The sequence below is a fragment of the Drosophila grimshawi genome, unplaced genomic scaffold (genome assembly GCF_018153295.1).
Source record: "Drosophila grimshawi isolate 15287-2541.00 unplaced genomic scaffold, ASM1815329v1 contig_848, whole genome shotgun sequence".
Lineage (NCBI taxonomy): Eukaryota > Metazoa > Arthropoda > Insecta > Diptera > Drosophilidae > Drosophila > Drosophila grimshawi.
The window spans coordinates 14,598,099-14,668,645 of record NW_025063692.1 but is presented as its reverse complement, the minus strand read 5'-3'; the positions used below and the strand labels follow the sequence as shown (position 1 = coordinate 14,668,645).

The window sequence follows — 70,547 nt, the reverse complement described above, 5'->3', positions numbered from 1 at the left end:
CTGCCCATCAGTTAGTTACTTAATTTTGCCTTAAGCTCATGTACGGTCAATGTTTGGACAACACCTTGTAATATCCGTTTAAGCTATGCGCGTTGACTGACAACTGGACAGCTGGGGGGAGGTGACTCTGGGACTGAAGGACTGAAGGACTGGGGATGCCACTGGCTGAGGCAGCCAATTTAGCTACAGTTCATTTGAGTTCGGAACGCTTAGGGAGGCAAAGCGAGGATGCGAGGACACTGACTGCGAGGGGAGGCTCGGACTCCGTAGCAGACACAGACAGCAATAGCAATACTACCAGCAGCAGCACCACCAGCACCACCAGCATCACCAGCAGCACCAGCAGCAGTTGTAGCAAGTGGAAGCGCCAGCAGCAGCAGCAGCACCAGTAGCAGCAACAGCAGCAGTCAGTGCTCTAAACATGACTTATGACCGATACGTGATGCAACATAAAAATGCCATTACATTGTGAGTGTTGCCGACTGAGGAAGGACCTCTCTCCCCCCCCCGGCACCGCACCAGCGTATATAACATGACGTATGAGTGTTGCACGTTTCGCTTGCCTCGAACGTCGCGTTGGATGTTTGTTCGTCACAGCGTTTGCCACTGTCAGAACAGCAGTCAGTTCCCCGCACCACCTGCAGCCCGCCCCCAGCTACCCACCCTCCCGCCCGTCTTAGCACACCCCTCTTTTAAATGCTGTACACAATTTCTCATTTGTCTGTCTGTGCGCTGGTTGTTTACCTTGATGTTTCCCCCCTCCCCCACCATTACAGCATTATTGCCATGCCCCCCCCGGTCCCCCCGGCAGTCTCTGCCACACACCGTCCGTTGTCTTTTGTCCCTCGGGCGTGGATGGCACGCATTGTTTGCTTTATTAGTGAAATTTAATGTGCTGTCTATTGAAAGATTCTATCCGTATCATTACAATCAGCTGCGAGCAACGCTTCTGCTTCTGTTTCTGCTTCTGTTTGTGTTTGCATGTATGTGTGTGTGTGTGTGTGTGTTGCTGCTTTTTTTTCATTAAAAAACTTTTATGGCACTATTTTTGTTTTGTACTCGAAGTTGTTAAGTTGCCCGAACACCAAGAGCCATAGACCTGAGGAAATTGCGCAAAAAAGTTTAACATCGATAGGTGCAAATTACAAAACAGAGCCAGTCATTGTGAGAGACTAGGGTCAGCCTTTGTTGTTGCTGTTGTTGTTCTTGTTGTTGTTGCTGTTGTTGTTGCTGTTGTTGTAAGTGTGTTTATCATTGTTGCTATTGTCGGTGAAAAGTTAGCTTAGTTCTCGTTCTGCCTAGTTGCCTAGATGTCTGATGAAGAAGCGGCAACAAAAACAGCAAAAACCCGGAAACGGCAAAAACAACTCGAACTTTTTGGTTGATTTTGCAGCAATCGTTTATTTCGTTGTTACCATGCCACCACAACCTCTCCCACCATTAGTACAGCAGCCCCTAAAAAATAATGTTGCTGTTTTTGTTGTAAATGGGTTGTAATTAAAGTTGCATATTCCGTTATTCAGTGCATATTAAATAAGTGAAAACGGAAACAACAAAAAAAAAAAAGAAAATTAATAAATAAATCAATGAACACAATGAAGTAAAGCCAAACAACAAGACACACTCAGATTTTTTTCCTTAAATGAAACCGTTTAGTATTTGAATTGCTATTTGTTATTGATAGATATTAGTTAATTGTTAGTCGTAACGTGATAGATCGCACAAGGGCAGGCATACATGGTGGATATATATATATATTTAAGAATCAGATCTGAGTTTCGGCTTGGCTCACAAATGTGTAGTTGCCCTCGCAGTTTGTTTCGTGCTGGAACTGTGTCGTTGTTGCACAGTCCATGCTTAAGGAGTTACAATTGATTTTTGGGGTCTGCTTCATCATCAGCCCACTATGAAAACTTTACCTATGGTAAAAGTTGTTAAGTGCTTAAAGACACACACAAACGCACTTACACACACATCAATGCACACACACACACACACACACAAACACACACACACACACGCACACGCATGTGGTTGGGGGGGGGGGGGGGCATCAGCTATACAAAACAGTATTTTGACTTGGTTTATGCAGCTAATTTACGGCTTGCAAACTAAATAGCCAATAAATCATGTAGTCAATCAATCAATCAATCACAGTGACAACAAATGCCAAACTGCCAAATTCAAAATTGTCCCATTTAAAATGCCAGTCAGTGGCAAACGTCAACAGGCAGCCAATTGGGACAACACAAAGGCGCTTGCTGCTATCCTTGTTATCCTTGCCATCCGTACCTCCATTGCCCCGCCATCCCCCTCCCCACAGCGGCCGATTGTATCGCATGGCAAAATCTGAGCGCTAAATGGCAGTTAATTGTTGGCTTGCAGGCAAACAAAAGGGTAAATACACACACGCATGCAGACACACACACACACACACACACACACACACACATACACACACATACACAGAAACACACACACTGACTTGTATTTACACGCAATCTTCTCTTTCAGCGGAACAAGAGAAGAATAGACAGCAAATCATTTGAAACAAACAATTTATTAAGGAGGCTGACTGACAAATATCAAGCTATCTTGATTAAACTTGGACTATTTCCGTATATCACAACATATTTAGCTGGTATAAGCCTGTCAAACGGGAACAACATCCTTCTATTTTCGGGAAATATATTTCTTAATAATATTAAATATTTCTAAGAAGCAGAGTTGGTATCCCTTATTCATTCTGATGATGTTTTGCTCTCTCGTCTGCTGATCAGGAAATTCGTAAGTTTTTTCAATCTATACTATATGAATTTATAAGATATCTACTATGATCGTAAGTGTGAACTCTTAAAATACCAATATTAAATTATAATATAATTAACAAATGGATAATGTGTAAGTGAATTTTGAGTACAATTTCCTAACTTTACAATGTAATTTGAGACAGCATTCGCTGGGCTTTTGTCTCATTCATTTTCAGTATTCATTGCATTAATTAATTCTGTTAATTATGATGCTGCCTGTTGAATGTAATCCCTTAGCAAGTCAACGAACATATGAAAATGATACAATTGCTTTATTTGGTATATTTATTGTGGTATCTTTAATCATTTATCAAAGCCTATCTATGATACAATTATTATTATTAATTAAATGCATTTTCACACATATCAATATATAAATGAATATCTTTTGGCATATCGAACACAATCGAAAGACAGGCTAAAAGTATGCAATACAATTGTAAATTTGAACATGTATTTGGGAATAATCACACATTTATCGCAAACTTGGAAAGAAGGAAACATATTAAGAGATAAAGGTACCAGACACAAGTCGTTAAATATTCAATTGTTTAAAATTGGACTTGAAATTCATTTCATCACACTGACCTATAATAACACTTCTACCCGTGTCTATTTTATTTATATTTATTGGAGTTTAGTAAATGGTAAATCCAATAAATTGACTTGCCTAATGCAACAATTATCCAATCCGACAAGGAAATACTCTGTCTATCAGAGATACTCAACAACATATATCCTATATTCCGTCAAATATTGTTTATATTAAACAGTCCATCAATCATTTGAGCAATAAAAAACAAATAAATGTATGTATCGTTAAGAGAAGCTGACAAAAAAAAATATGATATCAATTGCTGTATGCATAAAAGTTGTTAAATTCAAGAATAATTTACTACGAATATTTTGTGCATGGCCCAACTCAAAATTTGATTTTAAAAACATTCTTTTCTATTGTCTTGTAGAGGGTATTTTATTTTGTGCTTAAACTAGCAACGCATTCAAAATGTTATCGACCCCATGAAGTATATATATTTTTGATCAACATCGCTTATCGAATTGTTATATTCTTGTTCGATTGTTTATCAGAATTGTTTTGATTTTTATATTATTGTTTGTATCTATATCTTAAAGCCATCTTCTTATGAAGATATATAATCCTATAATCCTTCCTTTTCTCAAGGGCAACCAGATCGGTGCCTTAGTTACAATCGGCCGAAAGATGTTTTCTCAATGTTCTTTTTACCATATTTTTGGAGTAAGTTTTCAAAAAATGAATCATTCACCGGTCCATTAAATCCTCTATTTGCCATGGGAAAATTCGCTTGAAAGACGAGTTTTAAGTTGTGAAATACAAACAAATCAATTGAGTTAACTTCTCAATATTGTTAACAATCGAATTTTAAACAAATTAGATTTTGACATTAAGCCATTTGCTATGGTAACTATATTTATATGTTCACTTTTATTTGAAATTTATTTCACTTTGAGTCTTTTGTGAGTAGTGCAATAATTTACAAGTTTCAAGCTTGTATAGGATAAATCACTAGGATAAATAAATTATAATAATTATGATAATCGAGATAGGCGAGGACCTGAAGCAGGTGCCATAAGAATAATATTGCTTCAGGGCGGGATGTGTGTCTGCGTTTTTTTTTGTTATATATATGTTTGCTTAAAACTGAAATTAAAAAAAAGATGCAAATTTGAGCTCACTCGACTACAATATTCTTACTTGTTTTTGGTTGTTTGTCTTTATGCTGCTTGTGTTTATTTAGTGCTGGTGACTTTGACCCGAACACAGGGTGATCCCAAGTCGTGTACGCTCGGAACTTGCCATTATGGCTCTAGACACCTTGCTGCTGCTGTTGTTGTTGTTGTTGCTGCTGCTGTTGTTGTTGTTGTTGCTGTTGTTGTTGTTGGTGTTGTCCTTTGTCCGTATTCCGTTGTCCGTTGTGCCCGGCAATAAAATGTACACACTTGCTAAATATTTTGTTAAGCGGCAAATGTCCACGTGTGTGTATGCACACACACACACACACACACACACACACACACAGATGCATATGTGGTGTGTGTGTTTGGATCGCAAACAGTAACAAAACTAACAAATGAGATCCCGTTGTAAATCCTGGTGTCGCCTTTCTCCGTGCGGCACGGCGCGGCACGGCGCGTCGCTTGCTGTTGCTGTTGCTGTTGCTGTTGCGTTACTCGCCAAAAACCTGTGTGGCAAAATCCTTGCGTTTGCAGTAATCAGCACGTAGCGTTTAGTTCATTTGTGTGTGCGTGCCCAGGCGTGTGCGAGTGTGTGTGTGTGTGTAAGTGCGAAGTTTGCTTAAACACTAGCGAGACGGGGTTAGAGTGACAGAGAGAGGGAGAGGGAGAGAGATAGAGAGAGGGAGGGAGAGAGCGGATTAAATTTTTGTGCCCGGCAGCTACTTTTACATAAACACCAACTAACGTTGAAATAACTTTTAAATGACGTTTGTTTTTGGGGCGTGGCACGAACGCCTTTGCGTGTGAACTTTGTGGCATGGTCTGTTGCTGTTGTTGTTGTTGTTGCTGTTGCTGCTGCTGCTGCTGCTGCTACTGCTGCTTCTCCTACAACTTCTTGCTCACTTTATTTTAAACTTTATTTATGCGATAGAAAGCAGCAAATTTTTGTTTGCGTTTTAGCGACTTGCAGCACCCGTGAATTTATACCACAGCTTAAGTAAGGGTGTTTAGCAAATGTATTGTGTGTGTGTGTGTGTGCGTGTGTGTGTTTTTTTCTTACTAGTTGTACTAGGTATGTATGTAGAAGGGCGTGGCAGGGGTCTGGCATTGTTAACTTTATGCCATTGTAATATATTTTAAAGCATATTATGAGTGTATGTCTCATCTGTATCTGTGTGTGGACACGTGTGTATGTGTGTGTGTGTGTGCGTGTGTGCGTGTGTTGCGTGTTTCGCTTTTGTTTGCTGGATTTTGTATTTATTTTTTATTTTGTTGCACACAATTTGCAAGCTTAGCGCGTGAGATACTTAAGCTCTGATCGCTTTTGTTGTTAATTTTTATTTGTATACATATATGTAAAAGTATCTGTATCTGTATCTGTATCTGTATCTGTATCTGTATCTGTATCTGTATCTGTATCTGTATCTGTATCTGTATCTGTATCTGTATCTGTATCTGTATCTGTATCTGTATCTGTATCTGTATCTGTATCTGTATCTGTATCTGTATCTGTATCTGTATCTGTATCTGTATCTGTATCTGTATCTGTATCTGTATCTGTATCTGTATCTGTATCTGTATCTGTATCTGTATCTATATCTGTATCTGTACCTTTATCTGTATCTGCATCTGCATCTGTACCTTTATCTGTATCTGTATTTGTATCTGTATTTGTGTTTGTACTTGTATTTTGACCATGACAAGCGGATTTGTCGCTAAGCGTGCTTAGCCCGAAATGTATTTTATGATGTAAGCGTTGACAATTTTTGCCAATTTTCCTCAATTTCTGCACAGTTTCATGTGTAAGTACTTCTCCCCGCCCCTTTTAAAGTGCCGAGATGTGTGCCAGAGTAGCAACTTCAATTCACTGGTGTCTTCGTATAGCGGAAAGGGGGGGGGGGGGGTTTGGGTACCGGGTTGGGGTATAAATGTAAACGGGCACATAAAAACAAATGACAGCAAAAAATATGCAACACTTTCTTGCGTCAGCGCAAAACAACGAAACGACGCAATGTGGAAACACGTAAGGGTGTTCTTTTTTACTAAGCATGACTACGAGTTACCCTGTACAAGCAGATCTATACAAATTTAAGAGTTACTCCTTGAAAAATAATAGTTAATCGGTGTGTCTTCCTTAACAGATCTTGATAAAAATTCCTTTGTGGATTTGTGTAGGATAAAGTATTTCTGTAATATAACAGTGCAGTTGGTTATATCGATATATATTGGCTTTTGGTAATAAAGAAAAAGTTACCGAAACATTAGATAAACTCATATGCTGATCCGGAAAGGAGTTTAATTGGGTACAGGGTGTATAAAGAGACAACGCAGAAAAAAGAACAAATTTGATTTAGCGTAATTTGTTGTTTTAGTTTTTTGTTGTTGTGTCTGCGTAGTGAAGGGTGAGCAATGTAGTATATTCAGGGCAATAGGATACTCTGGATCAGAGTCAAGCATCAAGCGGAGCAAATCGCGAGGCGCACGACCCACAAAAGTGAACGGCACGCGAATGTTTCGCACAGGCGACAAATAATATTCCATTCACTTTCGCCAGCGGCCAAACCGACAAAATCAGCTTGCTGGCGAACAAAGAATTTGAAAATCTATTTGAAAATGCTTAAGTTAAGCTTAATTAAGTAAGTTAGCTTTGCAAGTAAAATAGAATGCTGCAATACAAAAATATAGTAAATAAATGGATTGATTTTGATAGTTTCTTAAAAGTACAAAAATACACTGAACAGCTCCTCAAAAGGCGAAAAAAATCTGTATGATGCCCAATGCTTTTTGCAAGTTTTAGTCTTTAAATTCGTTGTATTTGATTTATGTTGTTAAAGCTGTGTGTGAGAAAAGATTTTAATAATGGTAGTCAACATAGTCGCATGTTAAAATCATTCGAAAATTATTATTGAGTGCACACCTGATCTATATGGGGAATCAAGTTTGACACATTGATCGCCTGTTCAGATGGCATTGATTCGGTGTTATTTTTTGGTTGTTGGAAAGTAATAGTAAATGGTGATGGTGATGGTGACGGTGACCCCGTCGCTGCTAGTTCCCCGCAAGCTCTTGGCAAATCCTGCAACATGGCAACACGGTCGACGTGTGGAAGAGTAGTAAGTAGAAAGGGCAAGGACGAGGATGACAGCAACAACAACTACAATATGCGCACGTCGCTGACGACGTGTCTCAAGTGTGTCCCTTTGTCTGCACGAGTATCTCTGTATCTCTGTATCTGTATCTCTGTATCTGTATCTGTATCTGTATCTGTATCTGTATCTGTATCTGTATCTGTCGGTCTGTCCCTCTATTTGTGTGTGTGTTTGTGTGTCTGACTGTTGTAATTCACGAAATTGCCAGCAATCGATATAAACATCAACTCTCTATGCGTTGCCGCCGCCTCTCCAGCTCCTTTTCATATGTGTTTCTCGTTTCTAGTGTGTCTGAGCAACTGTGACAACAACAAAAAAACTCACAGAAGTGTGTTTGGGTATGATTGTGTTTGTGTTTGTGTGTGTGCTTGTGTGTGTGTGTGTTTGTTTGTTTGTTGCTGTGGTTGTTGTTGTTCTAGTTGCTGTTGTTGCTGTCAATACCGCCAATGATCCTGTTGACGTTGTTACTTTTGTGATGTGCCCAAAGTTTTTGTTGTGTGGCTGTTTGTTGCTCTTGTTGTTGTTGTTGTTGTTATTGTTGTTGCTGTTGTTGTTGTTGTTGCTGCTGCTTCCATTGCTGCTGGTGCTGTTGTTATTTTATTTTAGTGCAAGCGCAGCTGACATTGATGATGATTATAGGGAGTAAATAGAATTGAAAATGCGCCAGCCACCGGTAAATGTTTCGCTTTCGGCTCAGGACACGTGTGCTTCTCCTATATATCTATTGCTTGTCTCACATACATCCCACACTGTGTGTGTGTGTGTGTGTCAGTGTGATTGTTCGCATAATACGCGCAAATAAATTGCAAAATCAATTGAGCGGTAAAATAGTTTCCCTAACAACTCACTGCTGCGAGTGTATTGAGCAAAAGTCAGGCCGTCACTTTCACACAACAACTGCCGCAGCATCAACATCAGCATCAGCAACAGCAACAGCAATAGCAACAGCAACAGCAGCCACTACCACCCACTGCAGCACTGTGGCACGCCTATTTGCCACGCCTCCAACTTTAAATTGAAGTCTGACGGCAAGGCAAACGACAAGGCACCCTCAGCACCCATTGCTACACACAACGTATACGTAACTCCATCTCGATGGCAAGTCGAGCGCGTAGCCATCAAATGCTCCTTATTTGCAGCAGCAAGAACAAAAAAAAAAGGAAAGGAAAGGAAAAAAAGGACAAAATTGACACAAAAATAAAGTACAACAAATGCCACAGCGTCAATCGCTCTGCAAAACTGACACAGCATCAATGGTTCCAAGTGCCTGAAGTCAATTCGGATACAATAAAGTAGCTATTCAATTGAATCAGTATGTATTGTAGTTAATTACTTGTTAGGTTAGTGAGTTGGAACGACTAAACCATACCCTATGTTAAATAAACTAAAGTGTGAAATATAGTTTCATATGCTTTGCTCGCATAGCCTTTAAAAATGTATAAAAAGAGAAATTAGCTTCATGACAAATAACATTTCAATTTGGATATGGATACGAAAATACGGAAATACTTTAATATGTTTCTAGCTGGCTCCTGGTCAATAGAAAGGACAAATACTTGTTTAGCTGGCAGGAGAAAGTTATATCGATTTGCGTTTAAGGAGTTTCAGACTTTCGCAAAACTGATCGATTGTTCCCATGGGAGCTGTATGATAACTTCATAAGCATATAGATAGGCATGTATATAAAACAAGTTTTGGGGCTAATTAAAATTCCACAGTCGAGCCTTGAATTTATGTTCTTGTATTTTTGAAAGCATGCCAAACCGGTTCGATACTACAAACGGGTTCCAACCAATATACAATTCGGTGTCTTTGTTGCTGATGACAAATGGTGTTCTTCGTCTAAAAGTCACTCGGCTGCTAAATCCACGTCTCAGACATTGGCATTGTTAAAGTTCGAATTTGAGTTGGAATTGGAGTTGGCCAAGTGTCGCTGTTGTCGCTGAATGTTGGCTGAGTGTTTTGTTTGCTGATTAAAACTTGTTGCATAGTTAGGAGCGCCCATTTTTAAAGCACTTTTATTGCGCATTCGCCGCATTGTGCGGCGGTATTCATTAAATGTTATAAACTCATTACGCGACTTGATCTATGTAAGCAGGGAATGGGACATGAGCAACATACTCTGTGTATGGGTAATCTGTGAGGGGGTGTCTATTTGTGTGTGTGTGTGTGTGTGGCTTGCTGTAATAACCACAAAACAGATGCGTGTGCCGCAACAACCCTCACGCACACTTATAAGGGCAATCACATATACACACACACACACACATGTAAGTGTGTGTGTGTGTGTGTGTGTGTGTGAGTATACAAATGTGTGCGTGCTGCACAACACTCCGCACTGATTTATGGCTGGCAGAATTAATTAAATAAACAATACACACACACAGAAACACACACTCACAGCGTCCCCAAACACACCGACAGTGTGTGACCACACACACGCCCACTTATAGAGAAGCATTCACACACACACACACACACAGTTCTCGCCACACATGTAAAGTTATTGCGCACAGCTGTTGTTGTTCTTGTTGCTGTTGTTGCCATCACTCATTATTATTATCATTCTGCTTAATAGGCAATAGCGCTGGGGGTGCGTGGTGCGTTGGGGGTGTAGGGAAGGGGAAGGGGAAGGGGAAGGGCTACAGCTAAAGCGGGTGGCACCAAACTGGCTAAAAAGGGAGCACAATAGAGAGACGAGCAGAGCAGCCAGCACTTATTGTGCATCAGCAATTACAGCGTACTTTACATTAATGGTAAGAAACAGTAAACGGCGACGGCGACGGCTTGGAAATATGCTCCTTAGAAGGACTCGGAAGAACGAACGAGTTGGCAGAGTACCATTGAGGTTTTGGCATTGATAATACCAATGATCAAACAACTGCTCAATTGGCTTACTGCTATCAGATGGAACAACAACAATTGGACTCCGTTCTGTTAATTCTTCAACGTTTTCAGTTATCTGCGCTGATTGCTGTAGTCGAGAGTGCTCGAGTCGAGCTTGCTGCTATTGTTTGTTCAATATGAAAACATGTTTTGGTCAACAATATCTGCACAATTATATATACATATGATATATAATACATTAGGATAGATAATACTATCGAAATTCGCTTATTGACTCTGAGATCCGTTTGTACATGCAGAGGGGCATGTCTAAGTCGGCAAATCATGAATATATATATACTCTTTGGGATCGAAGATGCCTCTGCCTATTACACACTTTAGCACAACACCAACTTGTTTTCAGAGCGGACTTCTTCGAATATTTAGTCTAATATTTTGCCAAGTTGTTATTAGCATAAAAGAAAATATATGCCTAATGAGATAAGCATATTATTGAGTTGATAAGTTAAATTTACATTGGTGGCATCAGTTTCTAATGGAGTAAAATCAATTATAGATCATCAGAAGATCGCCACACCTAATCCTAAGTCTACTCTATTTAAATCAGTCTATTTTAAGCTGGAAGTCATAGATTTTCCTTTATTGTGTGGAATGCTTTTTGTCTTCTTTGGTTATTCATGAAATCATTTTTCAGAATAACTAAATCAAATTTATTCGCCCAAACTAAAGCTCCAATTTTGTTCTTCTGTCTTGACTCAAATTAACTGTGATCCACTGTATATCGGAGAACTATAATTTAATATGTACAAAGGGAAGAAATACAATAAAAAATTGTTTTTTTGGCGTGAATTTATTATAGATTTGCTGGCTTGTCATCATTAGCATTAGTTGCGCTTTGCCTTCGCTTTCTTGGCCCATGTTAACAAGTTATTTTTGGCTGAAAAACTTAACAATCACAGAGAGAGAGCTACACAGAGAGAGAGAGAGGGGGAAAGGGAGAGGGAGAAAGGAAGGGAGAAAAGCGAGAAATTTGAAGTTTAAAAAATGTTCATGACGAACACATTAAATAGGCATTGTGTTAATTGCGATTTGAATATAAAACCTGTAATCAGCATTAAAACCAACAAAAAAATAAGTGAAAATTATAATAAAACAATTTACGTAGGCACGCGAAATTAACATTTTTATGCCTATTTATTTCTAGCTCTATCACAATTTTGGTAAGCCTGGATGCTCTTCATTTTTTTTATGTACAACTTCAAATGAGAAAAAATGTGCTTAGAAAGTAAATAAATAAATTAACAAATAATAATTGTGGTTTTAAAAATAATAAAAGTTAAGTTGTGCCCAGCGAAATACATATTCAATTAGATAGTTTAATTAATTATGATGTAAACCAGTCAAACATTTATAATCAGATACAATTTTTAAAAAATATATAAACAATAAATTGTTGTTCTTTACGACTAACTTTAAATGATGATTATCATTACTTTAGTTCTTTTTTAGCATCTTATACTTTTGAAAATATTGTGTGTTTTCAATACAAATTTTTCGCTGTGTAGTTGAGCAACGAGAAAACGTTATTTGGCCCAAGTTAGGTTCACTGTAAACTTTTGCTCTTACATATTAGAAGCCACTTTATAATCTATGTGGAGTACCAAGAATTCAGCTCTATTGTCTTTCAACGATGCTGTTTTCGGTAGATGTTTGCTCAGCTGACTGTGAGTCGACTACTGAGTGTCGTGTAAAATCCAAACAGGTCTCAAGTCGTCTATCGTTCCCAGCATGCAGAACGCCGCTCTGCTGCTAGTATGTCAAGATCAGTCAAGTGGCGCAAGTCAAAGACACTGCCACAGATACAGATACAGATACAGTTACAGTTACAGATAGAGAAACACAGACACAGATACAAAGGCATAGACAAAGAAATAAAAGACGCCGCTGTTACAAACTTTACTTTCACTTGTGCAAACAATGAGCTGGCCATGCCAGCTCCAAGAACACGCCATCTACGAAAGTTATAAAGCGACATTTGGCGGCAACCTCCGCTGCGGCGATGGTCATCAGCGGGGGCCCCAAAAACGTGGAGCCGGAGCTGGATGGATGCTAGAAGCGAAGCGACGCAATGCTTGGACGTCAGTAGCATGTCAGGGGGCAAGCCAAGCGGACCAGATCCAATCCGACGAATCCAGCTCTCGCTGTGCGATCTTTACACAAAACTTGCTCTCTCTCTCTCTCTACCTCTCTCTACCTCTCTCTCCCTCTGTCTTTCTATCGGCCCGCCTTCCTCGTTCTCGTGCGGTCTCTCGTTGGCGAGCTTTGCAGCTTTCGCGCTTCGATACAAGCGAAATTCTTTGGCAAAGCGTTTATGCATAAATTTGCCAAACCATCGCTAACAAATTATTACGCAGCTTGATTTTATTTAGTGGATTCCTTCTTTTTTTTTTATTTATATTAATTTTTTTGTATTTTTTTTCTGTGTTTGTGTATTGTGGTAAAAAGTGTTTGCATGCCAAGGCACGTGAACTGGCGGCAGCGTGGCCAAAAACAGAAACAGAAACAACAAAGCTGCCATGACTTTGCCTGGCTGTGGACCAGTCTGCTGTTGCTGGGCAGCATCTGGAGCACCGGAGCGCATTTTCACAAATGGAAAATCCTGCAGAGAAGCTTTCGCTACATGCAGGAGACGATGCTGAGAAACAGCTTGGAACGCGCGCATCTCAACTATGGAATTGTGTTTGAGTGCCGCACCATGTAAGTGGTCAGTTTGAGATGCAACATCCGAATCGAGACTCTACTCTAGCCTCCCATTTCCAACGCAGCTCCGACATTGATGTGGGCGATGATTCACACTTCGATTTGCAGCTGGGCGACTTGAGCGGATTCCGTCGCTTGGATGACAAAAAGAAGTTGGCCTTGTTTTTGCATGGCTGGAACGATCAAGGCAGCAAGGAATGGGTCCAGGAGTTATTGTTCAGTAAGTCGAGACCGAAGCAAAAGAGAGAAGTTTCTCAAAATATATTTAGCTGGATTTAACAATCTTAACTGACACTGACTGACATTTGAGTTGCATTTGTGAAACTATTAATTTACTTTATTTGTTCAACGTTTCCGCTCTGGATTTGATTAGATAGCCAATTGAAATGTATTTTTAATTCAAAAAGACAACATATGATATATATATATATATATATGCGTCAAGTCTAACCAGATTTAAAGCAGGCTGCTAAGCCTATTACATCATACCGTTTGTGAAAGCTAACTGAGTTCCCATTGCACTCAATTCATCTGCCTTTGAACAGCCTGGACGCTCTTCGACGAGCGCTACAATGTGTGCGTTGTGGATTGGGGCCATTTGTCGCAGAATGACTACAAAAGCGCCTCGATGTCCATATTCGATGTTGGCCTGACAGTGGCGGGCATAATCATTGCCCTGGAGGAGATGCGTCCGCGTCAGTTCAATCGTCAGAATGTGACCCTTGCGGGCTATAGTCTGGGTGCTCATGCAGCTGGATATGCGGGCGCTGTGCTCGATGGCAGGGTTGAGCAAATTATTGGACTGGATCCGGCTGGACCGCTGTTTACATTGCCAGCGGCTGTTTCGCCCAAATATCGTCTGGATCAAACGGATGCACAATACGTTCAGGTCATGCACACCTCGAGCGGCACATTGGGCACCAGTTTGAAATGTGGCCACGCCGATTTCTATCCGAACGGTGGCCGAGCACCCCAACGAAATTGTCAGATGTTTATGAGCATGAGCGACATGCAGAACACGAGTAAGTGGTGCAACCAAAGCGAGTGCTTGAAGCTTCATTTGGATGTGATTGCTCTTTACAGATCCCATTGCGTGCAGCCACTCGACGGCTGCCATATTCTTCAGACAGTCCCTGGATCCGCAATACCCCTTCATGGGCTATCAGTGTGATAGCTATCGCAGCTATGCCGCTGGCCGTTGCGCCAATAATCTGCGTGCCCGCTTTGGGATTCACTCGCATCGTCGGCCGGAGGGCAGCTTCTACTTCGACACCATTTCGAGCCATCCGTATGTGAAGCGACAGCGTTCGGTTCGCCTGCGCAATTGGGATTGGGAATGGGAACTGGAACGGGAACGGGAACGGAATCAGAATCCTGGTGGCCGTCAAATGAGTGAAGCTCGTTCCGGAGATCTTCTGCTTGGACGTCTGTGGCGACGCACCTGGCAAAGGCGGAGTCGGGAACGCAATCGCTGCCCTTCGAGTACTGGCAAGGATAGATTAGAGTAGAGCGCAGCTAGTTCCTAGTGTTGTTGCTGCTATATACATATAAAGTATATATTTATGTACTATTTATATTTATTTGTATAAGAACTTGCATAGAAAATAGGCAATCCACGACAAATGCTTACTTGATCATGTCAGAAATAATAGTTAGCAATATGATAACCCTTACAAATATATGCATATATACATATCGTGATTCCACTGAAACATCAATATAGGTCAAAGTGCGCTTTAACATCCGACAACTACCAAGGAAAGCAGTGAAATATTTAAAAATTGCCAAGTCTAGTGGAATCAGTGGAATCTTTGAATACTTTGCATAACTGAATGACTCACAACAGAAATTCGGAAAATTGCGCAAGTTGTGTTATTTGGGTTTGAATGAATAAAATACATAAAAAATCATGCACATTTAGCAGATTGGTATCATTGTTGAAACGCAGACCGTTATAGAATGCTTCTAAAGTGCTTGTAAAAATCAGCGTTCATAATTAAAGGGCAGCGCTCTTGTCAAGTGGCGAAAGGGGTGTGTTTTTTGCCAGCAACATACTGATACACATACATACATATATACATATATATATATATATATATATATATATAGTTACACATGTACATGCTAAAATAATTTAACACTTAACGTGGGCCTGGCCCTGGACCCCGGACAGGACCCTCAGACCGGGTGTCAGGAGCAGTAGAAATGAAACGCGCATAACTCATGCGAAGTCGACGCCGGCGCTGGCGACGACGGCGCCATAAATTTCAAAACAGGAAGCAGCCAGCAAAAAACAACTCGCAACTCGAGTGGAATGTTGCAGAGCAACAACAGCAGCAACAGCAACAACAGCAACAGCAACAGCCACAACTGCAACTGCAACACGAGCAAGAACAAGCTGAGCAGAGGCAGTGCGGAACTGGTCTCATGTAGACGGAAAATATTAACTACCTTTTGGCAGAGGCGGTGCCCCAATGCGATGGGGCCAAAAGCTGACGTAAGTTGTACAAAATTATGTTTTACAATGCGAAAATTGAATTTCAGTTTATTGTTTTCGCTTTTCATTTTGTTTTACGATTAACTGTAAACTGCAGCCGGCCAACCATTTTCGAGCCCACTGGCAAAGAATGGGGCCAAGCCTGTCCCGAACATTGTTGCACGTCAATGGCTTTCAGGAACTCTCCAGCTCTCCATGTCTCTCTCCCTAACTCTCCCTCTCTCTCTCTCTCTCTCTCTCTCTCTCTCTCTCTCTCCATCTCTCTCTTTCGGGTGCGTGGGTGCGCTGTGTGCGTCCTGGTTTCATTTGGATAACCTTTCGTAGCTGCCATGTATGTTGGTACAACCAGATTCGATGCCTGCCAAATTGAACGGAAATATTTACAAGTTGCAAGCATATAAGCAGAAAAACGAGAAAAACTGAATTTTAGAAATTCTGAGTGAGCAGCCAATTCAAGCGATTCGTAAATCGCAGCTCTGGCAGATAAATCGCAGCTGGCAAGATTGTCAAAATCAGCAAAGATCAATTTTGAAATTGGCTGTAATGTTGCCGTGAGAGAGGTTAACAATTTGGTCATGTTCCCATTTATCCATTATGTCTGGCAATAAATTCCTTTTCAATATTGACTGGCATATATATCTGACTGCTTTTCAACTATGAAATATATATATATATGTTTATAATAATAGTTAAAAATTACAGAACAAATATGTAGTTGAATTCAGCAACAATATTTTGTTATATTCCATTAGTATGTGAATTTGCTCATATTACTAAAATATTGATGAGTTCAAGTTTTGAGAAACTATTCAACTCGATTACAATTAATATTATTGTTGATTGTGAAACGAAAACAATAATGTGCATTGATCCGCAAGGCATACGGTATTCATGGCAAAACTAGCGGAAAAACCAAATGCAAAATTAATGGAAAAAATCGCATTTTCATCACACAACCACACTGGGAAAAAAACGGCTTAATTTTTAGAAAATCTTTCTAAAATGATAATCGCTCTGAAAGCTAGAAAGATTTTTTTGTTTACAGAAATATATATATATACCAAAAGTATAAATGCAAATCTTTATTTGCAGAAGAAATCGCATAATTTGAAATCTTAAAACCCTAATGTATCATTAACAAACAGTTCTTTGAACACATCTCAAGAGCAAACAGTCTATAAATTAGATATATTATTTCTAAATTTAAGAAAGAAAAGAAAAACCCTGGCTTCCCAAAAGACATCGTTTTTAAAGTATACGCTCTGAATAATAAAGTGAGTTATCCTTTACTCTCAACATCAGACAAAAAGTACAAATGATTCTAACAGTCAGACAGCATAAGTACATACATATATATGTGTATGTATGTGTGCATAAATATATTATACATTTAGATGCATATTGGTTAAGAAATGTCGAAACAAATTTGAATGTCCTTAGTCACATACTAAAATAAACAGAATTGAAGGAGATGCTCCATAGATGTCGATGTGGATTACGTTGTCTTCCTGCCCCGCCTCTGACGATATCTGGGTGTCCTGCGGCAGAAGTGCAGCATAACCTTGTGTGTGCACTCAAAAATGCTTTTGGTGTTCTGCTTGTATTCGTTGTGGTTGTTGTTGTTGTTGCTGTTGTGGTTGTTGTTGTTCTTATTGATGCTGCTAATGGGCAGCAATGGGAGAAGGCAGAGCCAGCGGCTTAGTTTTTTTTGTGTTTTTGTGCACTTTTACTTAATGTTTTCATGTGTTTCTATTTGTAGTGGTTTTTTATTATACATTTTCTTCTTTTTTTTTTGTTTTTTTTTGAGCTGGAGGACTGGCTTGCTGACTTGGTCAGTTGGTTGCTGGGCTGGTCGCTCGATTGGCGGATGTACGCTCTTAGCGAAAATTGCATTTAGAAAATAAGTGCAGGACGCAGGACGCAGGATTCAGAGTGCAGAACGCAAAATGCTGTCCAGGGAACGTGGAAGGCGACGCGTTAATATTTCATCTTTCATGCTCATTTGCACTTACAACCGCACTCGGCGCCTCGGAGAGTGTTTGAGACGAGGGCGTGCCTGTGTACTAGTTGTGAGCGGGCTCCGGGTTAGTTGGTGTGCTGTGGGTGGTGGAGAGTTAGGCTAGGAGAACAATGGGCAGACCGCACGGTGTGTAATCAAAAGAAAACGTTGCCTCAAACTGCACCACGTCCTGCAACTTTGCCGTCCTTTCGCAGAACGGGAATGGAAATGGGAATGGAAATGGGAACGGGAACGGGAACAAGGACGCCGGCACCTGCTGCGAGTTATTTACAGCCACTGGAGGGCTTTTTTGCGCACAAACTGATGGCAGGCAGCCGCAAGCCAGCAGCTAGCAGCTAGCAGCTAGGAGCTAGGAGTTGGGAGTTGGGGAGCCGGGAGTCCGTCCTTGTACAGCTATTACACATCGCCGGAAGCGTTTGAATGTGTTTATGTGTAAGCGTCTCTAGGCCAGCCAAAAGCCAACAGCCAACAGCCAACAGCTAACTGCTAACAGGCAGCAACCAACAACTAAAATATTTCCGTTATTAAGCTAAAGAAACACTTAACTTTGCCAGGATCACGCCAGCAAGACAAAGGCTGCACAGCGCCAGGTGCACTGAATATGCTCTGCCCAAGACTCGTCAGCTCAACAATATGTTTTTTTTGGCTGTACTCGCAGCTGCTTGTGGAAAACGTTAATTTTCTATAGATGTGATGTGTTGAAATGTCGTCGATCTGAATATAAAGAAGAAACTACAAACAAATCTTAAGGCATGTAAAATCTGCATGATTTTCGAATGAATGCTTGCCACTTTAGCGGCATACCACAAAAAATAAGTGGCAACTTTTCATTTATGCTACTGCAACTATGAAAATGTCACTTTATTTTTACTATACTTTTGGCTAACTCAACTGATTATTCAGAATGTGTATTTCTAAGACGGCAAGTTGAGCTTTTCTCAAAGCAAGGATTTTTCTTTCTTTCATTTTTATTCCAAATTGTTTTTGTATATGCTCAAAGTTCTTACATCTTCTTTTTTTACATGTATTAAAATAAGTATTTCAGAAAAGAATGTTATGCATTTTTTCCTAATATTTTGAAATTATTTCTAAAAATCAGTACAATTTCTAGTGTTCGGCGCAATTTTTATTTGAGAATGACTTTCTATAATTGAGGTCGATTTGGAGTATGAGGCTATCATTCAACATTCTGTTACATTAAGTTTTGTTCAGTTCTCAATAACTCAGAGGACTTTTCAAAATAATTTTCAAAGTGCAAGAAACAGGTTGTCCGATGAATAAATAATGGTTGCCATCCACAGTAACTTTACCATATCGGCAAGTAACGCTTCATATATTTTACTGAAACTGATTCTTCCATTTTGCCAGTACTATAACATATCGGGCCCAGAGGAACAATCGATTGAGTTTCTCAAATACTAGTTCAGTTTGGGATGTAATAAGTTGGACCTGGTTGGAAGTCTGCAGGGCAATGTAATACTCTTCATTCTTTTTCATCTCTTTTTGCATTTCTCTCATTTGGGTTGGTATCTTCGAATGAGTCTTTTGCTAAAGTTGCCGGTGAGTTTTGCGCTCTTCCCTGTCAATTTCTTGCTGCTGTCGCTGCACACAATTTATATGCATGGGGCTAGTTTGGTGGCACGTTGGCGCCACGCCCATACGCCCCAGTGTCCTCTGGCTTTTTAATGACACTGAAATATTGTGTTGCAACTTTTGCTTTATTATCGTGCCCATAGCCAGCCCTCCTTTGCCTGAACACCCAGACACCTAGCCAACTGGACAACTGGACAACTGGCCATGCGGACACCTGGCCCGGGGCTTGGCGACTTATCCTCGCTGCATTCCGCCACCGTTTTGTCTGGATTCCCACTTGGGGCCCGATTGCAGTGTTGTATTCTCTATTGCTGTGCCCCTTTGTCCACTCGAAGCGATTAAGTAACCGCCTAAATATAGAGCTGAGAGAAGCATTAAATTTCGAGAGTATACAATTTAGTTAATAACTTTTAAGCAAAGCTCATCACAAACATTTCTCTCTCTCTCTCTCTCTCTCTCTCTCTCTGTGTGTTTCTTTCTCTCTCTGGCAGCGCTTTTGTTTTAACAAATGGCCAGTAATAAACAAAACGCAGCAGATTACGACTTGGGCGTTGGTGGAGGTGGGCGGGCGGAGTAGCAGAGCTAAGAGATCTAGTGCTGTGCCAAACGTTGGCTATAACCAAGGAACAGTTTAATAGTGGAGGAGTGGAGGCAGGAGACTGTTACACAAGGCTCAAACGCGAGGCGACGCGGCGCTTTGTGTGCCATGTGTGTATTTGTGTGTCCTGTGTGTCCAGGCTGGTATCCTGCATATGCATGTGCCTTTCTGTGTGTGTGCGTGTGTGTATGTTTTGGCAGTTGATATGCTTTTTGCTAGTGCTAAGATGCTTTTAACCAGGCAACAAACAGCAGCAGCAGCAGCAGCAGCAGCAGCAGCGGCAAGGACAACAAAATGCTGCAACAACTTAAGCTTAGCTATGACACAGGCATAAGAGTGGCCAGGAATGGACAGGGACAGTGGCAGGGATAAAAGGGAGAGGGGAAAGTGGAAAAGGGAAAAGGGGGACAGAGACTAGGACAGTCTACGGAAACGGATAAGCACGAAAAACGGAGACAATGCGGAAAGTTGTAAGACACTAAAATTGGCCGAAAGGACTCAGTGGCAAGCGAGTGTGTTGATGTTCATGCTGCTTGTTGATGCCATTGATGCTGCTGTTGCTGTTAGTGTTGGTGTTGAAGGACGGAACCCATAAAAGTGAGCAACAAATTTCATTGCTTATAGCCATCATAGATGTGTTCAAGTCTGCGTGTGTGTGTGCCTTATTATTCCCTTTTTATACATGTATATTTATATATATATATATATATATATAGGCAAGCATATCATTGAAACTTAAGACACAAACCCTACGCGAATTATTATTTCAAGACAACAAATGAAAGTCCCAGCACAAGATCCAAGCATAGATTCCAAGTATTTCAGGCGAACCCAATGATTCTCTATTCTATCAGCTAAAAATAGGATATTTAAATAGGCAGTTGACTGGTAATTGGCAATGACCCACCAATGGAATAACCAGATCTAGCTCACAAGCAAAATGGCATTCCCATTCACACAGTTTTCATCAGCTCCCGAAAGTAGACAAGCCCTTCTAGATGCATCTAAAAGTAGGCATTCGGAAGTACTGCATACAGCATGAGCTACTTTTGGCTCAGTGTTCCACATATTATTCAGAGGCAGAGAACGAGTTTTGCTCCCCCATTGTGAAATGTGCCAGCTTTTCTTCTTTCTATGCAAAAGTCGCAGTCAGTTAATTTGTATTTTGTACTTATTCTTTTGTCACCCAACGGGAACCAGAGATGCAATGACCCTTCACCCGAGAATTGACAGGCAAGTGCTGAGGACTAAAATAAGTTCGGATGGACTCCAGTCGGAGAGATTTGGAAATCAAGCAATATCGACATTAGGTCACCAATGTCCAATGCACTGCAAATAACGACTTCGTTTCGTAAAGGTTGTCACACATATGTTTATATGTTTATATATTTTATAGCTTTCAATCAGGAGCATTAGCTAAAATATTTGTTCGAGTATCAAGGTTTTCGAATAAATTCGAAAGGAGTGTGTGCTTTTGTTATGGCCAGTTAAATCGGCCGACTATGATACGTTCTTTGTTATAAATTCATTTTATTATTTTTTACGAGGTCCTGTGGAGAAAAAACTGCCTAAGCGTGAAATTAAATTTGACTCGCGCTAGCGTCGATATTATTTCATAGTTTTCGTTTTTTTTTTTTTATAAAAGAGAAAGGCTAACCCCACAGTGAAGCGAATGTCCTAGCTTCCCATCTATTTATTATTATTTCGGGTTGTTCGTTTTTTTTTTTTGTATTTTTTTTGTTTTTGTTTTTTTGTTCTTTGGCAATTCTTTTATGTTCCCTTTGGCTGCACGCAAAGCAAAGCGAAGCGTAACAAAAGTGATGTCCACCACCACCACGGATTTTTACTAGGCACTAAAATTATATTTTCATTGTTATCTCTATGCACGATGCGATGAGTGTGTGATGCGTATGTGTGCCTCTTCCTGTGCCTGTGCCTGTGTCTGTGTCTGTGCCTGTGCGTGAGGGGAGTGTAGTGTGTGTGAGTGGAGGTCCTTGTCGCCATGTAAATTAAGCCGGCTCAAAGGGAACACATACAGATACTGAGACAGAGACTCGGGAAAGAGAAGAGCATAAAGCACACAGCACATTTGATAGCAAGCCAACGCGCTCAATGATGCATGCCACACGAAAGGCGAGCGAACACTGAAGTGCTCGGCAATCGCACGAGTCCTGCGAGCTGTGTTGAACTTGCTGGCTGTGTTGAGTTTCCCCCAGCAAGCACAGGAAAGCGAGCAAGCAACAGTTGGTCGCTGGAAGTATTGGAAAGTACACAGAGATGGTTTGATGGGCTAACAATTATTCTCGAGTCGAGCATTGTCTGGCATTTATCTGACAGTTACATTAGTAACACATACAACAAAAAGAACGGCAATTTAATGCACACAACTAGTCGCCAGATGGACAGACAGGTGGACAAATGTCAAATGAATTTACAATTGAATCGAGCTTCGCACCCAAGCCTTATCTGATAATATGTAAGTGAATGTGTTATTTCACTTGACACTAGCATTCTGATGATTGGTATTAGGAAAGATATAAATGAAATTATAGCTGTCATAGCACCACTCCCACTGAAGTAATAACTGAGAGGGACCGACTGGGACCGGGGGCTTATAAAGTTTCCATCCTTAAATGTAATGGGAAAAACTGTTCGTCTTTTTATAAATAAATTTGTTTGTATGGAATAAAAAAATGTACTTTGGCATACACACATACACATACACATACACAGATGCATGTCGATTTTTTGGAAATCTAAAAACAATGTGCTCATAGTATAGTCAAACATTTTTTAAACTGCAACTAATATTTTTGCGATATACAAATGGATATGCATGCATTTTTAATGCGCGAAAACATTGAAAAACTCGCGGGCGATAAAATACTTTTACAAATAGCCATAGCCGACATTTTGCCAGCTGTATATTACGTTATGCATATTTCATTTCCATTTATGCCAAAAAAAAATAATAATAATAAATGCACTGTGCCAAACGCAAGCGGTTTACAATGTCGAACCACAATAGGATGCGCGGCTTTGCGCGGGTCACGTTTTCATCACAAAAACTTTACAAAAATACACTAAATACACAAAAATAAATAAAAATAACAAAGAACAAGAAACCCATTATATTTAATTCATGACTAATCAGCGACTAATGACATTAAATTGAGAGGTGATACTATGTCAAATAGTTTGTAGTTTGTTTTAAACACTCAAAAGTACTCCGATTTTGCGCTAGACGTTCTTGAAATTACATACAATTACAGTGCATAATGAAGAATAGTTCATTAAGCATTTCATTGTTCATTTTCGTATTATTGTTTACTGTGTATTCAAATGTGATTGTGACTTTTGCTTTAAATGAAGGCAGTAATGTTAGTAATTAGTTGGCGCAGAATAACTACAAAGCAGTTAAGTACTAGTATATCACACACATTGGATTAGCTAATTAGCGTTGCAACTTTAGCTCGAATGCCCTTTGCGACCCTCGCTTGACAATAAACATAAAATGTTTCAGTTGCCATATTTTAGCTAACCAGACGTCTTCTTCTTCTTCTTCTTCTGTTACATTATATGTACACAGTTAATTCATACTTCACATGCATAAATGCATAAGCATTCATACACACACACACACAGACACACATGTCTCTATGTATGCAAGTATGTCTGCATATGAGTATGTACTTTCATTATTACTCGCCGGCCAGTCTTATGCAATGGCGTCAAACAACTAACAGTGCTGTAGTCCACAAAAAGAGAGTGTCCAACTAGGGAATACCCTATAGCCAAGTCTTAAGTTGTACAAGTCTTACATATGCAAGCATATGTGTCACAAATGCTTACTTGCTTCATATAAAATACGAATTTTGGAACAACTTATAAGCATATATATATATTTAATTCATACATACATCAGCGACTGGGCCTTAAGCTACATAAGACATAAGCCAACTTAGTTGTAAAGCTACACCTTAAGAACCGTGTCCTTGACTGATATCGGTAAGTGATTCTTATCGATAAACAGATATAAAATTGATCGACTCGGTTGTATATATATATGAAGACGCTTCCCTCTGCCTTCTGTTACATACATTGGCGACAATTTCATACAACCCTTCTTATCCTATTTAGATGGGTACAATAACAGCATAAAAGTAAAGCGAAAACCAGCTCTCGCCGTAGCGAAGTCATCGTCGTCGTCGTCGCCGTCGCCGTCACAGTCACAGTCGCAGTATTTGCGGCTGGTGCCGTTTACAGCGTTTACTTTACAGCAATCCAATCAGATTGGAGTGAGGAGGCGCGCTGCGGCTGCGGCTGCGCAGTCGCCGATGGTCAGCTGCTACTGCTGCTGCCGCAGCTGTTGCTACCGCTGCTGTTGCTGCTGCTGCTGCAGTTTGAATAGCCCGATGCGACGACGATCGTCTTCGTAGCCGTTGTGCTCGCTGTTAACTGCGCACACTGGTTATGGTGGAATGGAATTGATCAAGGCAAACTTACGGCATGCTGCAAGTCAATAAAATACATCAATTAATTAACATCTGTTAAATGACATTCGTAAAGTGTAACATATTTATGGCTATTTTGGTTAAACCAAATGCCAATAGTTAGTTAACTATGCACCAGGCGTGCATTCGTAGGTCTGGTTCCACTGTGCTCTTTCCGGTTCGTGCGATGTTGTGTGTTTGGTTTATTTATTTGTATTTGTATATTTTTCGTTTTTGTATTTTTTCGTTGTTATTTTTTTGTATTTTATTTTTTTGAATGCATAGAGCTTGAACAATTTGGCTGTCGTTGCCATTTAGTTCTCTTGCGCGTGCGCTAAAATCAAGTAACCAAAAATATTTGTAGGCTCTCGCCGTTGTTATTGGCGCAATTTTGAATTCGTTTTCGGTTACTTTTGAATCTCGTTTTTCCCATTGTTACAATTTGTGAACATTGTATTGATTAGTGCGCCAAGTGAAAGCGAGTGAGTGTTTTTGTCTATGTTTTTTTTTCTTTATTTTTTCTGTTAGTTGAAATATGTTTATTTTTTGTTGTTGTTGTCGATATTGTTAATGTTGTGGTGCAAAGTGAATCAACTTTGTTTTCTTATCGAATTCCACACCAATTTTAAGCGAAGTGCTCAGCAATTGAAGCATAACCAGCAGCCTTAATAAGGTACTCAAATACTGAAGAATTGTGTAATCATTTCTTGGGTTAGCCCCTCCAAAGAAAGGTCAAGGAAATGAATAGTGTTGTGGCTGTGTCAAAAACTGAGCTTGTGTCAAATACGTTTGTCATACCTTATTCATGTTTGTATTTAATATCAATTTTATCAGACCATTTGCATATTCAAATTACAGAGATGAATAACGAAACCGAATTGCATAACGGAGCGGCCTTCAACCCGTTACAGATATTTAACCAAAAGTGCCGCACTATGGGAATAACGTCAGCATTTCCTCTTAAAAATAATATATCAATAAACAATTTGGCTTATGCCTGCATTACGGGTCGCCGATCCATCCGGCTCCAACACCTGGACAGTCTGCAGCAATATGGCGACCAAGGCTATATCGACTCGGCTCGGTGAATTGACTTGAGTGCCATAAACTGATCTTCTTGCCCATCGTGTGCCCTCCAGGTTCTCTGCTTCGGCCGGCAGAGTGGAGTGAATAAATGAATATATGCACATTGTGGGTCACAAGCCGGTTGCGCAGCTCTTTTGGTTTTGACATGAACGCTGGCTTTAATATTGCCGTAAATGTCGACGTCGACGTCGACGCAGCTGCGTGTAAACAACGTTGACCCAGTTGAGTTCAATTGACGTGTTTGCCTTCGCAATTGTGGCACTGCAGCACAGAAGCTGCAGTCTCTTGTTAAGAAAAAAAAAAAACAAAAAAAAAAAACAAAAAGAAAACAAACTGAAAAGCTGCAGAAACAAACAGCAATAATTAATAGCTCAGCGAGCTCCAACTAGTTGTCTAAAATGGAACTTACAAATGAATTGTCAAAGATATTGTTAAGAAAACCACAACAAATTCATAATTATTTCTATAATGCATGCTAAAAGTTCACTCATCTGGATGGTATTTTGTATTTGTATATCGGCAGCAGGCCAACTGTCTGGCATATGGGCCAATTTCGAAAGAGCTCTTGTTGAATGGCGGCCCAATCACAATCGATGGCGCCTGAAATGGTCGCAAGCAATGAAATATGAGACGAGCGTCGAATAGCAAATTTGCACCTGACACAGTCTATTTAGACTTTCCGATTTCAGTTAATCCATTCGTTTATTGTTGATTTTGCCAGCCATGTCACAAACAAACAAACAATTGCAATTGAAACAGCAAATCAAATACAGACGCAAATTGTCGAAAAAGTTTTGGCAAGTTCAATTTGGTAATAGCTTTTCGCTTCGCTTTGCTTCTGTGTTGTTGTTGTCGTTGCGGAGAAAAAAACACACACTAAATAATTATATAAATAAATAATAATAATAACAAAAAATAAAGCCAACAACTCATTGACCTCGGCATAGTTAACGCTGCTCAAGTTGTTCATTGTCTATCGAGTCACAAAGTCGAGTTGAATTCTCCTCAAGTGTGATTTTGATTTTGTTTTTATTGTTGTTGTGGCTTTTAGCTTTTGGCGCTATAAAAGTCAAGGGCAAGTATCTGGTTTTGGCTTTTATGAATTCATTATGTTTTGTTTAGGCTTTGGTGTTTGCTTTATTTATGTTTGCAGTGTTGCAGACATGTGCTTATCGGTATATTCCATTCCATTCCATTTTTTTTTTAAGTTTTTACATATTTATGTCTATTTATATACTTACTGACAAATGGATACGTGGATGTGCACTTAACAAAATTGTTTCTTAAACTATTTGCTGAGTTTCTTGTAATTTGCTTATTGCAAAAGATATCTTTTTATCTCTTTTGAGTCCAACTAAATACCGGATCGTCTTTTATGGCTATGTTCACTAGCGAATGACTAGTGAATTTGCTGAGTATCCCCTACTTAACATCGGCACTATCAGCCTCTAACTTTGCTACTTACACTTTCAGAGTCTTTAACTAGATAAGGGCATGGATCAGTTAGATATGCCTATAAAGCCAAGTGTTAGCCAAGTATTGATCAGTGTGTTGAATTAAGAATGTTAATGGCAACTTGCTTGCCTCTCACAATACGCACACGTATTTATATAAGTGTGCATTACATTAAGGGCATTACTTCACGAACTTATGCGAAAATCAACAAGAAAATAGAAGTATGAAACTTCGATTAGAATATAAGAAATGAATACAAGTAGTTCATAGCGTGCTGAGTGTGTGTATAACTTAAAGTTCAAGTGTATGTGCATAACCACACATCTCTTTAGAGGGGGAAGGAGAGGGAGCCTCTCTCCACTGCATATCAATATATACACACACATACAGACATAAGCAGACCCGACCCGTGTATATGCATATATTTTATTTATTGAGTTGCTTTTGCTCTTGGCTGGCCCTCATGATTTCGCCTTGGCTGCTTGACTCCTCAGACGCTTTTGACAGTTGGCACGTAGCCGGTTAGGACGACGTGCCGGACACGGCTACACAAAGCGCTCACTCTCTCACTCTCTCACTCGCGATACGGCAACGGCGACGTATACGCAATATGAGTTATAAGCGAGCCACGCTGATCACGTAACCGACCCGGTTGCCATTTCCATTCCATCGTTTGGCTGCCTGACTGACTGCTTGGCAACATGCCCACATGAAATAATGTTTATATTAACAATTAAGTTTGCAATTGCATTGCGAGTGCAAATTTAATTACAACTCCAATCAATTTGCAAGCTGCACTTGACCAAAAAAAAAAAAAAAAAACAAACAAACAACAATAACAACAACAAGTGAATGTAAACACAACAATCCATAGCTGGGACACTAGTCCTCTACCCTGTGGCCACACACAAGCACCCCTACAGTGGACAGTGTTTTGATAGCTCTCTGGCATATATGGATGTAGCATAGATAAAAATCGATCTTTAATCGATTCTACTTAATTGTACATAATTAATTTAACAATTTAAGTAACAGAAGCAACTGCAAAATGCGTATACTCAACTGATTGCTGGCTATTGGGAAAAGGTATCCGTTTGGCGAGCATTCGCAATCAGTCGATCAGTCTAGTTGTTGTTTACCATATTCGCTGAATGTTTGCTTGCATCACTGTTTACTGTTGACTGTTGGCTGTTTACTATTTACTGTTTGATGTGGCTGTCTGCCGGTCATTAGAGCCATAAACATAAGTCAAAAACAAAAGCAAGGCAAGGGTAGCGCTGTTAACGTCGACGCGACTCATCGAGAAAACCAATTTTCCGGTTGAGCTTACAAATGGTGAACGCGCCCAGAACCCTGTCCTCAAAATAAATGTCATATCACGGAAACTGGTCACCTTTATGCGTTACACAAACACACACACACACACACACACACACACACACAATTTTATGTGTATGCTTTTGGGTTGTAATCGCTGATGAAACTGCTGAAAACTAAATAGGTGTGGTTTCTTGTTGTGGTGGCCTGCTTAATGGTTTTGAAGTCACCAGACTTCGATTACTTATCATTTTCATATGCTTTGCATCTCACTTATATATTGAAAATATATATTCAAAATTATATATCCTTAATGCTACGAACACATTCTTTTAAAGTCCCAATAGGCAAAGCATCTCAAAGATACTTAAATCACGTTCCTAATCTTCAAAAATCCTGGAAACTAATATATTCAATTTAAAGATGTGAATGTGCTCGACGGGATCCGAAATATATTAGTTAAGTTACATATATAATTGTAGTATTTTAGTAGACTCACTGCAGGACTGACTCACTGTCATATTCATTGTATTTATCAAATTGTCTCATTGTCCTTTAGAGAAATGCCCCAAATATGCATAAGCAAAAAAAAAAAGAAACAATCAATTAAAATTGCATTTTTTTTTCTAATGTTGGTTTCTCAAATATTGTTTAGTAATCCTTCGAACTACTCTTTCCCATCTTTTCTCACAGTCATCCACTGCTGAAAATGTACACATGTGAAAACATTTGTTGTGAGAATGTTGCTATTATTTTTTTTCGCAGCTGTATATGGCTTACTTGGACACTGATTTTGTTCTGGAAATATTTTGCAGCCCTGATGTCGTTAGTTGTTGTCTCCATACGCAGAGTGGCGCACAATTACCAACCAACAACATGGCCAAAAGTTATGAATGGCAATCCATTCGCTTAATGGAATTTCGTGTTTGTTTTATTTTTTTACTTTTTCGTGCCAGCGAGCCGAAGTCCAAAGTCAGGAAACTCTTCCACACACACACACACATATACACACACACACATACATACATGTGAAGGGTTGGGGGGTGGCTGGGCTTTCACTGGCTTCCTGCCACCTTTCGGTCATCATCGTAAAGCATTATTTGCATTTATTATGCAACCGCTCTATATGGCCAGAAGTAGTTTTGTTTTATGATCGTTGCCGCCCTCGACCTTAATGCTCTTGCGGCCATCTTTTAATTTAAATAAAAATACAGTTTATTGCCTTAAAGTTGGAGGGAGTGCCAATATGGCCGTCTTTACTCCGTTTCGCCTTTTGCCTCTCGTTTATCGACTAGTACCTTTGAATTCGTATATTTTAAATTTAATTATGACAAGTATTCTGGCAGAGTGTTTCGCATTATATCTAAAAGCCCAACTGAACTCAGTGACACACCACAAAAATAAAACTTGGGTGTGCCATTTGTGAGTCAATAAAATCACATTTGCCAGCTACGACAACTAACTTAAATGGTTTGGGTTTAACATTTTGTTGAATTCATTCATTCGCAATTTAATTGTTTTTCACACGAAACTTAAATGACAAATCAAGTAGAAGTGCTCAACTCGCGTATGCACGACTGCCACATACCCTGTGTATATTCATATTCAGTCCTGCTCAGGTGACAACATTCAACATTCCAAATAAAGTCGCTGAGTTTAATACAACTCGTTCTACGGAGTAAGAATATTGTTTGAATACATATGCACTCAAGTAGTCGAACTGACTCTCTGAATTGCAATATTTCTAATGGGTATAGATAAGAAAATCCTTTTAAAAATATAAATCCATGGGTATTATTTATATTGTAGTTGGCATATGTCACGTGCCCATTAAGCAAATTGCATGCTTCGAAATAAACTTCTTTAAATAGAGAGAGAATTAATGGTAAATACATAGATACATACAAACATATATATTCCATTAGTGAAATTTTTCTGTGAATGCATTTAATAATAAAGCATGCATTTTTCTGTCTATTTGCTATCAAGTAATCAAAATGTGCTTTGCTATTCAACAAGTTCGATCAATGAAAACACCCAAAAGAATTTCATTGGATTATCAACGCTGTTGCTTGGCTTAAGCCCAATAAAAACCATTCCAAATACTTGCATTGAGCAGCTTTTTATCTATTTATTTATTTAATTAATGTCAAATAAATTTAGTCGATACAAAAAATACAAAAATTAACAAATTGAACTAAATTAGGATAAAAATAAAATTTAAAAATTTATTTAAATTAAAAAAGGGGAAAATATTTATATGATTTCAACAATTGTTACATGAATTGGCGACATCCCTGGAAAAATCCCTATCAGATCAATATAATAATAATAAGTATAAAATAGTTAAGCCCCACCACAAATGGTGGTGCGAAAAAGTCGCGAGACAGGATATCTAAAATTGAGTTCTTAATTATAGAATTGGACTATTGAAATAATTAGCGAGTACTCCAAACGGTTAGTTGTACAACGATTATGAGATTCAAATAAAACGAATCCACCTACGACTCACTTGAAATCTGATTTGAGCAAAATCCTTTGTTCAAGCTTCCTTCGAGTAGAATAACCACAATTGTTCAGTTGAATCACTAAGCATGTATTGTAATGATACATGTATTGTCTGCTTAGTGGTTGAATCTAGCAATACGATTGTACATACATACATATATAAATATATATGGGTGTGTACATACACTGTGAAAAAATCGCTCTGAATTGTAGAGAATCGCAATTCTTTTGTCGCCAATCGTAGTAACTGAACTTATTATGCAGAAGCTATATTTTCAAAATGGAAGTTTGTGTCTTTCCTAGAACCAGTGTTTTCATTTTCTTAATTTATTTATATTTTTCTTAAATTTAGAAAAATTATGTTTGATTTCCAGGGTGTTTTTTTTTATATGTATTTTTACACAGTTCTCTTACCTTAGATATTTTTTTCTGTACATTATTATTAAACATTAGTATTTAAAGATGTCACATAGGCAAACATTTAAGATACTTTATAGATTCAAATATTTTTAAATTGAAAAACTTAAGATTTCATAGCAGTTTTAACATAGCATACAGAAGAGCGAATTTTATTACAATGTCTTAGTTGATGAATTTTAACATTTTAAAAATAGTTATCCAGGCAATTTTGTTTTTCTGAGTGTATGTATGTGTCAAACAGCAGTATAATCGCTGCTGGCGTCGCAACATATCATCAACGTTTAAAGCAGTCTTAAGTCGCAGTTAATAGGTACTTAACATGCAAATGCAAAATCGACCGACAAACCATCGAAATCGACGCGCACGTTCGCTATCTTGCTCTTACAAAGCTCGCCTCTCTCTCTATATATATATATATATATATATCTGTCTGAATTGCATACAGAGAGAGAGAGAGGGGGGGAAGCTATTGAAGGAAGGGAATGTTTATTTGGACATTTATATGCAGTAGGAAGACAAACACATTCATAGATCTCTAGGCTCGCTTGAGGCTTGAGAGGATGCTCGTTGATTTGGCCACAATCGAATTAAATCAAATTTAATTGAAATGCCATGCACAAATTTTTGCCCAGCGTACGAGAATTGATTGATTTTTGACTATTGCCACGATAGATATTGCCGGAAGATATCAATGGAAGGGGTTGTACAATGACACCGCCACAGACGCCCCCTTCTTTATTTAAGGGGGTAAATTCCGTTGACGTCGGTCATCGGGCATCGGGCGTCGGGCGTCGGGCGTCGGTTGTCTGGCCAGCAGCAGCCACTCATTGATATAATTACAAAGTTTTGTTGGCCAGTTGATGAGCCAGTTGGAAAACAAAATCAAGAATGCGATTGCCTTGCTCGCTGTTCCGTTTGCCGTTTGCCCAAAAAGTTTTAATTTCAAAATGAAGTTTGTTTCACTGCTCGGTGGCCAGGCTGGGCGGCGGTAGTTCTGTGGAGTGGGTGGTGTATGGTGGGCGGTGTAGTAAATGTAGTGTAGGTGTAGGAGCTGCGGCAGGTGGATGGATGGCAATAAAATAATCAAAGCGTGCACAAAAGTGCAACGAGAATTGCCGAAAAACTGGTAGCAAAAGTAAGCGAACGGCAAAAGGCGGCAACAGCGACATAAAATAAGTCGCATCTGGGATACCCTTACCCAATAAGCTTTCAAAAACTAAAATCTAACTATAGACTAAGATAGACTAGTTTTAAAAAATGAGCACAGATGATTTGGAATTTGACAAGCATAAAAATGGTAACATATTATATTATAATGCATCAATGTTTTTAGTTAGCGAAGTTTTCCGTTTAATATACCCTTCTGCTGGGCAGGCAGTTTGCCTGAAAAGGGTTTGCCTAGCTGTGGGCTAGTGCAAATTTACCTGGAGACATTGAGAAGGACAGATGGACAAGCAGATAGCTATTCGAAAAATTGCTAAAAGTTGTTGATAGAGAATGAGACAGAGCACGAAAGAGAAATAGAGAGAGAACGAGAGAGAATGGCTTAGGGGAATACCAATGCCAATGAAGTTCTTTTGGAGCGTAATGAGAATCACGTCGCTGATGCCAGCCTGCACACACACACACCCATAGAGAGAAAGAGTGAGAGAGAGAGAGAGAAAGTGGAATGGAGGCAGTTGCAGAGGTGACTATTATGCGCCATTAGGGCATAATTAAAATACTCGAGTTGCAACCATCCAGCTAAGGAAGACCCTGATAATGACAACAGACGACGCTAGCGACAAAGTTTCCAATGCAAACTTGAACTAGTCCACAATAAAGAGACAGCGAGAGAATGAAAGAAAGGGAACCGGAGAGAGATGGAGGCAGGCAGAGCGAGTTGGCTGCTTTGCCTTAGTTTTGTGGTTGACAATAGTCAAGACATTGCCTTGAGAGCGACAACACCTGCATATTGTCCTGCTGCCAACAAAGCGGCCTCTGCAAATGCCTAATCTAAATAGAAAATTCCACTCCACTTCCAACCTGGCTCATTATATAAAAAGCCTCGCTTAAAAGTATGCAACGCACTTTTGTCAATCATCCGATCGCCCGTCGATTCGAGCAGACAGCAGAGAGCAGAGTAAAATGTTAGTTTTTCTTACCGATTACCTTTCAGTTGTGTTTTTCTGTATTCACATCGTAGATATGCTATATGCATTGCACACACACACACACTCCCTCTCCCGCCCTCACTCTCTCTGTCTCTTTTTGTCTCTGTCTTCATTCCATTTCGTATTGCTCAGCCAAAAAAAAAAAAAAGGAAAAACTTATCACTTGAGTAGTGTTTTTGTTTGCTTGGTGTGCTTTCGGTTTGCCTTTGGTTTTGGTGTATTAGTTGTGATGCTGCCGCATCATTGTTGTTGTTGTTGTTGTTGTTGCTGGTGCAACGCTCGTCTGGCAAACGGTTGAGCACTTGAGTAGCATTAAAGCATCGACGATTGTCTAAGGAGGAATGCCAGCAAACGGCAACTGAAACAGAAACAGAAACGGTAACGGTAACGGGAACGGTAACGGGAACGGGGAATGGTACGGATACGGTATTAGCTACCCGGTCGCTTCTATCGTGTGATGGGATATCGTGCCTTGGGCTTGCATATCTCTATATATCCATATATACATATATATATATATATATATATACAGTTTTATATTTGTCTGTGTGTGTGCTTATGTTTGGGGAAACTTAAGTGGATTGTATGCATATTTTTCGCTGCACGTTGCTAGGTAGCCCCAGATCCCTGGACGTAAACTAACCATCCATCCTGGCCAGCCTTCGACTTTTGCATATGCGCATTAAAAAGTTCTGATTTGAAGCTGTGCATTGTGCATGCAACACATAGCTGAATAAACACACTATCACACACACATACACACACACTTGAGCTATTTTGGAAACATTTGATAAATATTGATTGGGAACGAAATTTTGTTGCGAATCAAGAAGTCAGCATACAAAAATCTCTTTCTCTCCGATAACTGGCAGCCTATGCGGGCAACTGCAAATCTGTTTCAATAAATTCCAATGCCTTGCCAATATACAATATACACATATGTGTGCTATGTGTGTGGATATGTCTATGTATGTATGTATGTATGTATGTATGTATTTAGCCAATTAATTTGCTTTCAACATTTATAATCTCATTGAGAGCCATGCGGCGTATACGCAATTTGTCTATTTGGCAACTATCTGTCCGTCGGTCAGTGGGTCGGTCAGTTAGTTGTAAAGAGCGTGCTACTCGGCATCTGTTGGCTTTCGTTCGGCCCAATTACCCATAATTTTAGGCAACTTTGTTATTGTCGGCCTCTTTATCGAGATTGATTGATAGCAGAGCTTTAGTTATTAATAGCGCAGATTAGGAATAATATAACAGCTACACAAGTATAAAACAAGTAACAATGCTGTAGTCGAGTGAGTTTGACTGCAAGAGACCCTGAGGCCAGCTTATAAATATATATTAATTAATTCCATCCGTTGTTGACCTATCAATAAGAAATATGTTTCTATTCACAGGCCCGAACTGAAATCACCGACTTGCGGACTTACTATATATTTGTGTGTTATTCACACACTCAATCAAAATGTATCGATCCGCGATGATAATATGACCTAAACTTGATCTGCGCGAGGTATACGAGAACTTATATTCAAAATTGTACTTCTTTAGTTCTTATAGTCTCTGAGATCCGTGTGTTCTTACAGCAGGACAGACGAACTGAAAGGTTAGATCGACTTCGATATAGATCCTGATCGCGAATATATAGACCTTATGAGGCCTGCAGATGTTACCTTCTACCTGTTACATACTTTTGAATAAAATCATTATGCGTATTTTACGCATTGCACAATGTTCTCAGTTACAAATTGCCATAGCACATACATACCTCATTATATGGTATGCTATGTCAATTTAGTCCTTCAGTAATTGCAGCTTTTTCGATTTATTTTGTTTGCTTACATTTCAATTACTATATACGTTGAATGGCAAATACAGATTTAAACCCGCGACTTAAATGCCTAATTGTGGTATGTGTAAAATGCAAACGTGGCAAATGATTCTCTCAGGCTCTGAAATGGGATTGCATATGAATATAAACATTTGGTCATGCGAAATACTTGCATTCTAATTATGAGAAGCGTAACACACGATTGGCTAACTGGCTAACTGGCTGACTGTCCAAGTTAAGACAGGTATTAGGATTACAATTTTCGAGTCGTTCCTGTTCTCTTTGCATTTGATCTGTATTAAATAAGGCTTGTATACGCTTTTGTTTTAATTTTTTTTTTTTTTTTTGTAGACAGTCAAATAGAAAAAACAAGCAGCAACAAATGTTGAATTAAATTTTATCGCTAACTGCAGCAAATTACAATGACAATCAGAGAGGAAAAACATTTCGGAAAGCCAAGCTTTGAATACCCTAGCAGGCATATTATTAGCTCATTATTTTCATCATATTTTGCACCAGAAGAGACATTTTTTAATGCGAATAATTTTGGCCACACTCGCATAGTATTCAGAGTAAAACAGGCTTAAAATTGTGTAAGTGGATTATGTTAAAATGTCAATTCTAACCACGGTAAGGGCAGTCAAATGAGCTCGTTGTGTAATATGTGTGTGCATATTGTCATGGGAGCCGAGTTTTGCATTCAATTATTATTTAATGTGTTTCGTGATTACCAATGAAAAGTCCATTACTTTTAATTCTCCAACACACGAGTCGAACTTTCTGTATTGTCATCTGATTGTTGTCCGTCATATTGTCCGTCTATATGAACAAAAAGACAAGTCAAATTTGAAACTTACGTCCGCGTATACTGTTCAGATCAAGTGTTTCATTTTATCGATAACTCCTCCCGTTTCTTGAATAGCGATACTTTTCGATAAAAATCGCAACGTGACGATTTCAATTTTGGGCTTCTAAATAAATGTATGCGCTATTATTTTTATTCTTATTTATTTTATACACTTCAGTCAGATGTTTGCAAAACTTATTAAAGTGGAGTTGAATTTATTTAACAGTCGGGCTTAGGGCATATCGTAGTCGAGCTCACTTGACTACGGCATTCTTACTTGATTTATTTACATGTGCAAATGTATATTTAAACGCCTATATCTATGAATGAAATTAAGCATGTTTATTTTAGTTGTACAACAAAGCGATACGATTTCATTTTTGGGATTGGTTAAACTCCCAATTAATAGACCAAATGAAATAAATATTCTAGTATTTGAGCAAAGTGGGCAAGCGATTAAATTGGGCAGCTCCACAATATCGAACAAGCAACAGCAACTTCCATTCGTGAAACTGACCAAAACCCTTAAAGAATCACTCGTGCTGAACTTAATTAGCCACACACTTACACACACGTACAACCATACACACTCTGGCACACTCACGAAGTCTCCACATAGACAGTAAACTGTTTGTAATTATTTTTATATTCAAACGAAATCCAAATTAGTATCCTAGAGTAATACACATTGCACAAAGTTTTTACAATTGTATTTATTCGTCTTTTTGAATTGATAATGGGTAAGTAAACTAAGGCCGCGAATAATCTTTTGGTCTACCTTATATTTCTTACATAAGAACTTACAATTTTACAGCGACTCCAAACTCTAACAGGTAGCAAATTTCAGTACAATTTCGTGAATTTCAGAAAGGATATATACTTATTTACATTTAAATATACATTTATACATCTTTTTTTGTATATTTAGGAAATATTAGAAAACAAAATCTTTATAGTTTTCAGGCGATTCCAATTTAGAGCGAAGTTTTTCCGAGTGTTTCATATCTATTTTCAAAGGACAGTCTCGACTAAAAAGTAGGACATATTTGATTTATCAGAATTTGTCGCACTTCTGACTCTGTTCTTGATTATGATTTATGTGCGCATAGATATCTATATATGTATGTATTTTTTTTGCTTTGTTTTAGTGGCAATTTTAATTAGGATAGTTTGTGTCTGCTTTTGATTGATGCACTTGCCCACTGCGAATAACATAAAACTGACCAAACTTTCACATATACGCGTGCATGCGTATGTAAATGACCTCATAATAACATATGTACATATGTGGGTATGGTGTGTGTGTATGTTGTTGTTGTCTGGAAAATTGTTTGCAGCTTGCTTAAGTGCATTACCTGAATGTGGCGTTAATCCTTTTGCTGCCCCTTTTAGGTAATTAGTGTTGTTACGTGAGTGGGTTTATTCATATCTGGTCTGGACACATAATCGAAAATTTGTTTGCTATTTATATTTATAGTAATGCCGAATACGAAATCTGAACAATTGCTAAAGCTGCTGCTGCTGCTGGCCAGTTGTCTGTTTATGCTGCAACTTGCCACGGCTAATGATCAGCCGGATCGGGTGGAGGATGCTGCCAGTGTGGCACATGTGCGCAGCAAGCGTGGCATAATTTGGGACTTCTTTCAGAAAATTGTCATAACCAAAAATCTAATTGTGGACGTAAGTAGATATTAGTGACATTTGCCAAAGATACTTCTACACTGACACGCTTTCCATCCCCGCCTGCAGCAATACACAGACACTCGCAACACTTTGAGCGACATTTACAACACGGTCAATGAGCAATTCAGCGATCCGGCGCCAGCGAAGCCAACGAGTCAACCCAGGTCGACAACCGAAAGAGTGGTAAGCAAACAGTTCAAAAAATACACAAATAAAAATGTAATAAAAACCTGGTCCCAGCAAGTGTACGCGTTTGTTTCTTTGAGTGTAAAAAGTGCCTATGACGTGAAAATTACACAATATTAATGAAAATCGCCTTACTTTTGGCGCCTAGGGTAAATCAACTTATTATATTCAGGGAAATACTTTCTGTTTTCTTCAGTGTACATTTTTGTAAGAATGTAGAAAACATATTTCGAATTTCCAGCGTGTTTTTTATATGTGTATTCACAGAAGTTTAAATAATATAATCGAACCCGAGCCTATAAAGCAGACAAAAACTCAACTCGCGCAGCAGTCGATTTGCAGATAATATCTAAATTTAAATAAATTAACAATTAAATATATATATATATGTGGAGTAATTTATGTATATATATGCAGCTTTAGTCTGTTCAGTTGATTAAACAAATTCATTGCCTTAATACAAATTAATGCTCTCTAAATATAATTTTTAAACTTCCATCTTTACAGACCTTTAGTGGCGAGGACACTAGCACGGACCAGATAACGACAACAACGGAGAGCTACAGCATTTCTCGCTATGAGCTGGGCCGAATTCTGGGTCGAAACTTCAGGGGAATACAGCGTCTGGCTCAGACCGAGTTTAAGGAGGCACTCAATGTAATTTATTTGGCCAGTTTCTCTCCACATTAGTTAACACTACCAACCACAATTTCTACCATCTACGCAGGCCACCAACTACAATCTGAGGAGATACAAGGCGGAAGCGGATCAACAGTTTGCCAACAGTTTGGCCTTGGAAAAGAAGAACAAGCTGAAGAGTCTGAAGGGCTGAGAGAGGCAGTAAGGAAGGGAGTTCCTAGTATTGTAGTCTCTGTGATAGGCTCGACAAATACAAGTAGTATGCCAAACCAAACTTGGCAAATTAAGTGATTCTTACTTACGTACATACAAACCTAAGTTAATCGAACGTATTTCTATTGTATGTTAAGTGCTCATAACCTGGTTGTTTGTTGTTTTTGTTGTTGTTGCACATATTTATTTTGTAATATCGAATAAAGTACTTTTTGAAAAGGGAGTGTTGCCAGTTGCCGGTTGACAACATGCCGTCTTCGTCTTTCCTTTTGGAAATGTCGCCATTGCCGACTATTATGCGTCAAATTAAAAACTTTTCTACAATAATTCTATTGATAAACTTTTAAATAAAAAAGCCGTCCCAACAGCAGCACCAGCATACACGACAAAAAAAAATAAAAACCCCAAAGAAAAGGAACAAACGCCCCAAAAACTGCAAGCACCAACTTTCTTCAGAAAGTTGTGGGGATATCCATACACATAGAAATATATATACAAATTGTTTTTCAAAATAAACGCACACACATATATGTATGTATAAATATAATATATATATATATATATATATATATATATGTTTATTCAGATGCGTATGTATGTGAATAGTTCGTAGCTATTGGATGTTGTTGGCTGAAATCGAAGTAAAGTTGCAAACAAATCCGAAAAGTAAAGTGAAAAACACAGAGACAGCTCCGCCTCGGTGGCACTCCCAAATGGCAGAATGGCAGAATGGCAGAATGGCAAAGCGGTAAAATGGCAACTGGCATAGTTAGCAAAAAACCACTAAAAGTGTCATAATTCGATGCCCAGGAGATGCCTGTCTCGAAAGTACGTTGGCCAAAAAACTTTTGCGCCGGTAATGAGTGCCAGGCTGTGGCTGCTGCTGTGGCTGCTGCTGTGGATGTGGATGTGGACGTGGCTTTGACTGTGGCTGTGGCTGCCACTGTTGCATACTCTGGAGCTTGCAGCATGTAACACGTAAAAGCGCAGTGTGCATCCCAGTCTCTGGCCAACACAATGCTACCATCAGAGCCATGACATTGTCAGTTTGGCGACTTTATCTGTCCTGCCATCGTCCATCGTCCGACGTCTGCAAAGTTGCAAGGACAGGCAACAATGCAACCCGTCGCAGCAACGAGCGTGCAACTGCAACTGGCAATTGTCGTACGACTAAGGCGCAGAATGCTCCTTCAACTGTAATAGAACTCGGTCTCCGTCCCGGACTTGGAATGCCCTGCAAAATTGTTGACTTAAAACCAGTTCCTACAGAAGAAATTTCTCCTTGAGCTCAAGTCTTTTTCAAGTATTGTTAAATTTAAATTAAAACGAATGCTTCCGAAGTACGAAATACGACAAATTTGTGGTTTATTTTTGTTAACAACGAAAAACAGAACAGTTTTCTTCGCTTGCCGGATAAGATAAATAGACGAGTGTTCTACTGGAGAGTGTCGCATCGAAATACCCTGTAAGCAGTTCTAGCCTACATAAATGCATTGCATTCCTAAGAAGGATTGTATTCTATTCTATCCCTTCAATGCATTAAACTTTTATTTGTCTATGCTGCTGTATGATAAGATAGACACAATTTTATTTAGCCTCTTTTGTAGTAGCTTAAATAGGTGCAGGGTATAACCAATACAATTTTCTTATTAGACTTATTGGTATTTGTGTGCCTAAGATGTAAAATTAACTCAGAAGCAAATATCAAACGATAAGACGACGATTCGCTATTACTAATGTAAATAGTGTGCGTAAAATCAATGCATTGAATTCAAATAACTTAAGCATTATTAATGGCAATGGTAATTGCATAAGCCAATTACTGATTGGCGGCGGCCAACACGATGAGGAAGTGCCTTGTTTGCACCAACTTCATAAGCAGAATTTTGTTTTCTTTGCTTTGCGCTGTTTGGATTGGCTTTGCTTCCAGACGCACCACAAACAATTTGCAATCATTTTACTCTTTTCACTCTCACTCTCAATAAATGTACATGTAAACTGGATCTTTAATAATTCTGGGCTTAATACAGAGAGAGTGATTAAAGTTAGTTAAACAGTTTGTGTCAGTTGAGTCGAAATTGATAATTTGATTGAGTTATTACTCATGCCTATAGTATTTCGTCTCATCGGATCGAGTGCGAATTGTATAAATTTATTGTTGTTGATGATTTGTTTATAAATCTGATTAGGGCTGTTGATTGCAATAATTGTTTTTGGGAATTCATTAGCTTTTGTTTTTATTGTGTCTGTCTGTCTGTCTGTCGGTCTGTCTGTCGCATTTGATGTTGTCAGCCTTCAATTAGTTTTAATCGACACAAATTGTTTATGTATATATGCACGTGTGTATGTCTGTATGTATATGTATATGCATATATTTATGTATGTAAGTATGTGTACAATGATTATAGCAATTATAAGCAGTTTGAATAGTGCCGCACATCTGACATGCAATTCAGGAACAAAAGTAGTACAATTTGTTTATATCTACAACAGTTAATAGTTTGTCATTTGATTTCAAATCACTTGAAAGGTGACAAAGTGAGCAAGTTTATATTTATATATGTATATATATATATATATATATATATACATATGTATTTATTTATGTGCCTCCATGTATGTAATCCATCAAATTCAGGCTACTACGCAATATATGTATGAATTTGTGTGTGAATGTACATGTGTATACGTGTGTGTGTGCACATGTGTATACGTGTGTGTGTGTACATGTGTATACGTGTGTCTGTGTGTGTGTGTGTGTGTGTGCGTGTGTTTATGCCTGTGTGATTTGCGCATTTCAGTTGACTTGCTTCTTGGATGAGTCATCACCACGCACGGAGAACAATAACAGCATAAATGTTGCCCAATTAAACGATTTAATGTAATTAGCTGAGTATCACTATATAATTGTATCCTATTTCTCTCTTGATCCGAGACTAATGCGACTACCCCAAATAGGCTTAAATAGCTCAGCAACAACAATCAGCTGTGATGATAGGAATGGGAGGGTCGCATGACTTTCCATGAACTGAACAACAGGACTTCAAGCCAATAGGACTTCCAACGCTATCTATCTATACCATTTAATTGTCCCTGCGAGGGCTCTAAGAATAATTAAATGTAGGATCCTTAATGTTAAATCGCCTTACCCTTGGAACCCAAACGATCTAAGGAAATACCGTGTAGTGTTAATGTGTGATACTGTGTTAAGAGTTTTCGATTGCAGCAATCAATCAATTATATACATATATATAAGTATATATGTATGTATATAAAAATATATGTATTTGTATATATGCCTATGCAAATTGACTGATGTGTCACATACTGACATCCCCTCAGCCCCCTTAGCTACTTTAACCTCGGAGACATTCAGAGCACAGGAGATATGGCGCAGCGAGGGCATTTATTTTACGGGTTAAGTTTGAGACGGAACCGTTTTGTGAATGAGTATTAAATGAAACGAGCAACGTAATATACCAAAAGTGATATATTGTCAGATATAAATAACATGTTTATAATAGCAGTGTGAGTCGCTGAAGTAAAATCACGAACAAAAATACGCAAATTGAACGCCAGCAGAATCACGATTTATAAATATAGACATAAACCCAAAAAATGTATATCTACCACAGTACATACATATATAAATCTGTACCAAGGAAGCGATATCGATTACTAAATCGATTACTAAAAATACTTGACCAAGTGAAACTTCGCTAATTAAATTTTTTGCTAAGCTCGAAGCAAACTCGAACTTGAAACATTTTGTCTGATAAAACTTGAGCTCGATAAGCAAAAATGTTCTATGCCAAAAGTCGATTAAAATTAAATGTATACGAATTTGATGAAAACGTTTTGAAAAACAAAGATTTATAGATAAAAACAAATTATAATACTATCTACAAGGCCAATAACAACAAGTATAAATTGAGCATTTTTTTGTGGCATGTGATTATTTGCTAATTTCAACTTTGAGCACCTTGATAATCAACCTTAATTTGTCGTATTGTTATTTGAGTACAACAAATACAATCAGCACTCACGCACATAAATTCGAATTACGATTATTTTTTTATTGAGCAGCAAGGTATATAAAAATTAAAAGGCAAGCAAAAAAAAAAATATAATAATATTAATATTAAAAGATATAAACAGAACAATCCTTTAAATCTTGTACAGGAACGATATCACTTAACTTAAGCTGTAACGAAAACAGAAAACAAACATTAGTTTGAGCTCAAGCTAGGCAGAATCTGTCCAGGCTCACCAATCGGCTGAGTGCTGCTCACAAGATCAGCGGGCACGGACGGAGCAATGGGCGCCAGTGGCACACGCTCTGTGGGCGCATCGTAGGCCACCGATGTCTTCGGTGTGGAGGCATCATCGGTGAGACGATGCTTGAGCTCATCATATTTCTGGGCAACGGAGCTGCCCAGCTCCTTGGCGCCTTCGCCAATCTTGTCGGTATACGGCTTGGCCGCATCGGCAACATCCTCAGCGCCCTGCTTCACCTTGCACCCCAAGGTCTTGAAGAAGCCAGTAATGCCAGTGTCTTCCGTCACACAGTCGGCGGCCTGGGCCCCGTTAGCACGCATCAGCAGCACCAGGCTCAGCAGGGCACAGCAAATGATAATTGACCTCATGTCGATGCTGGATTTTCAACTATTCCCTTCGAGCTCCTCAATGCGACTGAGCAACTTAGCTCAACTCGGCTCTGCTCGACAGCAGCTCAGCAGCTGCTCAGCAGCAGCTCAGTCAGTTCGTCAGACCGGTTTATCAGCGCTGCGACAAACAACTCTGCTCTCTGTCCGCTCCACTCCCCTTCCCCGTCGCATAGTCAGTAATTAATAGATCGGTCAGCTTTAGACAGCACATAGACATATACATATATATATATATATATATTCATAAGCTTTATTTACTTCGCATACACACTAGACTCCAACTTTGATAATACTAATACTAATACACATTCGAGAATTGTGTTGAGAGTTCGTTAACTGATTTCACTTGAAGTGACTTGATCCAGAAAGCCCATCATAGCGAATAAATCACTAAAGAAGTCAAAAGATTCAATCTATTTATTGCATCGCAATTTAAATAATTAATATATGCGCGCGAGGTGTGTTCAATAACAAATCAAAATCTTTGCCATGTTGATTGTAAAATTGTTGATTTCGGTTTTATTAGATAAATAATAATGAAAATGTATAAATAAACAAAGATAATTGAGAAGCTAAGGAACTGCCGAACTGTATCAATCTACCATGTACAGATATATAAATAGTTTACGTTTAACAAATCAAAAATTAAGAATACGGAGCTTTCTAAGATTTGAATTCTGTAAAATCTAATGTGAGATTATTTCCCTTTTTCTCTCTCTTTCTCTCTGGTGAAAGGAGACCTTTTAGAACTTCCACCCAATTAGAGCTTAACTCCGCTTTTTTATAGCTTTGTTGAGGGTCGTATAATTGCCTTTAGGTGTGCACCAGATGTCTGCGATCCCATAAAGTATATATTTATATTCTTGATCAACGTCATTAGACGAGTTGATGTAGTCATGTCCGGTGATTAAAAAGTGGGAAAAAGTCAAATTAAACAATAAATAAAATTAGTTTACAAAACAAACAAGAACATAATAATTTGAACTACGAACAACAATTTAGATGTCAGCAACTTAACTCACAAGAATTTAGAAGGGTATATAATATTCGGTTTGCAGTTCTTTCTTGTCGTTTTTTTCTAATTAAAGAAAACAATCATATTATAGCTTACGGCAGAAATTAGTATTCAAAAAATATGGTCATTTGCGAGACTTTCGCTTATGCTCATTTTGACTGTGATTCGGGGTATTCGAGAATTTACTCGATCGCCGATGTGAAACAACTTTAATGAGCACATTACACAGCAGTATGCTTCTAATGATTCATTATTTTGCTTGAGCAAAGTAAGCACAATATGGCTACGAATAGGCAATCAGGTAAGAATACACATCATGGATATCGGACTGATGTAGAATACACACACATATTTAAGATCGCCTCGATTATCATGATATTTGCCTGTTACACACTTTCAGAGTATAAAAAATAAATAAATAAAAAACAATGTGCAATTGCTTAAGTCGTGTGAGATATGTGTGAGTAATCTGATTATCCATTTGGGAACAGAGAATAATCATTTGAATTCTTTGATTTCGCTTATTTCAATGATGATGGATTCGTTTCAAAGATCATTCTTACTTGTACAATTATACTGACCTACATACAGAATACAATATGCATATATAGGTCCTTATGCAGAAGTAAGTATTTTACATATGTTCTTAAATATTTGTAGTTTAGGATGATATCGTATATTTGAAATTAATTCAAAATGTATGCAGACCATTTATGCTGTGATTACTATTGTACAAATATTGTTTTCATTCGAATGGTTTCCAATTCGACAACAAAAAACACAATAAATCAGCAATTACTTTCGAGCTAGATAAATAAATATATGTATGTGTTTATATTTAATTCGCTGGCCTAATTATTTGATCGGCTCTACATTGATAATCTCATTGTCCAATGGCGATTCTGTTGAAGGTGTCAATTGCTCAGGCTCCTGGCTGATGGCTGCAAGAAGATCGCGTTCGGTGCTGGTGCTGGTACTGGAACTGGGTGGCATTATAGTTGTGGTTGTGGTGACACTCGGTATCCTATTGGCAGCGGCACCGAGAATCGAATCCATTAGATTACCAAAACGATGCACAATGCTCAGGCCAACACGCTTAGCAGTCTCCTCCAGTCGCTTGGCCTCCTTCTCTAGATCTTCGATCCAGGGCTTTGCTTTCTCCAGAGTGCACTGCACATTGTGCAGAAACTGATTCACCTCGCTGGGCTTGGGCGTTGTCGTCGTTGACTGCTCCTCAACTGACTTAACTTGACTTGGCTCAGTCTCATCCGTGCCACACATGATAGGAGCTGCCAGCAGCTGGGCTACCTGTGAGATGATCATCAGCAGCAACAGTGGCAGAGTTGCTCGAGTCATCATCATAACTGCCTGAAATTATTGCCCTTATTGTTCCAATTCCGATCAGTTTATTTGCCTTTGGATTTGGCTTTATGTTTGCCTGAAGACGTGACGTGTGCTGCAGCTGAGACTTGAAACCTGACTGAAACTCGTTTGCAGCTGGCAGCGAAAGGCTTGCCACCAAGTTCAGTTGCGGCTTACCATTGCCGAGAGAGAGAGAGAGAGAGAGAGAAAGAGAGAGAGAGAGAGAGAGCGTGAGCGAGCGCTGAACGGCAAGTTCTTTTTTGAGAAAGTCGTCAAGCGACTGAGCTGCCAGCTCAACTCATTTATAATTTCGGATACTTAAAGAGAATTCCAGCAAATTTTTCTTTTTTTAAGACATTCCAATTCTGTTTAGACTTTACCCAATTGTCGATCATCGAATTCATCGATCAAGCAACTATTATGAATAATTAGTATGTAGACAGCCAGCCGCAAATAAGCAATTAGCTGACCATATAAATTGAGGCATATGCATGTGGAATACGCAATGGAATCTGCATCTGAGAGTGCATTTTATGCGAATGTAACAGATACAACCATAAATATTAATATACGTAAAGTGAGTCAAATGTGTACATACATATATATACCCGATGCTGTGCTCAAATCTTGATTCAAATATGATCCACAATTACAAATGTATGTAGACATGTGTAACAATTTGTTACCTAATACAACACAAGATACAAAAGTAAACAGGAAACGTTGTTCCATAAAGCTCTAATTAGACAATTCCCCAACTAGTGACATAGCTAATAAATACTATATACTTAGCCGTAAAAATACACAAATATCACAGATGATGAATGGAATATCAAATTTGATTTGTAGTTGAATTATAAATATTGATAAATCATCTGAGTGATGGGGCTATGCATTTGTAAATGTTGTTTGCTTTAATCTTAGCGCTTATTTAGAAGTTTTCCCTCTTCAGCACTGCAGTGATGCTTTCGACGCACATTATATTATTTAATAGCCTTCATTACAATGAATATATATTTAAATCATACCCTTTGCAAAGAAAATCATTAAATAAATTAGTTTTCTTAATTTTATGCAATACGCACCCATTTCACTTTTCAGTTCTCAATTCCCACTTTTAAGCCAGAGTTTTCCGATTTTCATTAACGAAACAGTGTTGCCATATTCACAAATTAGAACATTGCATTTTGGACATGAAATTTAAGTTTTATACGTGGTATATATAGTATATATATATATATATATATCAGTTAGCCCAAATTGTCAACTTCGGTTACATTTGTTTGCACAACTTCATTCAATCCTTTTTACAAAATATTTATTGGTAACAGGTTATCGAAAAAAAAATGTATATTTAATATAACTTATAAACTTATAACTTATATAACTGCAAATAGATAAAAAAAAAAAAAATTATAATAATGGAATTCGTTTGAAGCTTGAGTCGAGCTGCATCATCATCACTTCCTCAACCGGCTGCAGTTGCCCAAGGCATCGAGGATGTGGCCGTGTCCGCACTGTTGCTCACCCTTGAGCAGATCTGGATTGATAATCTCGACGTTGGCGAGAAATCCGCGATCCTTGCTCATCTCCTCGGCTGAATCCTTGGCGAGTTTGTCGCGAAAATCATCGAATCTCTCGCGAATATCGCTGCCCAGATCCTTGGCCCTCTCGCCCAGCTTCTTGGCGCCCTCCTTGATATCGCTGCCCAGATCCTTGGCCTTTTCGCCTAGCTTCTTGGCGCCATTCTTGATCTGGCAGCCGACGCTCTTGAAGAAATCACGCACTTCATGCTCCGAACTGCTGCTACTGCCAGTCGCCTCCGATATTTTGTCGCCCATCTCGGTGATCATCGAGGGCAATTTCTCGTCACAGTCGAGCAGATCCGCATGGCTCCAGGAGACGCCCAGCAGCAGCAGGGCCAACAGTAGCATTCCATGTAACTGTCGCATTTTCTATATATATCCAAATATTTATATGTTATATGTAATTTTCAGTTTCTGATTTGTTGTGTTGAGTTCCTTTGATGCCTTATGCTTATGGCTTGCAAACTAAACTCGCACGTTGATTTCGCTTGACTGGCTGCGGGCGAGGAATGCTTAAGCGTTTTATGCACTGCCCGGGCAACAACAATAGCCACAACAATAACAGTAATAATAATAACAATCGTATAACAAGGCAGACCCCGTTATTTATACAAAAAAAAAAAAACATTGTCGCCTTTTGTTTGATTGCTGCTCCCGATGCCGGCTCGCCTTTCCGCTTTAATTCAATTTATGGGAAGACTCAGTCGTTTGCTCGCTTTTCTTGATTCATGAGCACAAATTCAATTTGCTGCTGCTCAACAATAACAATTACAACAACAACAGCAACAACAACAATAACAGCAACAACAATTACAATGAGAAAACGCTTGTCAATTGTGAGTTGATCTTATGCGCTTTGCTCTTTTTTTTTTTTTGCAAATCTCAACATTTGAACTCTGCACATCAAATAATATGCAATGAGTCTTACCTGTACCGGCTCCGATGACTGCTCATGTATTTGTCTCAGTATCTGTGTTTGGCAAGTTTTGCGTTGCTTGATAAGGCCCAGATAATTCCAGCATAATCATTATTAATGGGCACATATATATAATATATATAGAATCTAATGCGCAAATTGCGTCTCAGTTGCTCAATTGAGTAGAGCTTGTATTATTGTAAATATTTATTGTGAATCTCGACGAAAATAGCCATAATAAAAAGCGAAAAAAGAATTACTCACAACTATTATTGTATTTACTACTCACCCAATTTACAATACTCAAACAAAATATATATAAAATATATAACATTGAATATATTTGATTTTATTTTGTCTATAAAACAGCTTTGAATTTTAATCGCTATTTTCAGATCATAAACACACACAAACTAATAAATGCAAAGAGTCATGGATTGACCTTTCATGTCAAGGTATTAGCTTGAAGTAGCGCAATCTGTGGGGTCTATTATAATTCTCAAACAAAAAAAGAGGCAGTCAAATAAGACTTAAAAAAATCAAATAATTATAGCCACAGGAGCCTTGCTATGACACTCCTTTAAGCTAGATTTTTCAGTTGGAAACTACAATTTTGCATTATTTAGAAATAATAATAAAAAAAATTGAATTGCTTCTTAATCGATCCCACTTAATTTAATTAACAAACAATATGTAATATTTACATAACATCTGCGTAACCATACGACCAGATCTAACTGGACGATAATCAGTGTTTCTGCTCAGCTCGAAAAAGGAGAAAAATACAATATATATCAAGAAGTCAGTAAAAAATCTATCAAAATAACTGATCAAACAGTATACCCGTTCTATGCCGCAGATAAGTATCAGCACCATATACATAGATTGATAATGAATTTCAGTTGACTTTTAAGTCATCGGGTTCGATAAGCAGGAAACTAACTAACTCGAGCAGCACCTCATATATACATAGTTACATACATAGATACATATATGCATACATACAAATATGTATGCATACTTTGGCATTTTTATTGAGCATTTATATTGCGTCTAATTAGTAGTAAAAAGCGTAAGCTATAAAATTGAACACTGGGTATTCTGGGTATGCACTATTTGGTGGGATCATTGCCACCGATACTGCCGCCAAGGTTGAAGTTGAGGTAATCAGAGGCATCCTGGTCCTTGTCATCGTCAGCATCAGCATCAGCATCAGCATCATCTCCGCTGTCTTCCTCATCATCTTCGTCAAGCTCCTCATTGTCATTCAGGCCCGCCTCATAATCAGCTTCTGCTGGCCTCGATGTTTTTTGGTCAAATTGCTCCGGCAATTCCGGCAGCAAGGGCACTTCAGTGCTGGTGCTGGTGCTGGTGGTGGCAAGCGTAGTTGTTGTTGTTCTGGATGTGGACGTGCTGCTGGCCCAGTTGACACTTGGTTTAGTGGCAAATCGAGCACCTGAAATCACAATCAAAAAAATGTAACTGGCAAATTATAGTTATCTTCCGATGTAGACCGATCTTTCAAGAGATATGATTGAGTTTAATGTTTCTCAAAAATGAAACACCAAAATTGGCGAATTCGATTTTGGATTTTTGTCGTGTACAACAAGTTAGTCGAGAGAGCTCGACAAGCAAATACCCTGAACCCAACCGAGCAAAGTTAGTGAAACAAATAAAAAAATAAATAAAACGCAGCCAAATAAGAACGCTGTAGTCGAGTGAGCTCAACTTCGATGGAAAAGGCTTACACACTCAAATGTTAGGATGAGTGGGAAACGGATAATTATCGATATTCATTGAACGGGTTGCATAGTTGGCGATAAACTGGAATAAACAGGATTTGCGCTGGGTAAACGAGAACGTATACTCCAAATTGTATGCCTCTATTTCTCAAAAACAAAATGTATTTATTTATGAAGCATAGAAAAACACTATCTTTGCCATTGATTTAGAATATACTCGTACAGTTTCTCGCCAATTGCGTTACACATTTCATACGCTATTCAAGCAACTCGCCGGTCACTTACAATTGGGCAATGTGGGTTCAAAGTCACATTGGATGCGCTGATCCATTTCGAAGTCGGTCAGACGTTTGACCACCTTTGGCTGGGGCGTGGTGCGACGCACGATGTAAACGTGCCGCACCTCGTATTCCTCCAGTTCGGGACGGCCCTTCACGGGGCGGCGGCGTGCGAATCGCTTGTAGTTGATCACATTTTCGGGGGCATCGGATGGATATGGAGCGGCTTGTATCAGCTCGCTGCAACAGCAGAGGAGGAGCAGCGTCACCAGCGACAGACCAAAAGTGTTTCCTAGTTTTGTTTGCATTGCTGCCGTGTGCAGTGTTCCAAAGACTGATTTTATATTTCCGGTTTTGTCTTTCATTTGGCTCGGCTCGGCTCGGCTTGACTTGGCTTGACTTGACTCTGCTCGGCTCAAGCATGCGATGTCGCTGATGAATTCGCCTATCGCAATTCCACTTAAGTCCAATGACGGTTGCCCGATAACCCATCAACCTCAGGCTGCCAATTGATATGGTTCGGCTTCTTGTTAGACGCTGCATACTTTCGGGCGGCGGCTGCTAAAGCTTAGTGATCGCTGCAGCTTTTAACTCGGTTTACAAAATATTTGCTGAATATTCAATAAGTCGACTTGCAAGCACAGATTACAAGGGTTCAACTTGATCATATTTCTTAGGTGATTAAGACTCTGACCGATCATAAAGCATAAAGTGCTCAAGTTTGATTGATCGGTTACAAATTTGCTGTTTGCGAAATGCAAAATAATACAATCATTTGCGTATATGTTGGAAAGACGCACTTTCTTATCTTGGATTACATTATAACACATATAAATTTAGCAAACAATTTTTCGATTAATTTATTTCATTTATGTACTGTTCAAGAATGAACACTATTTTAACAAAGTTGTCTCAGGGTCAGGGACAGTAAAATATGCTTAGCCTTATATATCACCTAATATCACCTAAACTCTGTGTTTATTCTTATATATATATATATATATATATATATTTATAATATGAGATTTTAACAACATGTGCAATTTCATGTGCAATTTATTTTTGTTTTTTTATGCTTTGTGGTAGGTGTGCGTCCATAGGTGTGTACATATATGAATACATTTTAATGGACCACTTGTGGATACATAGTACATTGCATTGACCAGAGTGTCAGCCACAGGCATATCTACTGTACATATGTAAATACCAATGCAGAATATGAATAAATATACCGTCATTAAGCAATTGCCAGGGTATACAGGGTATTGTCAAGGCATATACAAATCTAAGCAAATTGGACAAATGTTTGCCAAGAGCAAAAACAATAAACAGCATTGAAAAGTTTTGCTCAATTTCTGTGTGTGTGTGTGTGTGGTGTGGGAGGAGGGATGGGTAGGGGGTGGGTGGGAGTTGGTCGTATAAAATAAACAAAAACAAAAATAATCGGAAAAGCTGTTGCCAGAAAACAGCTGCCCGAGTAGGTTTTGTTGCTGTCGTTGTTGTTGCCATTGTGAGAGCGTGAAATATGCAAAAGTCGCTGCGGCATCAAATTGAATTCCCCCGCACATCTTGGCACACACACACACACACACACACACACACACACAATTTTGCGGACAAGGTGGACATGACAGCATTCAGAATGCTCCGGCCGATGTCTTCTGGCCCGAATGTAAAAGCCAACGGCTGAAACAGTTGGCGACGGCGCTCGTTGGCGGGCAGACGCGCATAAAGCAAGCGGAGCAGCTGATCGAGCACAGAAACGAAAGGGATAGCGCAACAAGAGAGCGTGCGCGCAAGAGAGAGAGAGAGAGAGACAGACAGATAGCGAGTGATAGAGAGAGAGAGAGAGAGAGAGAGGGGGAGCGAGGGGGAGCGAGGGGGAGCGAACGAGAGCGCAATGCTAAAAATATTAGTGCACAAATTTGATTTAAATAATTTGAAGGCACATGAAATTTGTGTGTTGTCATTGTTAATATTGTAAAAGAAGAACAAAAATTTAGCGTGCTCGTTGCTGTTGCTGTTGTTGTTGTTGTTGTTGTTGTTTTTGTTGAAAGTGGCACAGTGGAGCACTCAAATGTCAAGGGAAAAGAACAGCAAGCGGTAGGCGACAGGCAGCGGAAGAGTCAAACTAAAAATAAAAACGCCAAGACTGAGAAAGCACTAAAAAGAAAGCACGCCCAAGAAAGCGGGCGTGGGCAGCAAACAAAACAGCAAAGCATATAAACTATATGTGAATGTATGTGTGTATGTATATATATACTGCCAGCATAGTTGAGAGATAAACAATAAATAAGTTGGCAATTGGCCAGGACGGGGAGACACGGGAATGCAGCTAACAGTGGACTAGACCACAAATCGCAACAACAGACAGCAAACAGGTGGGAAGAGGCATCGACAACAACCGCATTGGGATTATTAAACGCTGCTGTGACTCAGAGCCCAGAGCAATGTCAAAGCAGCAGAGGCATAAGCATCATCAGCATCAACAAGCAACCACATCCCACTACGAACAGGAACAGGAACAGGAACAGGAAGAGGAACAGCAAGCGGAACAGGAATACGATCCACTTGCCAATCTGTTGAGTTTGCAATTGAAAAAACCGACACACTGGAACTGGGAGCTGAGCACATCGCGCAGTTGCAGTAACATTGCCTTGCCACGGATACTGCTATACGATCATACGGGTGCACTGCTCCTGGATGCGGATGGCCACAAGGAGCAGACATATCGAGCGCCCAGCTCTATTAAAGGAGATCGCAGGCGGAAACGAGCAGCGACCGCTAATCTCAGCCAGAGTCTGCAGCAGGCGCGACTGCCCAGCGAGTTTAATGGCCTGCGCATCGCTGAGGCGACGCCAACACCCACATCCACACCCACAACCACACCCAAGCCCAGAAGACAGCAACAGCTCGCTGGCAGCTGTATTGACTTTAGCACCCATGAACTGCCCGACTGGCAGCCACACGGAACATCCGCAGGCAGTTCGCGTCGTTCCAGCTCGTTGCGTGGCGTACGCTTCGAGGATCAAGCGCTGCAGTCGCAGCTGGGTGAGCAATTGGAGCAGCGTGGACAGGCGACGGCATATCCCACACCGCCATCCACCTCGACGCTGACAACAACGGCGAATTCCTCATCGTCGGGACCGCGTGAGAAGCGTCGCTATCGACGCTCCCAGAGTTCCGGACAGCGTTCGATATTAGAGCGTTTCAGCATGTCGCGGGGACGGCACTCCTCGCCCGAGTATGTGATCCAGGAGCACAGAGTGGAGCATGGCCCACGCTATTTTCTGCGCAGCAGCAAAGCCGGCACACTTGTCATCCAGGATGACAGCTTTAGTCGCGTGCGGCAGCGCCGCCGTCGGCAGCGGCACCATTCCTCCAGCGAGAACAACATGCACCAGCCGCAACAGGACCAGGCCAGCAATGGCGTCGCGCAGGTCGCGGCGCGCAGACGTCCACAACAACGGGCGGCGACACTACTGGCGGAGACTACATCGGATGAAGAGGCATACACACACAGACAGCCACCTCCAACAAGGCAGTCACGCTGCCGTCGCACTGATCGCAGCTGCCTCAAGGATGTGCTATCACAAGGTGAGTCCACAATTCTAACTATACCTTACCATTGCTGGCAAAAAGCTTGGCCGGCACTGCCTCAAAGCCTTAACACTTTCTCACTCGCCTACTCTCTTCCTCAGAGCTTATCACGATCGATCCGGACAATTGTGTTCATCGAACGGCGCCTGGTGCCACGTGACGATGACGTCATTGGGCCAAGTAGACAGTAAATCGTGTTGGCTTCAATTAAATATTATATATGTAAAAGCGATGCCAAAAATTAAATGAAATGGAATATAAACAAAATGATAAATGAGTGAAGAACATAAATGGGATTCTTTTGGCTTTAGTATATTAGAGCGAACTAATTTCAACATATTTTTATACCCTGAACCCGCTAAAAATTGGTATAAAGGGTATACAACTTTTGACCAACTGTATGTAACATGCAGAAGGAAGCATCTCCGAACCCATAAAGTACATATATATAATCTTGATCAGGATCAACAGCCGACTCGATATAGACATGTCCTTCTGTCCGTCCGCCTGCCTGAACTCGTGGATCTCAGAGACTATAAGAGCTAGAGACACAAATTTGGAATATAGGTTCTCGTATACCCTGCACAGATCAAGTTTGCTTTATTTTTTCGATAGCTGCCTCCGATTCTCGAATATCGATCGATAGCAATGCCGCAAGCATATTCTGTATGCGTATAAATAAGCCTGTGCCTGTGCTTCCTATAAGTAAAGAGTGCTCCTGCAGGTGTAAACATTTTTAAAGAGAAATTTTCCAATAAGACTAGTTTAACAGATGAGTTCAGGGTATATCGTAGTCGAGCTCACTCGACTACATCATTCTCATTTGCTTATTGGAATTGAAGTCTAAAGGACAAAAAATGGTATTTAAATAACAATGGTGGACGAGATTGTTAATCGATGTGTATTCATGCAATAAAATAGTTACAGTCAATAACGCCAAAAAGAAAACCAGTTCCTAGTGTCTATAAATGTAAATAAGATTGCAAATTAATTGATTTACAAAAGGGTACATAACTAAAGTATTTATATAAGTTTAAAATTAAATCGTTTGCTGTAGGTTTGTTTGTAAATGCGTGAATGCATTTATACCTTACTTCATATGTCAATTATGTATATATATAAGTAGCTGAATGCATGAATAAACGAAAAACTCAGATAATATCAATACATGTTATTATAATTGACATAGGATACAAAAGACTAGTGGTACAAGAAGATGTGTCTGGTCGACAGTTTTGGCTGCAGAATCCCGTAAAAAATGTAATGTGCTGTTAATGGTATGATGGACTGATATACTGACTAATTGATATTACACAGAATGTATTCTTGATTATAAAGAAATTGAATAGCTTATTGCAATTCAATGTACTCCAGTTGCCCTCTTAGATTGTAGAGGCTTTTGTTGGATAAAGGTTATATATATTGAACTTTTTTCTAGACAACAGAAGACTGTTGATTATATTATAATTATATTATTTGTAAATTTATAACTTATTTCTAGCAACCAGCAAAAGTTTTAATTATTTTGGGAAAATTTCTAAAATTGAACTTAATTCTAGTTTTTTTTCTAGTTTGTTTCATTTGTAATTTATGGTTTGGTTCGTATAGTTATTGAGGTAATCGCCAATTTTCTAAGTGTAGCTAGTTTCTCACATACGTAAATTACAGTTTGCTCCGTATTCAAGCACATTAATCTGCCAATTTTTAATGTAATCGCCCCAAAGTATGCAATGCGATCGATCTCATTAATTGCGCAGTTTTCAAACTGATGGCGGATTCCTCAAAACAACAGTCTTAACTGTAATCGGACTGATAAGAAAGACCCAACGAACTCTCCAAAGGGCAGGGGAACAAACTGATAGATTGAGCGTGCCAACAGTAGCAGCAGCATCGCCATCAAAATCTGTTATTTAGAATGCGTGCTCAACGCTGGTCAGACAGTGACGTGTTAACTTGAAGCGAGAAAGATGCTGAGACCGAGGCTGCTGGGACTGGGACTGGGACTGTTGTTGGCAGTGTTTCCAATAATTCTAATGTTGTCCCAGCTACAATGCAGCGACGCACGCGTGATTTACTTCAATCAGCTAAACACCAGCATTGAGGAAAGCAACAAGAACAGCACAAAGGATGCTATCGGTAAAGGTATGCTGCTCGAGGTTCGAGGCCCTAGTTGCAGGCATGGCTTCATGCGTGATCATCACAATCGCTGTCGCCGGGTGAGTGTCCGTTTGTGTGTGTGACGAAAGTGAATGTTCAAAATTATAATGAATTAATTTGGTGTTTTTTTTTTTTTTTGTTTTTTTGCAGATTGTGTAGGGGGTACTCAACCTTTGGACTTAGGCGCTCGTCAACTTATCGCCATATCCAGAACTTGCTAGCTTTTGGGCAATTAAATATTTATAAATACTACGTCACAAGACGCACCTATGTAATTAGGTACTTATGTGCTTAGCTAGAGTCAAGCGATGTTTGTTATGATGAAATTATGGGAATTTTTGCGAACAGTAAATGGCAACGGCAGATGCAGATACTGAGACAGATACCGATACCTATATACAGATACAAAATGTGAAATATCAGCTAGATACAAGATAGAGACGCCAACCATCAGACGCTGACTCAACCACATATTTTCCCATCCACTCATTTCGCTGCCGTTGCCGTTCACGGTGACTTGGTCACATTTTTTTTTTGGGGGAGGATTATAGAAAGACATGGGGCCACACCAGCCGGTCTGTGACGTAGCTGGGGCTTTCTGGAAATGCCATGAGACAATCACACCAGCTGATTACTTTATTGAGCAGTTGGCTTGCGCCTATCGACTCATATTGTTGTGGGAAACAGACACTTTTTATACATGTTTGCAGTGATTGTTTTGTGCCTAACAAAAGTAATCCCCCTTCTTATCGGACTGCCGGATAGTAAAAGCTTTGCTTAGATTTGATCAAAAACGTACCCCACTGTTTATTTATAAACTCATACTAATTTATTCACAAATGCTTCATCAGACGTTATTCGCTATCAAAAGTCTAGTAAAATATAAGATAATATAAGAAAAATAAACAAATATATGAAAAATGATTAACCCATTAGTGAGATAATATTAGTATAAAATTCAAATATTCCATATAATTAATTCTAAAAATTAACATTTATTTTCTGTTATCTAAAAGTATGAATATGAAAATGACATTTTTCTTTTAAAATATATTAAGAATAAAAAAAACACGTTTTTTTGTGTTCAATGTTGAATTAACTGCTTTATCCCTTAAGAAATCCATTAGAAACATTTAGTGTCCAAATTACTGTTGTTAGTATCTCGAAATTGAAGGGGTATCAATGAAAGATAAGCACTTAAAAATATGAATACATATGGTTCGCTCAAGCAAAATTGAAAAATTATGATAATAATAAAATTATGCCATAGATAAGTTTTAAATTAATAAACAGTAGATTACTGTGACATCTAAAAATTTCCTGCCTATATACAAATACTCAAACTGAGACATAACTACGAATGAAACTAGTTGAAAATTAATAATTAAGTTGACAATTTGACACATAGATTGATTCATTGATTTGCAGTGGGTTAAGCATAAATCGTAATTATCATAATCAACTAAATATCAGAGAGCACTCACCATGCGGTAATGCAAACGAAACCAAAGCAAGACACTCAATTACCCAGATTGCTGGTGTGACATAGAGGAGCGAGGCCTAGATAAGATTCGCGTATACAGGGTGTTTGCCATCGGCCTACACGGGGTAGATGCGAAAGCTATACTCCGAAAAGAACTCAATCTGCATCATAGAATATCATCAACAATTTGACAACAAAGGTATTCAGAAATTATATTTCGAAAATGGGAGATCGTGTCTTTTAAAAAACAAGTACATTTCTTATCTTAATTCCAAAGTACATTTTTCTAAAATTAAAAAAAAGTTGAGTTTCTAGGATGTTTTTTATATGTGTAGATAGAACTTCAAACATAAGCTTTACTGTTGTTAATATTATTATTAGAATTTTAAGATTTTAAGATATGATATAAACATTTAAGATAGTTTATTAAATTCGTATAACTTAGTTAAAAACAATTTTCAACTTTACGGAGGTTCAAAACTTATACCCTTCGTTCGCTAGTTGAGTGACTAAATAGTGAGCTACTCTACCTTTAAGGCACACAACTGCTAAATTCAAACATAATAATCGACAGAGCAAACTTCATTACGATCTTCAGATTTTTTTGTAACTATTTGAAATTGGTTAGGCAGCCTGTATAGTTTATCAATGCGAAGACGCCGCCAATGCTTGATAGGCTGGCAGAGGCCGCTTTTTACTTTGAAACTGGTTGCTCAAACCGTATATAATCAGTTAAGTGAAGGCATTTGCGCATATAAGTTAGCTGGCAGTAGGACAAGCTAAAGACTTCAACTTAACGCTCGATTACACAATTTCACATTATCTCGAAACTGCACACGAGTACATCGATATAGACCAAAACACACACACACCGGCGAATATATATATTTATATAGTGAGAGATGATGATGCTGCATCGCATCCGACAATTACTTTTATATGGACTGTGTCTGCTCGGCCTGGTTGTCATCTGTGCTCCAGCGTCAAGTGAATCGCGACGGGTGATCTTCTTGGCGCCACCCGGCATTTCTCGAGGTCAGATATTGGCCACACATGGCTTGGAGAAGCCCTGCCAGCAGTGTCACATGCGGGATCATCGTGGTAACTGCCGTCGCATTATATCCTACAGCACAGGTATGTCCTCACATATATATATTCTGTTTACAATTGTGCTTCACTAACGATTCACTTTTCGATTTTGTAGATGGCGTGCAATGCTAACATAAACTCCGGTCGTAGATTTCCCATGGCCATCATCAACTGAATCTCGAACTCTCTCAGAAAAGCTCAAAAAAAAAAAGAAAACCAAATCGCGTCATTATTCGTATTTATTAAATTTCAGTGCACTATTTATTACATTAATTTCACACATTTTTTTTTTTGTCTTCTGTTAATAAATTATGATGGAATTTTACAAGTATTGCATAAATATCTCGTGCATTGCGTGTGTTAATTAGTTGAAGTTTATTACGGATAAGCAGCAGGGGCTGGAAATAAATTCTTAATCCGTATGCAGAATTTCTGCTTCTGATCTTTATATGTTTGCTTAAAGCTGAAACCATTTAGTCTAGTGTAATTCAATATTAATAATTATATTCAAGTCACGTGTTATGCCCAAAGTTCAAATATCGTCAACATTAAAATCAAAAATTGTAAACAAACAAAATCATTTTCTATCAAAATAACGAAAAGGAAATGGACTCCTTGTTCTCATATTATAGTCTCAATAACGGATAAAACATATTATTAAACATAAATATATAATTAGCGCGTTAGCTGAATACATTTTGAAAGTCAATGAAACAATACTATTATTTTGAGCAGCCAAATCTTACGAAATTCTTCTAAATTTGTTTAAGCTTGCAATGAAAATTTATTTTTAAAGGCTATATTTACTGCAAAATATCAATTCAAGCAAGCGATAAAGAATTCATAAATTGTTACTTCACAGTGAAAGTCTGTGAAAGTTTTGTATGTGGCTGACATTCATTCATTTTATTTGTATAACTTGTGTGTTTCTAAAATTTATTCTTTATTTTGATAATAGAAAATTGCAGTTCACCTGCTTACATTTCAATTTTAATGTGCAGCTCGAAATATTACTATGTTTTTATTCGTTTTCAACAGAATTGATTTATGTGTTTTCTGTTTCACGTCTTGCTGCGAGCTCACTATGATACATCCATGTAGTTTTGTACCTCGATTCAATAACTTAAACCTTAAGATAAAGTTTGGCTTGGATGTATGTAGTGCCCACAATAAGACAGATATATTCCAAGTTGTGTCCAGATTGCTTTAAAACTAAGCGATTGATGGACTTTATGTCATTGTACTGGTTTCTCAGCTATTCTAATGAAAATCCACTTATTGAATATAAACTCAAACCGATGTTTTCGAGCAAGGTTCTATTCTGACTATTATTTTATTATTATTTCGTTTATCCGTCAATTGTGTAGCATAGTAGATTTTTTTTGCAAATCAAGGATCCAAGTACAAGTTGATTAAAACCAAATCTGCTAAGATCAGATCATCTAGACTGCAACAATGATTTTTTGCTCTTGATTTCTATGCAGGTCGTGCATCTCTGTTAAATAATAATTATATACTGGAAGGTACTATAGGCACAGTTATAATAAATTTACAATGATAGGGCAAAATACACACGTAAAGGCTAGATAGCAACAGCTGATACAGTTCTTAGTCAACATTCATGTTTAGAAACGTTCCTAGAACTGATTATTTTTACCCAGTGTGCAGATCGTGCAACGTCATATGTTGTTTCCCCGACGAAGACAACGCAATCTCATGTTTAACAAATTATATTTTGTTCTTACGCTATACCCTACCCAAATAGGGTATTATGAATTTGTAGACAGCTTATGAAAGAGATAGAATGAATCCTTTCTGATTAGCATTGATCGCCATCAATTGCCGAGACGATTTTGCCATGTATATGTCTATATATTTGGCCGGCTGTCGAAATAACTACAGACTTTAAATATAGAATTTAAGAGAATACTAGGGTATACAATGCGAAGTTGAAGTATATTTTCCTTTAACTCATCCAGTCTCTCGAATATCGATAAAAATCGATTACCGATGGTAATCAATGGCACATTTTTCAGGAAATTACTTTCTAAATACATTTGTATAATAAGTGTAAGTATTTTCCAACGAGTTGAATTAAGTGACTAGAGACATCTTACTTGTTTTACTCAGTATTTTCGATTCAAGATTGTTTTAAATTAATTTATTTTCTTTTGTTGCTTTTATATTATATATATCTGAAATTTGCTCAGTCGCTATTCATTCTCGGTTATGTGAAATTAATAATCGACAGAAAACGTCTTATGCGATTTGGTTCACCCTAATTTGCAAAGCCTCTAACAAACTTTTAACTATTTAAGGTTTCGGGGGGGTCAACTTTTTGGGTTTCTCCTCAACAATTCATCTAATTGCCGCCGACTGGGCTTCGCAGTATAATTTCAGGCGCTCTGTCAAAATGTGAAAAATATACTGGAGTAACGCTGGCGGAAGCAGCGTCATTGATAAGACACCACAAACTGATCCACTGTGATTATGATGGTTATGGGGTAATGACAATGACGACAGCCACAACTGACACGCAGAACACGCATTGGCGCGGAATTCGTTGAGTGAGTGAATTCCCGAACGCTTTCGTCACACACCAGATTCTGGCTCGTGCGCTCATGGCCATAGCCCGTAAATCATTTTATGGGAATCCAATAAATGCCTTCTGCCAGTCGCCAGTCGATCGAACGAACGGAGACTATAAGCGCTTACCATACTTATCTTATCTGCAGCGGAATACCCTTATCTTATCGGTCAGCAGCGTATTAAATATCGACACCAGTTGAGACGACTACGGCAACAAAATAGCTGATCGCGCCCAGTCGTAAAAGACAAGTTCTGCGAAGCAAGCCGCGAACGCAACTCCACGCAAAAAATAAATTTAAAAAAAAAACAACGATACTACACAAGAAATAACAATCTCCTGCTCTTCGAAATACATTCAACATCACCGATATGCAACTGCAACGACTTCTACTGGCCATCGGATGGATATTGGCGCTGCTGCTGGCACAGGGCAGCCCAGGGGCGGAGGCGCGTCGCCTAATCTTCTACAGTCCAAACAGCAAGACGCTCACTGGCCAGCTGCTCGTCTCCAGTCGCATGAAGCGACCCTGTCCGGCTGGCAAAATGCGGGATCATCGCGATCGCTGCCGGCGTGCTGTCATCTTTGTGCGGAACCAGTAAACATAACCCTCCCGAATCCCTGCGCAACAATTTCTTTTACTAATTTTAAATTGTTTTTTTTTTTCTCGCTAATTTATTGCCATTTTGGTTGTAGTCATGTAGACATCTTGTTACTAATATGTGTAATTTATTGTAATTTCTAAGCAGTAGTAATAAGCGTCCCAGAAGCTAAGTACATATTTAAACGTATATGTAAACTCGATTGTACATATGCATGTACACAAATAAATCAAATTATCCACGTTAAGTCATAATATACATACATACATACATATGTGTTGAAAGTTTTGTGTGGGGAGTGGTAAATAGTAAATCTATATATAGTTTTATGATCAACCTAGTAAACACTCAAATGGAAATAAGCGTCTTTTGCATTAATAATTGTCGATAAGAATTGTTGTATGTAAAGAGGTATGTATGTATGTGTGAACAAGTGAGAAAATTGCACGGGGAATTGCTCGATTGTGAAAAAACCTTGTTTTATTCATCATGATAGAGCAAGTTTCAATATGGATCTCAAATATATTATAAAACTAGCGAGGGAAACAGCTATCATGATCTTTAAAACACGTGTTATGTGTTGTTGATTATATCATAATAAAAATAAATAAATAATATTGTTACTTTGCAAGAGACATAGTTGGATGTCTTTTTTTTAAATATATGTTCTTAAGCCCCCTTGACAGATGAGTTTACTAAAGATGTTTTAAGAAAAGAGCGAGTGGCGACGTTTTTTTACTAAATCTACCCGCGATAATACAGATACATTGAAATAAAGTCTCATCAAGATTAAAATTATGCTCACTTGAAAACTTTATTTCTAAGGAAAAAAAAAAAATACAAGTCAAGAACTGATCTATGATTAAATAAAAGCATCAGCAAAAACTTAACTTACAATAGTATTAAATTAATTGTAATAAAAAAAGCAAAAAAATAAAAGGGCTAACACATTCTTAATTTCTCGCTGTGTGGGAAATCACCTCGGCCAGCCTTATGACATAACTTGTTTTACAATATATACGTATAAAATAATAGATATTTAGTCAAGTTTCGATTGTGCCACCGATTGCGGAGCTCCCTAACATGTCAACTTAATTGCCAGCCGCCAGTCTGCGGTAGTCATGACGTGAACAATTGCAGATGGTGACGTCAGTTCGATGCGTGTTTACTGATTGTCTTCTCGATCCAGTCCACGTAGTTGCTGACTCTTGTGTAAACCCCTGGAAAATCCGATTGGCCACATAACAGTCTGCCAAACGAAACAATGCCGACTAGATAAACATAACGATCCCGCTGTGGGGTAGAAGCCTCAATGGTTACCGGACTGCCCGAGTCACCCAAGCACGAGTCGACATTGAGGCCGCCACTGGCGCAAAATTGGCCATTGTTCAGCACATATCCTTGGGCGCTATACTGCTCAGCGCACGACTGCTGCGGCGTCACATATAACGTGGCCTTGCGTTTCACGTCGCTTGGTTTCAGCATTTCTGTTATGCCCCAGCCGGATACGTCAACGGCACTGCCCTCCAGCTGATCGGTGCTCTCGCCACTTGCTGGCGGCAGGCACACTGGCTCCAGATATTTCTGAATGTGCCAATTAACAGGCTCAGAGAGACGCAGCAGCGCAATATCGTGAGTTAGGTTGCCCAAATCGAACTCTTCATGAGTAACCTGAAGATCGATTGTTGCCTGAATGTATGGCGGCGCGCATTCCTGCTTGCCGTTCCTGTATGTGACGCAGTCTGGATTGCTGGTCGTATTCCATTCGCCCAACCGGGCGCCAGTGAGTACCCGAGCGCCTTTCAAGAAGTGCTTGTGAACGCAATGGGCGGCCGTAAGGAGCCAACGTTGCGCTATGAAGGCGGCACCACAGTCGTACAACTTGTTACCATTGGAAGTTTTCGTATATTCGAGCAGTGTTGTCCACGGGAATTCGAACAGATCCGTTTGATTGCCGCCCCACACCTTCGAGTGGAACGAAGTGCCGCAATGTGGATGCTTCGGCAGCTCATCGACCGTGCCAATGCGCGCTGACAGCTGACTTATCGCATAAGGTGTAGTCGGACAACATATCTGCAATGAAATAATTCCACAACACACTTAGTTCAAGACTCCAGACTCCACCAATTTTATCATCGATACACAAAGAATAGAATAGAATTGCTCAGCTTGTGAACATTTCTCAACTGCAAAAAATAATACTCTTCAGCAAATTTGTACGTAAACATTTTCTAAATGCAAGAATGAGTCGCATATATAATTGGGGAAAATAGTCTATATATGTGTATCTATATTTATTTTTTTTCCCTTCTAATATAATATAACACAACAACGATCACTTACAATATAAATATATATGGCTTGTGTGACGTGTTCTTTGAAGATGATAATTACTCCCTTTCTCAAATATCGCATGATCTGTAGTCAGGTCATTTACAGTAATTGACATATATTTACTTTTTTTTTCGCAAATCATTTCTTAACGTACTTTTTAAGTTGGTCCTTTATTTATTCTAAAATCACTCGATTTGTATATAGTTGGTTTTGCCTAAGCTATGCTTAGTTAAAGAGCCTGCTATTGGCATAAATCTCATTTAGGACACAACATTCATATGTGAGTATTTGACATTCAGTTTCCATTAATTGTGGAATAAACTTACCAAGTTGGGTCTCATGCGTGAATAGCACTGGTTTTCGCCTGCCCCATCCAACAGATTTATATTATAGAAGTCGCAGCTCTTGCGTTCGGTGCATTTTCCCTCTCCAAATTGGCGCGTTAAGCAGTTGCCAAAGTGATAAGAAGTGGCGAACTGAACGGCCAGTAGCAACGTCAGCGATATTAAAAACAACAACAACGCATTGAACATTATCGATGTGAAAGCGCCTTTTCTATATTACAACTTTAATGGCAGCGTGTGCTTCAATTGCGGATAGACAAGCAACTGACTATTCTCAACGCTGCTGGGTACTTGAATCAAACTCAAACTCAAACTCAAACTGAGACTCTGAATTAAGCTACTCGTACTCGTTCTCGCACTCGTACTCATACTTGTACTCGTACTCAGATGCGGTTACTATCTATAGTACTCACTTACTATCGAGCACTATCAATCCCAACTGTAGTGCGACTGTAATGACCTTCAAGTGGCTGACTGTGACTTTTTCAGCTCGCTCTCGCATTGATTAGCAGTTGTATTAGCTCAGTTTGCCTAGGAAAATTCCGATAAATACTGCAGTTGCTGTCTAGTTTCTCCACAAGCAACTGTTCCTGGTGTAAACAGAATGCCGCATAGTAATAATTAATTACTTGTATATATCTTATATAAATACTACTACTACATGCTTACATATTATCGTACATACTATCATATAATATATAGTATAATATTTATTATATCTTGAGTGTAGTAAAACACGAGTTCTTATGTAATCACCGCCTCCAATGAGCGATCGTCGTTGATTATACCCCCAACTCATCCTCATCGAGTAAGCAATTATTTTCGCATGCCAAAAAAAGTAATCTTGCCGATATAAGAGTGATTTGGTAAGCTGAAGTTGTCAAATAATTTCAGAGCGGTGTCTTTCATTCAACTCAATTATCAACAAATATGTGGCAAGCTATGGAAGCAATACTCCTAGACCAGTCTGCACTGAACAGATATTTGTATATAATACAGGAAGAAGATTATTAGTAAATGCAACAATCTACACGATTATCTGTATATTCATACATTTGAAACGTTATCATTGGGATCTCTCTTACCTGTTCCGGATGCTAATTGAGGTGGGAGTAAAACTGGTTTTTCCTTAACGCCACTTCAAATATACAATTAATTCACAAGAGGTACTCAATTTTTGCCACTTTAAGCGTGGCGCCCATCAAGTATTACTTGTTTTATTAACATGTCTACACTCAGGAAAAAAAAATATTTTTTTTTATTTAAAGGCTATATACAAATTTAGTTTTGACATATTTTGATGAAGTTCGATGCAGTCAATAATGAATTTAAGTGAATTCAACTTTATTAACATATTCAAAAGTTGGCCGATTAATATTGTAGATGATTTATCTGCCCAACATTTAAATTGTTTACTGTAAACGGTTGAAGTTCATTTCACTTAATAAATCGATTAACTCATCTTATTTTATTTTGCTGACTCGGATAAATCTCATTTCACTTCACTTCAGTTTCTTCCATTCTCAAAGCGTTTGATTTATTGAAACTTACAGAATTGGTAGCAGCTTCCTTTCAGCTGCCAGTTCATATTTCCTTTTTTTAGTATGGCGTTTTCATCGTCTTTGTAAATTGCACAAACTATTAAAAATACAAGTTTTAGTTTAGCTTTCAAGAAATATTCATTAACCGCAAGTGTTCGGCGAGCGGCGGGCTCAAAAAATAAATAATAAAAAAATAGAGGCGACAGGCAGCCAAGAATTTCATAAAGTCAGGCAAAGAACACTCACACAGACACACAATAACAACAAACTGGATGATACGGGGCGAGTGGTTAAGATGTGGGTTGCAGTGTGCACTGTGCAGTGTGCAGTGTGCTGCTTTCTCAGTTTTGGCCCTGGTCGTTCAACAGGCCCCAAGCTAAATCTACTAAAATGTCACAGAAAAACCGCACGCAACACAAAAGTTTCAACGTTTCCAGCTGCTTTACTTTCTGCTTTCTATTTGGGCTGCAAGCTGCGCTCGATTTCAGTTTTTGTGTGCTGGCTACACTCAAAAAAATTATATGACCCTTAGTAAGTTGGACATGAATCAATATATTAAAAATATCAGTTTAATTTTTATAAATATACACCAATTTTATGGAACTATATGAGAATGATACTATTCATTTTTAAAATGGACTACAACATTGAACGTAATAGAAGAGGACTTTGCTTAAACCTTAAGTACTACAGACTTTAGGAATTGTATGTTCAATTTTTTCAATAATATTTTGAAATAGCCACTTGGGTGCCTGTCTGCGGCGTCTTGTTTCTGAGTGTATATGATGAAAGAAGAACGTGGATGTAGCGGCTAGCGCCAAGCTCCTTTGTATAAATGCAAAATATAAATATATAATATATACATATATATATATATATTTATATATAGATGTACATATCATATATATTTTATTCAGGGCTCAAACTGTGCGAGCAATGAAAATCTGATGCGAAGTGAAAGCAACTGTCTGCTTGAACCGTCAGCAGCGGAAAGGGTGCAGATGTGCACTGCAGAAGACAGAGAGATATAGAGATAAAGACAGAGAGGGTGAGCATGGATTGGTGAGGGAGAAACTGAGAACTGATCATTGGGCGTGTGCTGGCGAGATGTCCGCATACAGGATACGAGCCTTAAAATGCTGCGGCTGCATTCGTACAACAACAACAACAACAACTTGCTACAACAAACCACAATAATAAAAGCAACAATACGCAGTACACAATGAGATACTACTCAAACGGCAAGAAAGCAAGCATTCAATGCTCTGAAATACATTTATAAATATACCAAAAGAAATGAATAAAATTGTGCCAGCTAGATTCAATTGCAAATGACTCAAGCTAGACTTAATTAAGCAATAACAAAAAATCATTAGTGAGCAATGTGGATGGGTTTTCTGGGCACCTGTACTTCTTACTTACTTCGACTTATAGAAAAGTTATACTAAATGGATACGTTTTTATATATTGGGAATTAATTTTTCTATTGAATTATTATTTTCTTTTTGCTTAGTTAATTATTCAGATCATTTGGTATAAATTTCAGCTCCCTGAGCAAAATGTAATTTAACATTTTCCTTTATAGTTTCGTATCGGAATATCGGAATTGCAAAATTCTGCAACAGAGTTTCAAAAATAACAGCTTTGCTTTGTGTTTGTCAACAAGTTATTTCAGCGCACAACTTCCGGTAATGTAGCAGGGAAAAAGCTTGAACCGACTCTTCGATAGAAATATACAAATTTGGTTATTCGGGGCCAGGGACTAAGCTTGAAATTCTGTTCTGTGTGCTGCAAAGATGATGACCATCCTGGGTGTCCCTTTTGGTAACAGGATATAACAACAGGCGGCAGCAATTGCTGGCGCACAAGTTGAAACGGAAGTTTTTGTGCGCCGCCAGCCGCCAGCCGACGGACACAACGACGTCGACGTCGACGTAGACGTCGTTGACTTTCGCATTGCTTTCCTGTTGCCTGTTTCGTTTTTTATTTTACAGCGCAAAACTTTGTCCACAGTTCGACTTTCATGTGGCTCAAAAGCGGGCGTCTCTCTGCTGCGGGCCAAGGTGATGGGTGCGAGCGAGGGGAGCTGGAGAGCAGCCATTGTGTGTGGCTTCATTGACTTCTTTGGGAGGGGCCGGGGGAACGGTGAGACACCATCGCAGAAATTGAAGCAGCAGCAGCAGCAACAGCAACAGCAACAGCAACAATAGCAGCACTTGGACTCGTACCGGCCAGAAGTATCTGTTGCAATGTCACCAACTTACAGTAATAGAGGCAAACTGTTGGCAGGGGGAAACGACGCTGGCAACGATAATGAATAATGTTGCTGGCGATAATGTTGGCGCCTGTTTCGGCTTCGGGACACTGTCAGTAGCATGGGAGCCCGACCCTTCCACGATGCACTTGGGAAAACAACTTGCCAGAAATTGAATTTCCACGAACTAAAATTATATTTTTATGTGTTTTTGTATAAATCGAATCTCTGAAAAGCAGAAAAACAATTTCAAATGAATAAAATATACCACATATAGAAAGCTAATTAATTATTGATTCTACAAATATTTTTCGGAGTGTGCCCTCAAGCCTAATACAAGTCAGTGGCAGCTGATAAAATGCCGATGGCCGTTGTTGAATTTCGTGCACAATATTCAGTCTGGCATCGGACTTGGACTTTGCTCCCTTAGCATTGATTCATAGTTATGAATAACTATTCAGAAATGCCGGCCATTCCTTCGCATAGCTGCAAGTCCACTCCAGTCCAAGTAGCAGCGGCAAAAGTTTACTGTTTTTAATTGAAAATTCAAGCAGTTCCTGGTGCCAACGGGCAGGTGGAGATTGCGACAATCAAAAAGTGCTGAGGGTTCATAGAGGAATGGGGATGCATGAAATGGTCTCTGTGTGTGTGTGTGTGTGTGTGTATTTATGGTGGCGTACACAAAACGGCTACACGAGCAAAGAAATCATTTTTATCACCGCGGCTACATAAGAGTGTGAAAAATGAGTAAGGCAAATAAATAAATGTTTCCAATTCACTTAAAAATAAACATGTTATATTTATGCTCGACTACACAAAAGCCAAGAAACGCACACGATAATCCACAAACTCCAGTGAATACACAGCCAAATACATGTGTGTACATATGTTTGCACGTCTGTGTGCGTACTATTTGGTAACAACATAAAGAAAGTACCCCAAAAAAAAAAAAAAAAAAAAAAAAAAAAAACTAAACAATTTTATCGCACGCTAATCACAAATCGTCAAATCGGAAATGCGACTACTTTTGTTCACACAGGTTCGAGCACATACACACACACACGCGACTGGACGCAGGGGATTAGATAAAGGGGGTGGCAATAAGCGCATCAGTTTGTGTGCTACTTCCTCTGTTTTTAATCTATATATAGATTAAATATGTTCCGTAATAAAAAAATGAAATATATTCACACCAGGCGTGTGTATGTAATCAGATCTATGCATAAAACTAGTTTTTTTACTTAACATATTACTTAATATTAAAACATATGATTCATAAAAAAAGCGATTTATGAATAATTTATTTTGGTATTAATGGTTCTAACTGTCTCTTTAAGTATGTACATATTATATATGGAGATTACAAAGTTACACATATCAAATTTTATTGATATTGCAATGGAGACCTGTTCCATATGGCAGCAGGCATTCCTCAACTGGCCCCCGTTTCATTCTGTTTGGTTTCTCTAAAAAAAAAGTATTATCGGGATTTATGACGCTAACAGCTTAACGGCCACTTTAAAAAAAATTATTCATATTCAAAAACAAAAAAGACAATTTTATTACAATGTTAACCCTTTTTCGACACCGCATTTTCTGCTCCAAATGGAAATTGTTGGGTGGTCATGCAACAAACATTTTTAAATATGTTTCGCGCTGCTTATTATGTATTTCATCCGATTTATTTCAGAGACCGTTGGATTCCCAACGTTCGTTCAGTCAGCTGCAGAGCTTCAGACATAAAATATTTTCTTAGATTCCATACTCAAATCACATATGACTTGGTAAGTTCTTCGTTCTTATCGGCACCGCTATAGCTGTGACATCCATTTCTCAGAAGTAGTGTCTTTGAGAACCCTATTGAGCTGCGCCCTTGTCGAGGCCAAGCAAACACACATGAGAGCACACACCGCATTTCAATTGTCAACAATGTACTTTGCCATCCAGTTCCTAATGCGAATGCATCAGCAAGGAGCCAGTCGCTCCTTTATGCCTCCTTTGTGCCCATTCTTCGCTTCACCCCCTGCCACACTCCCGCCCAATAAATGATGAGGCGGGAGGGGTTTCGAACGCAACGCACTTCATGCGCGTATTTTATGTTTGCCCTGTGCATAAAACGCGAATCCCAAAATTGATTTCTCTTCGATTTAAATAGACATGCAC

The 70,547-nt window shown here is 38.9% G+C and overlaps 11 protein-coding genes across 11 annotated transcripts; 6 read left to right on the top strand and 5 right to left on the bottom strand.

The window, feature by feature from the left end:
• The first annotated feature begins 13,034 nt into the window (after positions 1-13,034).
• Positions 13,035-14,790, top strand: LOC6564557 (lipase member H). Its single transcript, XM_001991866.1, has 4 exons — positions 13,035-13,279; positions 13,348-13,502; positions 13,828-14,304; positions 14,366-14,790. The coding sequence occupies exons 1-4, from the start codon at positions 13,035-13,037 to the stop codon at positions 14,788-14,790; spliced, it is 1,302 nt and encodes a 433-aa protein (XP_001991902.1).
• A 10,123-nt stretch (positions 14,791-24,913) lies between these two features.
• LOC6564558 lies at positions 24,914-39,054 on the top strand. The gene is made up of 5 exons (XM_001991867.3): positions 24,914-24,965; positions 37,584-37,786; positions 37,856-37,972; positions 38,483-38,632; positions 38,703-39,054. Exons 2-5 carry the CDS (start codon positions 37,586-37,588, stop codon positions 38,805-38,807), a joined length of 573 nt encoding a protein of 190 aa, XP_001991903.1. The 5' UTR covers positions 24,914-24,965; positions 37,584-37,585; the 3' UTR covers positions 38,808-39,054.
• A 3,828-nt stretch (positions 39,055-42,882) lies between these two features.
• Positions 42,883-43,573, bottom strand: LOC6564559. Its single transcript, XM_001991868.2, has 2 exons — positions 43,098-43,573; positions 42,883-43,031 (listed from the first exon to the last, which is right to left on the bottom strand). Exons 1-2 carry the CDS (start codon positions 43,471-43,473, stop codon positions 43,027-43,029), a joined length of 381 nt encoding a protein of 126 aa, XP_001991904.2. The 5' UTR covers positions 43,474-43,573; the 3' UTR covers positions 42,883-43,026.
• Positions 43,574-45,308: 1,735 nt separating this feature from the next.
• Positions 45,309-45,986, bottom strand: LOC6564560. The gene has a single exon (XM_001991869.3). It carries the CDS (start codon positions 45,869-45,871, stop codon positions 45,365-45,367), a length of 507 nt encoding a protein of 168 aa, XP_001991905.1. The 5' UTR covers positions 45,872-45,986; the 3' UTR covers positions 45,309-45,364.
• A 1,202-nt stretch (positions 45,987-47,188) lies between these two features.
• LOC6564561 lies at positions 47,189-47,950 on the bottom strand. The gene has a single exon (XM_001991870.2). The coding sequence runs from the start codon at positions 47,821-47,823 to the stop codon at positions 47,332-47,334; it is 492 nt and encodes a 163-aa protein (XP_001991906.1). The 5' UTR covers positions 47,824-47,950; the 3' UTR covers positions 47,189-47,331.
• A 1,406-nt stretch (positions 47,951-49,356) lies between these two features.
• Positions 49,357-50,816, bottom strand: LOC6564562. Its single transcript, XM_001991871.3, has 2 exons — positions 50,401-50,816; positions 49,357-49,829 (listed from the first exon to the last, which is right to left on the bottom strand). Exons 1-2 carry the CDS (start codon positions 50,756-50,758, stop codon positions 49,486-49,488), a joined length of 702 nt encoding a protein of 233 aa, XP_001991907.2. The 5' UTR covers positions 50,759-50,816; the 3' UTR covers positions 49,357-49,485.
• A 1,275-nt stretch (positions 50,817-52,091) lies between these two features.
• Positions 52,092-54,271, top strand: LOC6564563. The gene is made up of 2 exons (XM_001991872.3): positions 52,092-53,990; positions 54,095-54,271. The coding sequence occupies exons 1-2, from the start codon at positions 52,844-52,846 to the stop codon at positions 54,151-54,153; spliced, it is 1,206 nt and encodes a 401-aa protein (XP_001991908.1). The 5' UTR covers positions 52,092-52,843; the 3' UTR covers positions 54,154-54,271.
• A 1,652-nt stretch (positions 54,272-55,923) lies between these two features.
• On the top strand, positions 55,924-57,240 carry LOC6565080. Its single transcript, XM_001991873.3, has 2 exons — positions 55,924-56,209; positions 56,301-57,240. The coding sequence occupies exons 1-2, from the start codon at positions 55,961-55,963 to the stop codon at positions 56,307-56,309; spliced, it is 258 nt and encodes an 85-aa protein (XP_001991909.1). The 5' UTR covers positions 55,924-55,960; the 3' UTR covers positions 56,310-57,240.
• An 867-nt stretch (positions 57,241-58,107) lies between these two features.
• Positions 58,108-59,062, top strand: LOC6565081. The gene is made up of 2 exons (XM_001991874.3): positions 58,108-58,767; positions 58,838-59,062. Exons 1-2 carry the CDS (start codon positions 58,536-58,538, stop codon positions 58,852-58,854), a joined length of 249 nt encoding a protein of 82 aa, XP_001991910.1. The 5' UTR covers positions 58,108-58,535; the 3' UTR covers positions 58,855-59,062.
• A 2,516-nt stretch (positions 59,063-61,578) lies between these two features.
• LOC6565082 lies at positions 61,579-62,165 on the top strand. Its single transcript, XM_001991875.3, has one exon. It carries the CDS (start codon positions 61,681-61,683, stop codon positions 61,909-61,911), a length of 231 nt encoding a protein of 76 aa, XP_001991911.1. The 5' UTR covers positions 61,579-61,680; the 3' UTR covers positions 61,912-62,165.
• A 535-nt stretch (positions 62,166-62,700) lies between these two features.
• LOC6565083 (serine protease easter) lies at positions 62,701-64,882 on the bottom strand. The gene is made up of 2 exons (XM_001991876.2): positions 64,572-64,882; positions 62,701-63,984 (listed from the first exon to the last, which is right to left on the bottom strand). Exons 1-2 carry the CDS (start codon positions 64,776-64,778, stop codon positions 63,061-63,063), a joined length of 1,131 nt encoding a protein of 376 aa, XP_001991912.1. The 5' UTR covers positions 64,779-64,882; the 3' UTR covers positions 62,701-63,060.
• Positions 64,883-70,547: the final 5,665 nt, after the last annotated feature.

What these genes read in the sequence shown, in the direction of transcription:
- LOC6564557 (XM_001991866.1), top strand. Translation starts at nt 13,035, where the DNA reads ATGCCAAGGCACGTGAACTGGCGGCAGCGTGGCCAAAAACAGAAACAG. An exon ending in GTGTTTGAGTGCCGCACCAT is followed by an intron (nt 13,280 to 13,347) that starts GTAAGTGGTCAG and finishes TTTCCAACGCAG; the next exon opens with CTCCGACATTGATGTGGGCG. An exon ending in GGTCCAGGAGTTATTGTTCA is followed by an intron (nt 13,503 to 13,827) that starts GTAAGTCGAGAC and finishes GCCTTTGAACAG; the next exon opens with CCTGGACGCTCTTCGACGAG.
- LOC6565082 (XM_001991875.3), top strand. Translation starts at nt 61,681, where the DNA reads ATGCAACTGCAACGACTTCTACTGGCCATCGGATGGATATTGGCGCTG.
- LOC6565083 (XM_001991876.2), bottom strand. Translation starts at nt 64,778, where the DNA reads ATGTTCAATGCGTTGTTGTTGTTTTTAATATCGCTGACGTTGCTACTG. An exon ending in CACGCATGAGACCCAACTTG is followed by an intron (nt 63,985 to 64,571) that starts GTAAGTTTATTC and finishes ATTTCATTGCAG; the next exon opens with ATATGTTGTCCGACTACACC.
- LOC6565081 (XM_001991874.3), top strand. Translation starts at nt 58,536, where the DNA reads ATGATGATGCTGCATCGCATCCGACAATTACTTTTATATGGACTGTGT.
- LOC6564563 (XM_001991872.3), top strand. Translation starts at nt 52,844, where the DNA reads ATGTCAAAGCAGCAGAGGCATAAGCATCATCAGCATCAACAAGCAACC. An exon ending in CAAGGATGTGCTATCACAAG is followed by an intron (nt 53,991 to 54,094) that starts GTGAGTCCACAA and finishes TCTCTTCCTCAG; the next exon opens with AGCTTATCACGATCGATCCG.
- LOC6564559 (XM_001991868.2), bottom strand. Translation starts at nt 43,473, where the DNA reads ATGAGGTCAATTATCATTTGCTGTGCCCTGCTGAGCCTGGTGCTGCTG.
- LOC6565080 (XM_001991873.3), top strand. Translation starts at nt 55,961, where the DNA reads ATGCTGAGACCGAGGCTGCTGGGACTGGGACTGGGACTGTTGTTGGCA.
- LOC6564562 (XM_001991871.3), bottom strand. Translation starts at nt 50,758, where the DNA reads ATGAAAGACAAAACCGGAAATATAAAATCAGTCTTTGGAACACTGCAC. An exon ending in TGAACCCACATTGCCCAATT is followed by an intron (nt 49,830 to 50,400) that starts GTAAGTGACCGG and finishes TTGTGATTTCAG; the next exon opens with GTGCTCGATTTGCCACTAAA.
- LOC6564558 (XM_001991867.3), top strand. Translation starts at nt 37,586, where the DNA reads ATGCCGAATACGAAATCTGAACAATTGCTAAAGCTGCTGCTGCTGCTG. An exon ending in CCAAAAATCTAATTGTGGAC is followed by an intron (nt 37,787 to 37,855) that starts GTAAGTAGATAT and finishes CCCCGCCTGCAG; the next exon opens with CAATACACAGACACTCGCAA. An exon ending in AGTTTAAGGAGGCACTCAAT is followed by an intron (nt 38,633 to 38,702) that starts GTAATTTATTTG and finishes CCATCTACGCAG; the next exon opens with GCCACCAACTACAATCTGAG.
- LOC6564560 (XM_001991869.3), bottom strand. Translation starts at nt 45,871, where the DNA reads ATGATGATGACTCGAGCAACTCTGCCACTGTTGCTGCTGATGATCATC.
- LOC6564561 (XM_001991870.2), bottom strand. Translation starts at nt 47,823, where the DNA reads ATGCGACAGTTACATGGAATGCTACTGTTGGCCCTGCTGCTGCTGGGC.